This window comes from Lynx canadensis, chromosome D2 (assembly GCF_007474595.2).
Source record: "Lynx canadensis isolate LIC74 chromosome D2, mLynCan4.pri.v2, whole genome shotgun sequence".
Classification (NCBI taxonomy): domain Eukaryota; kingdom Metazoa; phylum Chordata; class Mammalia; order Carnivora; family Felidae; genus Lynx; species Lynx canadensis.
The window spans coordinates 57,833,447-57,885,464 of record NC_044313.2 but is presented as its reverse complement, the minus strand read 5'-3'; the positions used below and the strand labels follow the sequence as shown (position 1 = coordinate 57,885,464).

Below are 52,018 nucleotides of genomic sequence, written 5' to 3'. Positions count from 1 at the left end.
TCCTAGATCCACCACTAACTGTGTGAATTTGGGCAAGTTATTTGATCTCCCTGGGCCTCAGTTATTCCATGTGTAAAAAAGGGATATCAAATAGTACCTATCTTATAGTTGTTGTAGAGATAGAGTTAAGGCATTGAAAGCGCATAAAACAAAACCTGGAATATAGTAGGTCCTCAGGAAATATGCATGACTTATTTGTCATCAATTTCTAGGGCCTAACGGTGTCTGTTTTTCAAAGAATTGATGTGAGGAATTGTGTAAAGTGTTCAGTTGTTATCCAAGTATGTCAGGTATCATTGGCCCAACTCCTCAAGGCAATGCATTATTCACATAATATAGGTTTTATTATTTGCCATTCATCTTTGCTCAAATTAGCAACAAGACATTTCCTTCCTTCCTTTCTCTTTTCTTTCTCTTTCTTTCTTTCTTTCTTTCTTTCTTTCTTTCTTTCTTTGTTTCTTTCTTTCTTCAAGACAGAGACAGCATGAGCAGGGGGAAAAGCGAGAATCCCAGCACAGAGCCCAATGTGGGCCTCAGACTCATGAAACTGTGAGATCATGACCTGAGCCGAAACCAAGAGCTGGATACTTAATTGGAGGAGCAACCCAGGCGCCCCAGTAACAAGACATTTCTATGAAACAAAACAAATGAATTTCTTAATTGTTCTTCCCATGGTCTAATTGTGCCTTATTTCTGCCTACTGAACATAAGGTCTCCAAAAACGGGGACTGAGCCTTCCTTTTTCCCATCAGTATACATCACTGAGCACCTATTATGGTGCCACATCCTGTGCTCCTTATAGGAAATGAAGGCATGCTCTGCTTTGGAGAGAACCAGTTCAGGGGACACAGGAAAAAAGGTAATTACCATAAAGTGTGGTACATACTGTATTAGAAAGATACCTGGTGTTAGATGCTACTGAACATTCAAATCAGACTATAAGTACAGCTAACAGATCTCCCAAGGTAAGCCCCCCATTATGCTGATACAATGCCTGACACACAATGGATGTTGAATACCCAAGGGGAGAATAGTGTAAGATATTAGTATATATACCCATTAAACTTTCTTTTTTTTAAAGTTTTATTTATTTAATGTTTATTTATTTTTGAGAGAGAGAGCGTGAGCCGGAGAGGGGCAGAGAGAGAGAGGGAGCCAGAGGATCCGAAGCAGGTACCAGGCTCTGCACTGACAGCAAAGAGACCAATGTGGGGCTTGACTTCACGAACCTCGAGATCATGACCTGAGCCAAAATCGGACACTTAACTGACTGAGCCACTCGGGCGCCCCTACCCATTAACCATTCTAACTCCATACCCTTGAAAACTAGGAGTGGTACCTCACTTACTGCCTAGACCAGACCACTGTCCCATTCTATAGATCAAAGGGGTATTCTCAAAAAAGGCAGTAAAAGAGTAACAATGGAAATCAAAACAGAAATAGTCAATCTTCAGTGGAAGATAACCTGGCAAGATACACTTTGGGTCATCAATCTGAAATAAATCAAATATAACTATAGTCATTATTTTAAATATTCTTGCATTCTAACTATTGATGTTTATCATTTGTGCTTTAATAATATGAATAGTTAAAAAAGAGAAATAATGGTCCAAATATGAATAAAATTCTGTAACACAGAATGCAAATTTTTATTTAAAAAAATATTTGCAGTCCTCTTTTATTGATAACATAACTGAGATATTTATTTCATACATTTAAATTATCTTGTGACTTGATAACAATATTTAGCTACAGTATAGCCCAGAAATGAAAATATACAAAATACTTTCAAGAACACACGTATTTCTACCTGTGGGGTACACTTACAAATCATACAAAGACACATATTTACTTTAAAATAAAGACTTTGAAAATGAAACCAGTTCATCTAATTTTTACCAAAGTATGACAAGAAATCTTTTATGCAAACAAAATTAAAATTGAAGCAGAAGTAACACTTTTCGACTTAGTTTTCTAATGTCCTAAAAATCACATCAATTAGATGGTAACTAGACTATTGTGGTGATTGTTTTGCAGTAAATACAAATATTGAATCATTACATTGTGCACCTGAAACTAGTATATTGTTATATGTCAATTTTACCTCAATAAAAAAAATTATAAAGTTAGAGCAGTTAAAATAGTTTGCATTGATCAAAAAAAATCACATCAATTCTACAAATTGCTATGTCTGAGGACAGAATTGTATTTGTTCCCTTTCCACTTCTGTCATGCTTACAGTAAAAGATAGAAAGTACTCTAAACACAATAAATGAAATTCTTATATTTTAAGCCATTTTAATATAAAGGATAGCAAATCAAATCAGTTTTATGTTTCTACTTAAGTTTATATTGCACTAAAATTATTTTACATGGAAGAACTAGTTGATGTATCATGACAAAATACCTTAGAAACTTCTTTGACATTCACATCTATATTAATAGATATTTCACAGTTCACTTAAATAAGTTTTCTAGTATATACCAAATCATCTAACAAAAACAAATCTATAATGCTAATCTGTTTTGAGAGCAAAGATATTCAGTATTTATTATTACTGCCTTTGGGAAATATATTGACTTTTAAAAACAAATTTAAGTCAGTCATAGTACCTAGTAATAACATTTGAGCAACACCTGAAAATTCTTCATTTATTGTTGAGCTTCTACAAGGCTAATTTTTAAATACAGCATTTATTTTATTTAAAAACAAAGAGAAAAAGTGTCAGTCCTTTTATGCAGTGGAGCAGAATTATGAGAAGAGAGATACTAAGAATACTGTTCAATGCTGGCTTCTAAACTACTTCCCTCCCACCCCCCCCTGCCGCCCCAGTAATCTCTACACCTAACATGGGGTTGGAATTTATGACTCCGAGATTAAGAGTCTTAATCTCAGCTCTTCTGGCTGAGCCAGCCAGGTGCCCCCTAAGCTACATTTTATAAACATAAAAATTCAGTTCTCATCATTCTGCTGCAATATAACCAAGCCTGTTTATTACAATAATAATAACCAATGTTAGAGTCTTTGAAAATCATGATTATACTTAAAGCTTGGAATTAAAGCATGATAAAGCCTAATGGCAACCTCTTGAATCCCATTTTAAGTTAGTGCTACTCCCAAAAAACATTTTAAAACAGTTTCAAATAACCTAACTGATTAGCCAGCATCAGCTTAGGAATTTTTTTCAATGTTCTCAGTTATAACTTTTGGCATCAAAAAGCACGGTAAGCACTTTTGATTTGTTATGAATAAAAAAATCAAGTACTAAAATACCAGTGGTTCCTGTGACTAGGGAAATAGCCCCCTTCAAGTAATGTTCCCCTCAAAATTAAAAGAACATTTATGTCTCCCTGTGAGAGTTTACTCAGGAAAAGAAATCACGATTTTCTTCAGTTGAGGTGAAAAAACTGCTTCATAAGTTCGTATGTTGTAAAAGCCACTGCTTGAGAGGGAATACAGCGAATGTAATTAAGAGATAAGCCACGATATAATCCTCTTCGAATTCCATGGTGTCCATAGACGTACTTCATAGTCTCCCACATGGTACTGAAAGACAATAGTTAAATGATGACACCTTTATGCCCACTGATGAGATATTTTCAGGATCCATAATAGCATTTTTAAAAGAAGTCAAAATGTCAAGGGCACCTGGGTGGCTCAGTCAGTTGAACATCTGACTTTAGCTCAAGTTATGATCTCACAGGTTCGTGACTAAGATCCCCACATAGCTCCCTGTGCTGACAGTGAGGAGCTGCTTGGGATTCTCTCTCTCTCCTTCTCTCTCTGCCCCTCCTCTACTCACCAGATCTTCTGTCTCCCTCTCAGCCCCTCCCACACACCCTCTTTCCCTTTCCTTCAAAAATAAATAAACATTTAAAAATAAAAAAGCCAAAATGTCATCTTGAATAGCTTTTGGAAAGCAAGTGTTAAAACAAGGTGAAAATGCACCATAAAACAGCAATTCATTCCAAACAAGTACAAGCATTATACACAGAATTGCCGGCTCATTAATACAATTTACTTTGTTTGGACTATGTAAAATTTACTGGCAACACTATATCATAAAAATATTTGAAATATTTATGTATTCTTTTTGAGGGATGTATGCTCAGTTGCCCATCAAGCTTCCATTTCAACTCAAGTTTTATACTACAACTAGCAGATGGTTATAGAACTAATGGTTAAAGGACTATCAGATATAGGCAATAAAGACTTTCTAGTTTCAGTGTTCCTTCCTTTCAAACCAACATTTTGGCTTTTGCCTTTCTCTTTTGATAGGCAATCTGGACTAAAATCTTCAAAAAACTTTTAGGCAATTCAAAGGCAATTCAAAGTCCTGAGCAAATGTTCTGCTCTTCCCCTGAGGAACAACACACCACCCAGAAAACAGAATGATTCTAAATCTCTACAGATTATAGAAAACTCTAGAGCTGTGCTGGGTAATGATGGTAGCCACTAGGCATACATGGTTAGTGAGCACTTAAAATGTGGCAAGTCCAAATTGAAATGTGCTATCAGTATTAAATACACCCTGGATTTCAAACACTTAGTTTCTTTATTTTTTTAATGTTTTTAAATGTTTATTTGTTTTTGAGAGAGAGAGAGAGAGAGAGAGAGAGCGAGCCAAGAAGGGGCAGCGAGAAAGAAGGAGACACAGAATCTGAAGCAGCCTCCAGGCTCTGAGCTGTCAGCACGGAGCCGGATGTGGGGCTCGAACCCACGAACCGTGAGGTCATGACTAGAGCCAAAGTCTGGGCTTAACTGACTGAGCCACCCAGGTGCCCCTCAAACACTTAGTATTAAAAAAAGGATGCAAAGTCTTGAGATGTTGAAGTGATAATATTTTTGACATATTAGGTTAAATTAAAATATTTAACTTTTTTTTAAGTTTATTTATTTAAGTAATCTTTACACCCAACATGGGGCTCGGACTCACAACCCCAAAATCAAGAGTTGCATACTCCTCACAATGAGCCAGCCGGATGCCCCTAAATTAAAATATTTTAAAACAGTCATCTGTTTTTTTATACTTTTTTTTAATGTGGCTACCAGAAAATTTTAAATTATAGAAGTGGCTCACATTATATTTCTATTTAACCAAGCTGCTCTAAAGTGATTTTTTAAATTTTTTTTTTTTTTTGAGAGAGAATGAGAAAGAATGCGCACGAGCACATGTGCAAGTGAGTGAGGGTGGGACAGAGACAGAGGGAGAGAGAGAATCCCAAGTGGGCTCAGAGCTGTCAGCGCAGAGTCTGACTCAGAGCTCAGTCTCCCAAACCATGAAATCATGACCTGAGCCAAAATCAAGAGTCTGACACTTGACCAACTGAGCCACCCAGGTGCCCCTAATGTGAATTTTTAACAAACTTTTAAATAATCTTTACACCCAACATGAGGCTCAAATTCAGAACCTCAAGATCAAGAGTTGCACACTCTTCCAACTGAGCCAGCCAGGTGCCCCTAAAGTGAAATTTTTAATAGGGATTGGGACTTGGGGTGCCTGGGTAGTTCAGTCAGGTAAGCGTTGGACTTCAGCTCAGGTCATTATCACACGGTTCGTGAGTTCAAGCCCCGTGTCAGGCTCTGTGCTGACAGCTTGGAGCCTGGAGCCTGCTTCGAATTCTGTGTCCCCCTCTCTCTCTGCCCCACCCCTGCTTGTGCTCTGTCTCTCTGTCTTTCAAAAATGAATAAACATTGGGGCGCCTGGGTGACTCAGTTGGTTAAGCATCCGACTTCGGCTCAGGTCACGATCTCACGGTCCGTGAGTTCAAGCCCCGCGTCCGGCTCTGGGCTGATGGCTCGGAGCCTGGAGCCTGCTTCGGATTCTGTGTCTCCCTCTCTCTCTGCCCCTCCCCCGTTCATGCTCTGTCTCTCTCTGTCTCAAAAATAAATAAATGTTAAAAAAAATTTAAAAAGAATGAATAAACATTAAATATATATATATATATACTTATATATATTCTATATATATATATATATATATATATAAGTGATAATATATATATATAGATTGGGACTAGATTGAAAGTTTGTAAATTTACCAAAGGATACTATGGAAGATCTGAACTACTGGTAAGACCACAGTCCTATCTCTATACCTACTTTAAACATTACATTTCCTAAAGAAAATGAACAATGACAAATGGAAAACTTACAGGCACTTTTCAAATTCTGGAAGAACAGTTCCTAATTGCATTCGCCGACGAGTTACATCAAACGGGTAGCTAAAAGAAGAAAAAGGCAGAAGGATATAAAAATGATTTCTAGCATTCTACTCAACAATTATTGAATACAAAGTCCTACATGTTATTTCCCTAGGAAATAATGTGTTCTTATACCTTTATTGTTTTGTCTAATTTAGGAGTCAGGACATAAGCACATGAATACAATCAAACAGCAATAAAGAGGTCTTGCCTTTGCTTATGTGGTTCTATTGGGTTAGATGATTCTCTCTCATCACCACAATATAGAGTTCATTCCTCAAGGCCAAATTCAGTGCCACTTTCTGAAGAAACAAACTGGGTATTTTTCACTGTTGGAACCCTAGGACAGGGTTCTCAACTTTGGCACTATTGACATTTTAGGTTAGATAATTCTTAATTGTGAGGATCTATCCTATTCAATGTAGGATGTTTAAGCACATCCCTGGCCTCTACCCACTCCATGCCAATAGCATAACCCCAGCTGTGACAGCCAAAATTGTCTCCAGATATTAATAAATGTCCACTGGAGGCAAAATCACCTCTAGTTAAGAACCACTACTCTAAAAATATTCAGCAAGCCCCCTTGTATACAGTAGACCAACAAAAAATTTTCCTTAAAGGCAAAAATTAACAATACAGATACTGCATTTAGAGAACAGAGAAAATTCTGTTAAAAAAAAATTTGCCCGAGGGGCACCTGGGTGTCTCGGTTGAGAGTCCAATTCTTGGTTTCAGCTCAGGTCATGATCTCACAGTTCGTGAGCCTGAGCCCCACATAGGGCTCTGTGCTGACAGTGTGGGGCCTGCTTGGGATTCTCTGTCTCTGCCCCTCCCCTGCTCATGCTCTGTTTCTCTCTCAAATTAGGTACACTTAACTAAAATTAAATTAAATTAAATTAAATTAAATTAAATTAAATTAAATTAAATTAAATTAAAATGCCTGAAATGAAATATACAAAAGGAATCTCTCTTAAGAGTGGGACCCCAGGTGATTTTTTTAAATTACTTTTATTTTGCTAATATTGACTACTTGTCAATGTAGTTAAACAATTTATGTAATTTATCTCATTCCATCTTCATAATTGCATGAAATAGGTATTGTTATCCCAACATTAAGAAAATTGAATCTTACATTCTCAAGTGTCACAAAGCTGCTTTTTACTTTCCTATTCAAAGATCTCCATGGTATCTAATATATACTTAAGTGATATATGACAAAAATAATGATATATTTGTATAATTATATATATATATATACACACACACACACACACACACACACACATATATATATTTTGTGTGTGTGTGTGCAAAAAGGTGATTTTATCAAAGCATGGGGACAGGACCCGTGGGCAGGAAGAGCTGCCTATATTTATATTCATAATGAAATGTTATAATTAAAAAAACATGTGGGGCTCCTGGGGGGCTCAGTCAGTTGAGTGTCCAACTTCGGCTCAGGTCAGGATCTCATGGTTTGTGAGTTCGAGCCCTGTGTCGGGCTCTGTGCTGACAACTCGGAGCCTGGAGCCTGCTTAGGATTCTGTCTCCTTCTCTCTCTGCCCCTCCCCCATTTGTGCTCTGTCTCTCTCTGCCTCTCAGTAAAAAAAATTTTTTTAATAATTAAAAAACATGTTTTTTTAACCAAACAGCTTAAGAAATAGCATTACCAATAATTGAAGTTCTGTATGCATTTCAATAGCATCTCCAGGAATTATTTTTTAATGGGGTAGTGAGAAGAAGAAATTTTATGGGAATCAAGGGAACAAAAACCTCAGTCTGAAGGATTCAGTTTCCAAGCCGGAAAAGACATATGTGAGTAGAAGGAATTGGTTAGTAGAAGGGAGAGAATGTAAGAAGACAAGGTACAAGGATTAGAATACAGGAAAGAACAATGGGAAAGAAAGAAAATATCATTCTAGGCAATGTTCTACAGTAACAAACAGTAAGACATAGTATTTGGATACGTACAATGTGAAAAATGGTTTCAAGGTATTATTAGGGCTAGAAGATTAATGGTTATCAATAACAAATAAGAAAGCTGGGAGCTGAGGATTGTCACCAAGAGGAAAAAAGGAATTAATATCTGAACTATGGAGTTTGCACTGATGCCAGAAGTCCAAGCAGAAATATCTAAGAGCTTGCTATACAGAAGTAATGGAGAGGAAGTAATGGAGAATTAAATAAAATTTGTTATCTGTGCAGAGGTGACCACTGAAACCATAAAGATAGATGAGCTATTCTACACATTTATGGGAAGAGCATAGGACTAAAGCCAGGCTGCGCCTTAAAATATCAGCATGGATAGGAAGAGGAAGATATGAATCAGTAAGATACTTGAAAAGGTGGGGGTGGGTGGGTTGGGAAGGCAGATGGCCAAGGAGAGGTACTGTTACAAAACTGAAGGAACTAGGGGCGCCTTGGGTGGCTCAGTCGGTTGAGTGTCCAACTTGGGCTCAGGTCATGATCTCGCGGTCTGTGAGTTCAAGCCCTGCGTCCGGCTCTGTGCTGACAGCTCAGAGCCTGCAGTCGGCTTCAGATTCTGTGTCTCCCTGGCTCTCTGCCCCTCCCCCACTCGCACTCTGTTTCTCTCTCAAAAATAAACATTAAAAAAAATTTACAAAAACGAAGGAACTAGAACAATTGGAAGGAAGCAAAAGAACTAAGAGGGAGCCTTTGGATCTGGTAAGAGTCAATGGGTATAGAATACAGTTTAAGAAAAGAAATGAGAAAGAAAAGATTTTAAGGATCTAGATTGGAAGTGAGTAGTAGTAAAGAAAAAGGTAGGAGCAAGAAGAGAATCAAAATAACTAGAGGTGATCATGTTTCTACAAATGCGCAAGGTTCCACAGCCAGACTGCCAAAAGTAAACCACCACCTTTTTTTCTTTACCTTCAACCTAGTATGATCTGCTTCCACACACAAGTATACGGAATCTGCTTTCACACAAGTAATCCTTGACTGTAAAATCCAATGAACACCTTACTTTTCAGTACTTATATTACTTTGATTTTTCTTTTCCATTGGATACTCTTTTTCGTCTTTGTGACAATACTACATCCTGTTTTTCAGGATACTCCTCAGTCACAGAAAGCTTTTCTTCTTCTTCCTGAAAAATTCCTGCTTCTTAGTGTTCCAGCCTCTTTTTATCTCATCTACACAATCTCTCTCGGACTAGGGAAATCCTTTGAAGCTACTTTTTCAATTACAATACAGCAATCCCTTTAGCTATATTCAGCAAATGTCCCAAAACCTAGTACATTGTCTGACACAAAGGTCTTCAAGATTTAATGCAAGAGAAGTGACTGGGTCCCTCAGTCAGTTGGGTATCTGACTTCGGCTCAGGTCATGATCTCAGGGTTCATGAGTTCGAACTGCATCAGGCTCTCTGCTGACAGCCCAGAGCCCACTTTGGATCTTCTGTCATTTTCTCTCTCTGCCCCTCCCCCACTCGTTCCCTCTCTCCCTCTCTCTCTCTCTCCCTCTCTCTCTCTTCTCTCTCTCTCTCACAAAAACAAATAAACATTAAATATATATATATATATATACATGAGAGGGAGCAGGGATGGGCTAAATGGGTAAGGGGCATTAAAAAATCTACTCCTGAAATCATTGCTTCACTATATGCTAACTAATTTGGATGTAAATTTTAAAAAATAAAAAATAGGGGCGCCTGGGTGGCTCAGTCGGTTAAGCGGCCGACTTCAGCTCAGGTCACGATCTCGCGGTGCATGGGTTCGAGCCCCGCGTCGGGCCCTGGGCTGATGGCTCAGAGCCTGGAGCCTGCTTCTGATTCTGTGTGTCCCTCTTTCTCTGCCCCTCCCCCGTTCATGCTCTCTCTCTATCTCAAAAATAGGTGAACGTTAAAAAAATTAAAAAAAAAACAAAAACAAAACAAAAAAAATAAATAAAAAATAAAGTTAAAAAAGAAAAAGATCTGCAAAGTGGTAAATATATATATATATATAATAAAAAATAAAATGAATAATGCTGAAAATCAAGATTGAAAAACTGCAATTTGATTGGATTAAGTTAATGAAGAAACTTACGATATTGTTTGTGCTATTGCTCCAGCAACACCACCACAAAGTAAGTTTATGTGGGTTTTCAAAACTAAGACATTAGGATTGTCTGATGAAGGTCTGCCAAGAAGGGTAGGGGCATGGGAAAGCCCAACACTCTTTAAGGTACCAAAAGTAAAAAATGAAACACCTGAAAAACAAAACATAAATTCACCATGATGCTTAAGATTACATGAACCATGAAAAGATACCATTCTTTATAATAACCAATTAACTCAAAGAACAAACTATACATTTCCTGATTTCTGAAAGAAAAAGGCTTAATTAATGTTTATAAGTAACCTAAAGATAACAAGATACCTATAACAATTATCGCTATGGTTTTCATACACTTATACTTCAATTTACTGAATAAAGGCAGTAGTTGGGTATAAATGCCAACTTATATATTAATAGGATTAAGTAGTTTTCCAAGGTTTCACATCAGTAAAAGTTAAATTCATGATTAATAATTACAAGTAAATACTACAACTTAAATTCACAATAACAATGATGGTGATAAGATACAAACAAAACATTCAGAAGTGACAAAAAATTGTTATTTTAACTCAGTGCCTAATTTTGTCTCCAAGGAAGAGTGGTAACCATGAGATAAATGTTCATATTGAATCACAAAACACATGAAATCTAGTAAATACTAAATTATCAATAATATGCACTTAGTGCTTGCTGAACATTTATGATTGCATAATAGACCCATTAAAGTCTTACATTAAAGGGGCGCCTGGGTGGCGCAGTCGGTTAAGCGTCCGACTTCAGCCAGGTCACGATCTCGCGGTCTGGGAGTTCGAGCCCCGCGTCAGGCTCTGGGCTGATGGCTCAGAGCCTGGAGCCTGTTTCCGATTCTGTGTCTCCCTCTCTCTCTGCCCCTCCCCCGTTCATGCTCTGTCTCTCTCTGTCCCAAAAATAAATAAACGTTGAAAAAAAAAATTAAAAAAAAAAAAAAAAAGCATAGGGAGGCACCTGGGTGGCTCAATTAGTTAGGTGTCCCACTTTGGCTCAGGTCATGATCTCACAGTTAGTGGATTCGAGCACCACATCCGGCTCTGGGCGGACAGCCTGGAGCCTGCTTCAGATTCTGTTTCTCCCTCTCTCTCTGCCCCTTCCCCACTCGTGCTCTGTCTCTCTCTCAAAAATAAATAAAACATTTAAAAAATAAAATAAAAAAACTAAAAAGCATAGAGAGCTGAATACTGAGATACTGTGGAGTTACTTTAAAACAATTTGGAATGAGGGGCACCTGGGTGGCTCAGTCGGTTAACCGTCCAACTTCAACTCAGGTCACGATCTCGCGGTCCGTGAGTTCGAGCCCCCGTCGGGCTCTGGGCTGATGGCTCAGAGCCTGGAGCCTGGTTCAGATTCTGTGTCTCCCTCTCTCTCTCTGCCCCTCCCCCGTTCATGCTCTGTCTCTCTCTGTCTCAAAAATAAATAAACGTTAAAAAAAAAATTAAAAAAAAAACAAAACAATTTGGAATGAGAGTGGAGGGAGTATTTAAGGGCACAGATGAAACAAGATTGGTCCTGAGTTGATCACTTTTGAAGATAGGTCATAGGTGCATGGTGGCTCATTATACTATTGTCTACTTTTGTATACATTTCAAAATTTCCAAATTTTAAGAACAAACAATAAAATAATAAACTCATGGGATGCAGCTGAAGCATGATGGCAGGGCGGGGGGGGGGGGGGAGGTAGGAAGCCCACATTAGGAATAAAAAAACCCAAAGGTTGAAAATGAAACAGGTAACCATCCAACTGAAGAATAAACATTACGAAGAAGGAGATGATTAAGAAATGAACAAGAATCAATGAAAGGTAAAATAAAGGTAGACTAGAGAAAAACACAAGCCAAAATTGATTCTTTGCAAAATCAAATAACTGATCAAAAAAAAAAAAAAGTGAAAAAAGGAGCATGGCAATAGAGTAGATGTCAAAATGATATGAAGAAATAAGGGAAATCTTTTGCTAAAAAATTGAAAATTAATCCAAAAAGGTCAAATTCAAAATGGTAAAGAAAGGCATGAATTACCAAAAATGGTTCACAGAAGATAAAAAATCTGAATGGTCCTACAACCATTTAAGAAGTTAAACCAGTATTAAAAAAATCACCCACAGGGGCGCCTGGGTGGCGCAGTCGGTTAAGTGTCCAACTTCAGCCAGGTCACGATCTTGCGGTCTGGGAGTTCGAGCCCCGTGTCAGGCTCTGGGCTGATGGCTCAGAGCCTGGAGCCTGTTTCCGATTTTGTGTCTCCCTCTCTCTCTGCCCCTCCCCCATTCATGCTCTGTCTCTCTCTGTCCCAAAAATAAATAAACGTTGAAAAAAAAAAATCACCCACAAAGAAAACTTTCAAGAAACAGATAATTCTAATCATCTTATAGAGATGGAAGATGAGGAAATACTCTACAACTCATTTATGAGACTTATATAACCTTGATACCCAAACCACACTTCTCCTTTTTTTTTAATGTTTATTTTTGAGAGAGAGAGAAACAACGTGCCAGCAGGGGAGGGGCAGAGAAAGGGAGACACAGAATCCGAAGCAGGCTCCAGGTTCCAAGCTGTCAGCACTTAGGCCAAAGCTGGAACTCATGAACGGGGAGATCATGATCTGAGCCGAAGTCAGATGCTTAACCAACTGAGCCACCCAGGTGCCCCTAGATGTATAACTTCTAAAGACAATTAGCAAACTTAATCCAACAGGATATAAAAAAGTCATTATGTCATAGCCAATTTGACTTTATCTTAGAACATCTATTAATATCATTTATCATAATAACATATTAAAGGAGAAAGCTATATGATTACCTGCATAAATGCAGGCGAGGGTGTCTGATAAAATTCAACACCAAATCAGATAAAAATTCTTAGCAAAACTTCCTTAACATCATAAATGAACATTAAACTAAATGAAGAAGTATTACAAACAGTCCCTTTAAAATAATTAATGAGCCAAAATGCCTACTATCATCACTTCTATTCATTGCTGCACTGTAGGTCCTTAGCATAGTACAGTAAGTGAAGATAAACATAAATAAATAAGGAAATAAGGATTAGAATGTAAATAAGAAAAAGACACCATGTGGACAGGATACGATTGCCCACATAGGAAACCCAAAACATCTGCAAGTAACACAGTGGCTGGCTATGATACCAACAAGTAGGATAATGGCTAGCTATAAAATCATAAAATCAAATCAAGTAATAAACTAAAAATGTAATTTTCTAAAAGACACAACACAGCTTACATGGTATCTATAAATATATCTAACAAAAATGTCCCGGAACTGTATAAAATTTCATTCAAAATCCCAACAAGTGTTTTTGTGCAACTTCAAAATGGATTTTAAAATGTGCAGGAAACAGAATATCTATAGTTCCTACATTCCTGGAAAAAAAAAAAGCATAAGGTAAATGGACTTGTCCTACCAAATATAAAGAGTGCATAAAACTGCACTTTATTCTTATTTTTAGAAGTAGCACTGTAAAAAAAAAAAAGCAGTAGCACTGTAGATCACTGGGGAAAGGAGGGATTATGGTGCTGGGTCAAATGCTTATCCTTAGGGAGGAAAGAAATAATTTCTGAAGGAATTGGGGCTTAAATACAAAATGCTACAATTTAAAAATCATTCTTAGAAAAAAATGAAAGATCAAGATTCTGCCAAATTTGAAAATACCTGCATATGGAGCCATTCCTAATATAGTGGGCATCAGGCCTCTGTAAAATCCAAGGAAACCACCTTCCTTTTGAATGAAGAAAAAGTAGAAGTGAGATTACATTGTGTTTATTATGATAAACATCAAAAAGCAAAAGCATACATTACAACGAAAAAATTATTCTGGGACCCAACCTGAAACACAAATGTGTCACAATCATTATTAACATCAATAACTATAAATAAAATAGCTTATATAACTTTCAAAATATTTTTCTAAATATATAAGGACACATTATAAGGGCACCTGACTGGCTCAGTCAGTAGACCTTGTGACTCTTGGTCTTCGAGTCATGAGTTCAAGCCCCATGTTGGGCATAAAACTCACATTATTAAAAAAAAAAAAAAAGACACAATATAAACAAGAAAAGTAAATGTGAAATACCTTTGCATAAATTGTTTTGAATGCATGAATAATTCCTGTATAAGTGTGTTCCCCTTTCACCTGGAATGCTAGGCGTACTCTAACCATATCAAGTGGGTAAGTACAGATAACTGCTGTCATACCTGAAAAAAAAAGGAGAAACTTAAAAATGTAATAGAAAATATATATCTCTTTCCGATCATTAGTAGTGCTCTCAAAATATACTTATGATGAAAACCCAATGCAATCGAAAGTGATATTACTTATAGAATTAAATCATAATATTATCAGTTGAAAAACAACCTTGCAAGCAAAGGGTCAGTTTGTAAACTCTTTCGAAATTCTTCCCACTGTGAAGTTATATTATTAACACCAAAACAGTGCAGTGTAGGTGTATGATGAGTATTTTTTTTTTAAATTCTATTTCTTGTCTATTTCCAGGAAAGATACCAGAAAGGAAAAACTATCTCCTAGCACTAGGCAAGATATTTGACTTTTTATGTATTATCTCTAATCCTAAAATGAAGAGATGTTTACCTATCAAAGGAATTTTTTTAAGTTTATTTTTTATTTATTTTGAAAGAGAGAGATACACAAGTACTTTGGATTATAAGCATGTTTCCAGAAGGAATTATGCTTACAAACCAAGGTTTTACTGTGTGTGTGTGTGTGTATGTGTGTGTGTGTGTGTGTGTGTGTGTGTGTGTATTATCGTCTTCTTTATCCATTCATCTATTGATGGACACTTGGGCTGCTCCCCTAAGTTCGCTATTGTAAATAATGCTGTAATAAACGTAGGGGTGCATCGTCCTTTCAAATTAATGTCTTTGTATTGTTAGGGTAAATATGCAATAGTGGAATTACTGGATCATATTTCTATTTTTAATTTTTTCAGGAACCTCCATGAGGTCTGCAACAGTGGCTGCACCAGTTTTCATTCCCATCAACAGTGCATAAGGGTTCCTTTTTCTCCACATCCCTGCCAATATTGTTTTTGTTTGTTTGTTTGTTTGTTTTTGAGAGAGAGCAATAGAAAGAGAATGTGTGCACGTGTCAGGGAGGGGCAGAGAGAAAGGGAGATAGAATCCCAAGCAGGCTCTGCACTGTCAGCGTACAGCCTGATGTGGGGCTTGAATTCAAGAACCCACGAACCATGAGATCATTACCTGCCGAAGTCAAGAGTTGAACTTTTTTTTTTAATGTTTGTTTATTTTTGAGAGAGGAAGAAAGACAAAGCATGAGTGGGGAAGGGGCAGAGAGAGAAGGAGATATAGAATCCAAAGCAGGCTCCAGACTCTGCACTGAGAGCAGAGAGCCTGATGCAGGGCTCGAACTCACGAACCATGATCATGACCTGAGCCGAAGTCAGATGCTTAACCGACTGAGCCACCCAGGCGCCCCAAGAGTTGAACTCTTAACCAGTGACTGAGCCACCCAGGTGCCGCTCTTGAGTTTTTTATTTTAGCCATTCTGACAAATGTGAGGTGATATCTCATTGTGGTTTTGATTAGCATTTCCCTGATGATGAATGATGTTGAGCATCTTTTCATGTGTCCATTGGCCATCTGTATGTCTTCTTCCAAGAAATGTCTGTTCATGTCTTCTGTCCATTTTTTAATTAGATTATTTGGTGTGTTTTTTGTGTTGAGTTGTATCGGTTCTTTATGTATTTTGGATACTAACCCTTTATTGGATATATCATTTGCAAATATCTTCTCCCATTCAGTAGGTTGTCTTAGTTTTGTTGATAGTTTCCTTTACTGTGCAGAAGCTTTTTATTTTATTGTTTATTGTTTTTAATTTTATTTTTAAGTGATCTCCACACCCAACATGGAGCTCAAACTCACAATCCCAAGATCAAGAGTCACAGGCTCTATGGACTGTGCCAGCTAGGTGCCCCCAAAAGCTTTTTATTTTGATGTACTCTCAATAGTTTATTTTTGATTTTGTAAGAATCTTCTATTTTTGTAAAATACCAAAGAAATGTATGTTCAATGTAGAAAAATTTTTAAAAATAGATAATAAAAATTAAACATATACATATTCATCCACCAGTAATAACCACCTACATATATAATATCCCAAACCCTTATACATGTGCATTTACACATGTAAACACACGCCCACATATATATTATGATAATAGTATAATTCTGGGATAGCTGGCTGGCTCATTCAGGAGAGCATTTGACTCTTGATCTTCAGGTCATGAGTTTAAGCCCCACTTTGGGTGTAGAGATTACTAAAAAATAAAAAAAGTAAATTTAAAAAATAATTTTAATATGTAATTCTATTTTGTAGTCAATTTTTCTACTGTATGTTATATTATGAACATCTTCCCATGTGAGAAAAACATCACCTGGGTGTATCAAAATTTATTAAAACAATCCTCTTAGACATTTACGTTGTCTAACCTAATTTGATATATGCTCCATTATTTGTTATATGATATTGTAATAGTGAACAAGGTTTTGGTAAATGATTTTGTAACTAAATATTTTTGTGCATCCTTATCCTTTCCATTATGGATAAATTCCTAAATTAGAATTATTAGGTCAAAGAGTAAGGCTTTTTTTTTTTTTTTCCAAATTCTACTAGTTAACATACGGTAAAATTGGTTTCAGGTGTAAAAGAGTAAGGCTTTTAACAGAAAAATTGTCTTCCAGAAAGATTGTTTCAATTTATAATGTCAGTCATTGGAATAAAAGTCCTATTTTCCTGACTTCTCAGAGTATTAGATAATTATTAGACAATCAGAATATTCAATTATTGGATAATTTCCCCCAACATTTCATGGACAAAAAGCATTCTGTGTTATTTTGCCTTCTTTCTCATTTGACTTTTTATCTCTTTTTTTTTTCCTTGAGGTTTTATAACTTTATTTGACACTCAGTTGTCAGTTCTCATCCACATTTTTGTTTGGATAGATTTTTTAAAAGTGGTGACAGATTTTTGAAAGTGGTTACCTGCTTGTTACATAGGTAACCAACACCTATAGCTTCTTTGATGAATCTTCATCCTCATTACAGCTTCTGAACAACCTCACTTCAATACAGTGTGAGGGACATTCCTTATTCTTTTGGCCCAGACAGTTTTGTTGGGCCTAATGTCAATGTGTACATCTGGAGTTCCCATTTCCTTCAGGGAAAATTTCTGGATCTCTATGAGTACATGAGGCACATGCTTCCTGAAGACTACTCCATGGATGTACTTGTGGATGGTAAGGTGTGTTCTCTGGTCACTACCTTGTAGTCAGCAGAACAGCCTTATTTTCACCATCCCTCTTTGCAGAGCCGTTCTGGGCCCAGGTTGGGAAGGGAGAGTGCAAGGTATTGTCATGACTTCCTTTTCCTACATAGGCTTTTTTTTTTTTTTTAAGATTTTATTTTTAAGTAATCTCTACACCCAATTTGGGGCTCAAGCTTAACAATTCTGAGATCAAGGGTCATACATTCCACCAACTGAGCCAGCCAGGCACGCCCAGGCTTTTAATACTACCTTTTAAATAAGATAAGTTCATCTTTTTATTAGTCTTAACAAATAAAAATAAAACTTTTATGCCACAACTTTGACTCAGATTAGCCAACAATGTAAAAGTGATTTTATTTAATTTCCATTTTCTTGCCCTAATTTAACTTAAAAATTTTTTTAATGTTTATTTGTTTTTGATAGAACATAAGGGGGGAGGAGAAGAGAGAGAGAGGGAGACACAGAATCTGAAGCAGGCTCCAGGCTCTGAGCTGTTAGCACAGAGCCAGACACAGGGTTCGAACCCACAGACCACAAGATCATGAGCTGAACTGCAGTCGGTTGCCCAACTGACTGAGCCACCCAGGCGTCCCACCCTAATTTAACTTTCTAGTTTTAAATTATTTTTTAGTATCTGTTTAATATTATTTAATAGACCTACATATCTTACCCCATTTACTTAGCAAATGCTACTGTAATTTTGCATCCATTTTTTATCAGCGCACACCTAAATCTATACTAACTTTCAAAGCTTCCACTGCTCTCTAAAAAAAAAATCTACATCAGTTTGCCATCCTTATACAGGAGTTGGAAAAGAGTGTTCTTACGTTATTATCTAGGTAACTTTCATAGCATTTCTACCTAGATGATTAAAACATTACCTGAGCTAAAAACCTACACAGCTAATATACAGGTAATATTTCAATGCAAACACACGCAACCCTTAGTTCTCTCTTGAGAATCACAAAAATTAAATTCCTTTAGACAATGAAGGGAAAGTCAATTTGAATAATATGTGAAGTAATGGAATTTAATTTATAATTTGAGAGAGAGAGAGTACGCGAGCAGGGAGAGGGGCAGAGTGAGAGAATCTTAAGTAGGCTTCATGCTCAGCTCAGAACCCAACAAGAGGCTTGATCCCACAACTCTGGGATCATGACCCGAGCCAAAATCAAGAGAAAGACACTCAACCAACGGAGCCACCCAGGTGCCTCTGGAATTTAATTTAAACACAAGCAGTATTTTGGATCAAGATTAGCCTAATGATGGTCTGAACAGGTTAGACTCATACAAGAAAGGTTGATCTATTTTTTTTTATTTTTTTTAATGGTTATTTATTTTGAGAGTGAGAGAGCATGAGTGGGGAAGGGGCAGAGAGAGAGGGAGACACAGAATCTGAAGCAGGCTCCAAGCTCTGATCTGTCAGCACAGAGCCCAAGGTGGGGTCTGAACCCACAAACTGTGAGATCATGATCTGAGCCAAAGTCGGACGCTTAACTGACTAAGCCACCCAGGTGCCCCAGGCTGATCTATTTTTTTAAAGTTTATTTATTTATTATTTTTTTAATATGAAATTTATTGTCAAATTGGTTTCCATACAACACCCAATGCTCCTCCCAACAGGTGTCCTCCTCAATGCCCATCACCCACTTTCCCCTCCCTCTCACCCCCCCATCAACCCTCAGTTTATTCTCAGTTTTCAAGAGTCTCTTATGGTTTGCCTCCTTCCCTCTCTGTAACTTTTTTTCCCCCTTCCCCTCCCCCATGGTCTTCTGTTAAGTTTCTCAGGATCCACATAAGAGTGAAAACATATGTCTTTCTCTGTATGACTTATTTCACTTAGCATAACACTCTCCAGTTCCATCCACATTGCTACATAAAGCCATATTTCATTCTTTCTCATTGCCAAGTAGTATTACATCGTGTATATAAACCACAATTTCTTTATCTGTTCATCAGTTGATGGACATTTAGGCTCTTTCCATAATTTGGCTATTGTTGAAAGTGCTGCTATAAACATTGGAGTACAAGTGCCCCCATGCATCAGCACTCCTATATCCCTTGGGTAAATTCCTAGCAGTGCTATTGCTGGGTCATAGGGTGAATCTATTTTTAATTTTTTGAGGAACCTCCACACTGTTTTCCAGAGCAGCTGCACCAGTTTGCATTCCCACCAACAGTGCAGGAGGGTTCTCATTTCTCCACATCCTCTCCAGCACCTATAGTCTCCTGATTTGTTCATTTTAGCCACTCTGACTGGCATGAGGTGATATCTCAGTGTGGTTTTGATTTGTATTTCCCTGATGAGGAGCGACGTTGAGCATCGTTTCATGTGCCTGTTGGCCATCTGGATGTCTTCTTTAAAGAAGCGTCTATTCATGTCTTCTGCCCATTTTTTCACTGGATTATTTGTGTTTCGGGTGTGGAGTTTGGTGAGTTCTTTATGGATTTTGGATACTAGCCCTTTGTCCGATAGGTCATTTGCAAATGTCTTTTCCCATTCCATTGGTTGCCTTTTAGTTTTGTTGATTGTTTCCTTTGCTGTGCAGAAGCTTTTTATCTTCATGAGGTCCCAATAGTTCATTTTTTCTTTTAATTCCCTTGCCTTTGGAGATGTGTCAAGTAAGAAATTGCTGCGGCTGAGGTCAAAGAGGTTTTTTCCTGCTTTCTCCTCTAGGGTTTTGATGGTTTCCAGTCTCATATTCAGGTCCTTTATCCATTTTGAGTTTATTTTTGTGAATGGTGAAAGAAAGTGGTCTAGTTTCATTCTTCTGCATGTTGCTGTCCAGTTCTCCCAGCACCATTTGTTAAAGAGACTGTCTTTTTTCCATTGGATATTCTTTCCTGCTTTGTCAAAGATGAGTTGGCCATACTTCTGTGGGTCCAATTCTGGAGTCTCTATTCTATTCCATTGGTCTGTGTGTCTGTTTTTGTGCCAATACCATGCTGTCTTGGTAATTACAGCTTTGTAATAGAGGCTAAAGTCTGGGATTGTGATGCCTCCCACTTTGGTCTTCTTCAAAATTACTTTGGCTATTCAGGGTCTTTTGTGGTTCCATACAAATTTTAGGATTGCTTGTTTTAGTGTCGAGAAGAATGCTGGTGCAATTTTGATTGGGATTGCATTGAATGTGTAGATTGCTTTGGGTAGTATTGACATTAACAATATTTATTCTTCCAATCCATGAGCACGGAATGTTTTTCCATTTCTTTGTATCTTCTTCAATTTCCTTCATAAGCGTTCTATAGTTTTCAGCATACAGATCTTTTACATCTTTGGTTAGGTTTATTCCCAGGTATTTTATGATTCTTGGTGCAATTGTGAATGGGATCAGTTTCTTTATTTGTCTTTCTGTTGCTTCATTATTAGTGTATAAGAATGCAACTGATTTCTGTACATTAATTTTGTATCCTGTGACTTTGCTGAATTCATGTATCAGTTCTAGCAGACTTTTGGTGGAATCTATCAGGTTTTCCATGTATAATATCATGTCATCTGCCAAAAGTGAAAGCTTGACTTCATCTTTGCCAATTTTGGTGCTTTTGATTTCCTTTTGTTGTCTGACTGCTGATGCTAGCACTTCCAACACTATGTTAAACAACAGCAGTGAGAGTGGACATCCCTGTCGTGTTCCTGATCTCAGGGGGAAAGCTCTCAGTTTTTCCCCATTGAGGATGATATTAGCTGTGGGCTTTTCATAAATGGCTTTTATGATGTTTAATTATGTTCCTTCTTTTTTTTAAATTTATTTTTAAACTTTATTTTTTATGTTTTAAAATTTACATCCAAATTAGTTAGTATATAGTGAAGCAATGATTTCAGTAGATTCCTTGATGCCCCTTACCCACTTATCCCATCCCCCTTCCCATAACCCCTCCAGCAACCCTCAGTTTGTTTTCCATACTAATGAGTCTCTTTTGTTTTGTCCCCCTCCCTGTTTTTATATATTTTTTTGTTTTCCTTCCCTTATGTTCATCTATTTTGTCTCTTAAAGTCCTCATATGAGTGAAGTCATATGATTTTTGTCTTTCTCTGACTAATTTCACTTAGCATAATACCCTCCAGTTCCATCCATGTAGTTGCAAATGGCAAGATTTCATTCTTTTTGATTGCCGAGTAATACTCCATTGTATATAAATACCACATCTTCTTTATCCATTCATCCATTAATGGACGTTTGGGCTCTTTCCATTAAGTATGTTCCTTCTATCCCGACTTTCTCGAGGGTTTTTATTAAGAAAGGATGCTTATTTATTTATTTTGAGAGAGAGTTAGAGTGTGCACAAGCAGGGGAGAAGCAGAGCAAAAGGGAAAGTGGGAGAGAGAGGATCCCAAGCAGGCTCCACACTGACAGCTCGGACACAAGGCTCAAACCCATAAACCCTGAGATCGTGACCTGAGCAGAAATCTAGAGGCACTTAACAGACCTAGTTACCCAGGTGCCCCAAGAAAGGCTGATTTATGATTACCATATCTGTAGTTTAGCTATAAGTGATATTTTAAACCTTCCTTTCTTTAGTTTGCCCATAGCAATAAAAACTAGCCACTATGTGCCAAGCACACCATACCAGGCTCTCTATAAATACCACCTCTAATCCTCACATGCCAAACACCACCAACAATCCTACCAGGTAGAAGATGGATATTATTATTACTGCTTTGCAAATGAAAAAATTGAGGTTCAAAGTAGTTAAGTAACTTGACAAAATTCATATAGTTTCTGTATCACAGAGTAGGATTTGAAACAAAGTTTTCTGACTCACATCATGACATATGTTGCTTCTTGTAATTTTGTTTTCTTGTTAAACATTTGCTTAGTAATTTCTATACTTAACTTTTTATTCAGAAATTCCACCAGTCCAGTGATTAGAACTGTCAATTCCCCACTGTAGCAGTTTGATTTGTGAGCTCTTTCTTTATCTGTGCTATTTGTTTCAAGCCATTCATTTTCAAACTGTGTAACATATTTATATGTTACCTATCGCTATTCAAGTCAGCCACCTAGGCCTGGCAAGGCAGTGACTTTCCTAAATGGTGTCTTTTAAGCTGCATCTAAATTAATATAGTACAAAGGTGATGTTCCTGAGACAAGGTTTGGCAGTAACATTAAAGTCACAACAAATACCTTATTATCCAGATATTTATAAAACTATATGTTTTTGCAAGTTGGCTTAATTTTTTTTACAGCTTGTGATAAAGATTTTGCAAGGGAAATTTTTAGAAAATAAAATTAGGAGAGATTCTCTATAAACTAGTTCCATCTTTATTGGTGTATTTCATATTAAGAAGTTTTAACAAAGAAGAGAATCAAAGGGCTGACCATTTTAAGGCTTGATTGTGCTGACATAACACAACCTGGCTAAACATCAGATTTTGCTAAGATTTTCCCAATTCATCAGTATCCATTTTATTTTTACCACTTCTATTAATTTTTACAACTTTTTTTTCCTCTTCCCTAATCGGTATCACTTTGGTCTTGCCTCTCCAATTTGCTCTGTGACTCCATTTATTTCTTCTTTCCTTCTCACAATGTTCCAAATCTTTTAGTTGTATTCTTACTGGCTTTGGGTGGCTGAACATAAAATAACTGTGAATTAACAAAGTGGCAAAATGATGATTTGGTAAAAAAATGCGTATATTCAGAAATCTGTAAAAAGTAAACAGGGCATCAGCCTAAAAGTTGCAAGACTATGAGTCACACAGGAACTGGCATAACCTAATTGTACATAATCATTGGCAAAAAATGATGCCAATGATTATTGGAAGGCTAAACTCATTATCTAGTTTCACAATTTTTTTTAGCCAGTTTATTTTACCATACTTTTATATGGTATAGTTCTTTTAAATTTGAACAATCAATCAAATCTTCCTAAAGAAAAACAAATCTGTTAACAAATGTTAAAAAGAAATAACAGATTTATAGGGCACCTAGGTGGCTGACTTTGGCTCAGGTCATGATCTCCCAATCTGTGGGTTCAAGCCCTGCATTGGGCTCTGTGCTGACAGCTCAGAGCCTGGAGCCTGCTTTGAATTCTGTGTCTCCCTGTCTCTCTGCCCTTCCTCTGTTTGCACTCTCTCTTAAAGATAAATAAACATTAAGAAAAAAAATTTTTAAGGAAATAGCAGATTTAGAAACAAAAAAGAAGGCCCAAAATGGAGCCACTTGTGCTAAGTCCATGTCACCAAACCAGGTCTTAATACTTAACCTAACTGCAGTTTCAACCTTCTCCAGGAATGTGCCCACTATTTCTTTATCCCTTTCCCCTTCTGCCTGTAGAAGCCTTCCATTTTGTACACCTCCTCAGAGCTCCTTTCTACTTACTAGATGGGATGCTACCCAATGCAAGAATTGTTGAATAAAGCCAACATGATCCTCAAATTTTTTCAGTTGAATTTTGTTACTTAACATAAGGATACAAAAATCACCAAGGTTTGTTGCTGGTTTTTAATATTCTTAAAAGCAACTTAATGATTTCAATATAATTTTAAACCCTGAAATATAAGCAGAGGATTCTTAATAATTTTGTACTCTGTAAATCTTGAAAACTCATTTATGACTTTAAATGTTTACTTATTTTTGGAATAAAGAGAAGTAAGAAATATTCCTCTGATAATCATATTTTACCCTTCACTCTAAATATAAAAGTATAAAGCCCTCTCACAGGGCTAGATGTAGATTTCTACAAACCCTAACTGCAGAAAAGATTACTATGTCTTGCATTGTTGAAACTAAAAATAATATTGCACTGTAAAATAAGTTTGAGGACATCTAAGTTCTGATTTTCCTCATGATGACTACATCAGTGCTTTTTAAAAATACCAAATGTCCCTGCTTGGCCGGAGACTTAGGCATGTATATAGTCTACCTGTCAAGTAATCCAGCACTAGATTTTCTTGGCTTGAACTTTTCTCATTTCAGCTAATTTATTTTTATATTATTTATTTCTGACTAATTTTGACTGTTGTGATCAAAATTGATCAAATGGTCAAAAGAACTTATGAGTATGGACCCAAGAGTGAGCCTGCTTGCATTCAAATCAGGTTCTACCACTAACTGGCTGTGTGATCTTGAGCAACTTACTTAACCTGGGTGTCAGCTTCAGAATCTATAAAATGGACATCATAATAAGTCATTACCCAAATCAGGGTTTTATGAAGTTTAAGTGAGTTAATATATGTAAATGCTTAAAATAATTCTCAACATATAGTAAATATTATATCTAAGTGTTAGCTATTATTACTCTCCCAATATGTTCTTTTTCAAGCCATTCGTTTTTTGACCTTTTCTTTTGTGAGCCAAATCATTTGTGTCCTCTTTTGACCCAAATTCCTCCATTCTCAATCTCTTCCTGCACTTTAAGACTTCAAATAAAAAGAAAAAAAATCAAAAAAGAACAGTAAAAAAAATAAGAGAAAGAAAAAAGAACAGAAGATTACTGAAGAAGAATATGCAACTGAGTGGGAACTTAACTTGACTGCTAGTAATCAGACTGACATATATATCCAAATGGTGACTGGGATTTTCAATTCATAAACCTAGTGTCTCCCGTTCTGGCCTTTTTTCTATACTCACATATCTCTTCCTTACTATTCTAACTAGCCCTGCTTTACAGAGAGGTCAAAAAAGTCCTCCAAGGGCAAATAAGGGAAATCAGAAAATACCTACTTCAAATAGTAGTGTGATAGTTTTCCTATTCCCCCACTTTACAACCACAATCTAATACAGAGAGCAGTGTATCTTCACCTACTAGGAAGCAATGAGACTCAAGTTGAGACATGTTTGCAATCTTTGTTTATGTGCAAACTTCTCTTTTTCTCCCTTAATCAAGAAACTGAGGACTTAATGATGAATCCAAACTGACTAAGACTGTTTCTTCCCTAAATGCTAATCTTATTATTATCTCTATAGTCTAGAATCCAGGAATTGTGGTAAACCAAGGACATACTTTAGTCAGCAATTAGATTTTGCTGATTTGCAAAGCTTCAAAGAGCTCAACACTACCTCATAATCACTGTATAAAAAACAAAAATCCTCTGATTGCAAATTCGATTTGTAACCACGATACCAAAGACAGATCCTTGGTCATTAAAACTTTGGAGATCATATTCTGAAAATATGGAAAATATGAATTTTTTATTCTGCTCCAGCAAGAAGCATAAAGAACTTCTTACCAGAGGAAGTAACACTGTACAAGGAGGAGGCAGTAGAAGGAAGATGAAGGAGGACTTCAACTGCCTCCATTTTGACCTCATCTATACTTTCTAATTGCTTAAGTTTGTCTTTCCAACTTATCTCTTAACTCAGGCAAAAGACCAGCAAGCATCCTTGATGGGAACTGAAACTACCCCCTCAAGCAATGATGACTGCTACATGCCAACAGGACCCTGTGTGAATGACACCAAGACAATGGTTGACCTGACCTTTACTGTCCACCGACCTTTGTCCCACATTTTCCTTATATAAACCTAGAAGTATTTTCAGCACTTTAGAGACAGTCTTTGAGACATTAGTCTACTGTCTTCCAGGTGTTGGCCTCACTGAAACAAATTTCGTTTTATTTCACTAACCACTCAGTCTCTGCCTTTGGATTTTGTCAGTAGTGAGTGGCCAAACCTGGTCTGCTTGGGACCCCTAGAACCAGGTGCTCTTGTACCCCAGTTACAAAGAACAGAATAGGTATTAGAAATTAGATAATACAGGGTTGAAGCAAAGGAGCATATCCAAGCCGTCATCAATTAAACTCCTTCCTCTCTAACTTCTCAATGAATATGTAAGTAGATTTCAGTTTTCAGAGATGGCTTCCCTCCTCGCTCATTACCTTCCTTCCCATCTGAGGCTACATGTAGGAACAGCATCCAGACTTCATATACAATCCAAAGAGATTAAAGTTCAATGAAAAAACGAATGCATTTGAAATAAACACTTTAGACAAAGGAAGGGCTCCATGCATCATAGATACAAAAGATAAGCTGGAAAGCTAAGGAAATTGGTCTAGAGTAGATATCCAAGAAAGTTCAATTCTACTATATCCTGTCTTTTGGAACCACATCACTACGTCAAGCCTGATGATTAAAAAAATATCAACTGTAAAGAACTAATAATCTGTCTACAGTTATGTGCAACCTCTAATTCAAATATGACATTCGGGAGCCACACTTGAAATCATTATTACTCAAAAGAATAACTGTGTGTGACTGGATGCCTTTAGTATAGTAGTTTCATGTGGAAATCAGATGTTTCAATAACTGCATGACATTAAGTCAAAGAGCCAAAGGGCTAGAGAGCAGAGATCTGAACATCATGCCCATCCCACATTCAAATCAGGCCTCAAATCTATTAACTAAAGAAAGTAAGTTCTGAAATCAAGAGTTATACTACTAGCTCAGAAGAGTAATTTCTCCAAAAATATAGGAAGCTTATTGCATCTAGATTCTGGATCAGGGCTCAAGGGAGAATAGCATTCTCTTTTAAATATTAAATTCTCTGGGGCGCCTGGGTGGCTCAGTCGGCTGAGCGTCCGACTTCAGCTCAGGTCACGATCTCGAGGTTCGTGAGTTCAAGCCCCGTGTCGGGCTCTGGGCTGATGGCTCAGAGCCTGGAGCCTGCTTCCGATTCTGTGTCTCCCTCTCTCTCTGCCCCTCCCCCATTCATGCTCTGTCTCTCTCTGTCTCAAAAATAAATAAACGTTAAAAAAAATTTTTAAAAAAATATTAAATTCTCTGGGAAATGTGCCTCTACACCTCTTTGAGAGTCTCAAAAGAGCAGTTTGTTCTAACAATCAACCTGTTCTGATAATAATCTAATAATAGCACCATAAAGCCATTCTCACTGCTGACATCCAGCGTAACCTGCTTGGTTGCTATACATGCTATACTGATTGTTAAATATTTTTAATATCACCTTTATTTGTTTGTTTATTCATTTATTTTTTGAGCAGCAGGCAAAAGTTTATTAGAGTATAATATCAGAAAGTAAGAATAGTATGAGAGTTCTCTTTACAGAGGGGGGCATTGGAAAGTGAATGCCCCCAATATCACCTTTATTTAAACTAAAATTTTCCCTGTGTTACAAATGAGACAGAAAAAGGAATAAGGAATTTAGGTGGCTGGCTCAAGAGCATGTAATAAGTCTCTTGAGCTGGCATGGAAGGTTTAATAATATTCCCTCATATTTAAGGAGGACCTCAGATCTTTCAGAATATTTTCATAGCAGTTCTTTGACTTTCAGAACAACTCAGAAAGACAGGGAGTGGGGCAAACACAAACTCCACTTTAACAAATGAAGAGTGAATTACAGAAGGCTTAAATGATCTGTCCATGGTCAATGTAATATAATGGAGGTCAGCCAGGATCCAGGAAGTGTTCAGTACATTTGACCTCCCAGCCTTGAGCCAAAACACCAAAGTGGAGTAGACCAGAGCAAGCAAAGCTTGAGATAAGCAAGCAAAATTCAGCTTATCACTTCTAGTTTCTAACTCTTCTCTCTTTTTCCTGTCACTGTTCATTCCATAAGAACTGTCAGAACAAGACTGATTTCAAACAATTGAAACAGAAGGAAAGAAGAGGAAGACCTCTGTAAATATACAAACCTTGATTCTCAGTCACTAGTTTTTCCTTTTTCTGGCTGACTGAGGTTCCACATGTACTGGATTGTAGTTATAGGATGAGGGAAAAGTTTGAAATTCAGAAAAACTTTAAAATAAGCTCTGTTGAAATGACTGTGAAAAACACACCAGTTTTTATTTTGGCAGATATAGAAATTTCCAAACATACTTTCAAAGGCCACCTAAGGTACAGGAGCAAAGATACCTAATACAAATAAAATTAACTAGAACACTCATTTCAATGATTTATAATCACAGAAGCAAAATGTAAATTACAATACTTAAACATGGTAATAAAAATAGAAATACTGAATAATGGAGGCACTAGTCTTATCTGTAATTGCTAGAATTTTTAAAAACTTTTTTCTTTAAAACTTAAAATTTATGGGGCACCTGGGTGGCTCAGTTGGTTAAGCGTCCGACTCTTAGGTTTCTGCTCAGGTCATGATGTCGTGGTTTCATGACTTGGAGCCCAGAGTAGGGCCCTGCACTGACAGTGTGGAGTCTACTTGGGATTCTCTCTCCCTCTCTCTTTGCCACTCCCCTGCTCCAGCTGTCTCTGTCTCTCTTGAAGTAAATAAACTTAAAAAAAAATTTTTAATTAAAGTTCCTATTGGTTATTATTATTTTCTAATATGTACTGAAAACTAGATGTTAACATGTCTTTCATTTCAGAAAAATGAAACTAGAAATTGCATTTGAATGAATAATGCTATTCAATAATACCAAGTGCTGTGAAAAGGAAATAAAGTCTCCATGATTTAACACATGTTCACAATCCAACTTAATCTTTCTTATAACCTTCAAAGAAAGGATTTTGATCAGTCATTTGTAAAGTTAAATTTATTTATTTATTTATTTTAATGATTATTTGTTTGTTTGTTTATTTATTTATTTTAAATTTTTTAACGCTTATTTATCATTGAGAGACAGAGAGACACAGAGCGTGAGCAGGGGAGGGGCAGAGAGAGGGGGAAGGACAGAATCTGAAGCAGGCTCCAGGCTCTGAGCTGTCAGCACAGACCCTGACGCGGGGCTCGAACTCACAAACCACTAGACCATGACCTGAGCCGAAGTCGGGCGCCCAACCGACTAAGCCAGCCAGGTGCTTCTTAATGTTTGTTTTTGTGAGAGAGACAGAGACAGACAGAGACAGAGACAGAGTGTGAGCAGGCAAGGGATAGAGAGAGAGGGACACACAGAATCTGAAGCAGGCTCCAGGCTCTGAGCTGTCAGCACAGAGCCTGACACGAGGCTCGAACTCACGGACCACGAGATCATGACCTGAGCCGAAGTCGGAGGCTTAACCAGGCGGCCTTGTAAGGTTAAATTTAAAAGATACAGGGCGCCTGGTGGCTCAGTTGGTTAAGCATCTGACTTTGGCTGAGGTCATGATCCCACAGTTCCTGAGTTTGAGCCCCATGTCAGGCTCTGGACTGACAGCTCTCTCCCTGCCCCTCCTCCATTCACAATCTGCCTCTCTCTCAAATATAACTAAACATTAAAATGAAAAAATTAAATATTAAAAGACAGTGGGGTGCCTGGGTGGCTCAGTCAGTTAAGTGTCCAACTTAGGCTCAGGTCATGATCTCACAGTTTGTGAACTGATGTCTCTGCATCAGCACAGAGCCTGCTTTGGATCCTCTGTCTCCCTCTCTCTCTGCCCCTCCCCTCCCTGCTTGTGCTCTCTCTCTCTCTCTCTCTCCCGCTCTAAAAAATAAATAAGCATTAAATTTTTTTTTTAATTTAAAAGACAGAAAATTCATTCATTCATTCATTCATTCATTCATTCATTACTTATTTTTATTTTAGGTGTTTTTATTACAGCACAGGGATGGGACCCATGGGCAGAAAGAACTGCCTAAAAGAAAATTTAAACAGTAATGTACAAAATCATACATTTTGTAATCTGGAATCTTTACTAAAATTTCTTTTCTATAAAAATGAAGATAATCATGGCATTTTCCACATAGTATTTTTCTGTAGACTACATAGTAAGTGCCTGAGGATTACATGTCAAGTGCTCAGGTCTATATATGGTACATAGCAAATAATCAATACTTGTTAGCTTATGTTAGCTAACCAGCACTGTCATACCAGTGTAACATACTGAAATATTTCGATACCAGTTGGCAAACAGCTGTTGCTCCAACTCCCTAAGATCCCTACCATGGCTCTGGTACCCCTCTTAACCCACCAGAACTCCCACCACCACTACTACCACATGCTATCTCATACTACAGACACTAACAAGTTAATTGGAGGCTTTCACAACCTGTGCTATTTATTAGTACCTCTATAGTTGTGTTGCTAAATATTTTGAATATTACTCCTGATCATTTTTACTACTTATTGAAATTGGATCAGCCAACCAGGAGTCAAGAAGAGCTAAACAGGGGTGCCTGGGTGGTTCAAGTCAGTTAAGCGTCCCACTTTAGCTCAGGTCATGATCTCATGGTTTGTGGGTTGGAGCCTTGTGTCAGGCTCTGTGCTGACAGCTCAGAGCCTCCTGCTTCGGAATCTGTCTCTCCCTCTCTCTCTCTCAAAAATAAATAAACATTTTTTTAAAAAGAGCTAAATAAACACTGGATAAGGCAGAACCATAAAAAAAAGACTATATATTTAGGTGGAAAGGTAAGGCTGAGTGTCCTTGGTTTCAGAGTGTGATATTCTACCTGGAAAGTCCCTGAGACCTGTCATCCAAGAGCAAGCCTGTCATCCCAACCAGGAAGATAGATGATTATCTATAGTCATGGTGTCTCCAACATCTATCCAGATTTTTGTTGTCTTTTGAGGCCTACATACTCAACACATCTGTCCCCATTCCTCTCCACATCATACCACATATGCAGATCTCAAAGGTTTTAGATATTCTGATATGTGGAATTTTTTTTACCACTCTTTTATAGCTACATATTTAAATAACTGTTGAGGGGTGCCTGGGTGGCTCAGTCGGTTAAATGTTGGACTTCAGTTCAGATCATGATCTCATGGTCATAGGTTCAGGCCCTGCATCGGGCTCTGTGCGGACAGCCCAGAGCCTGCAGCCTGCTTCAGATTCTGGGTCTCCTTCCTTCTCTGCCCCTCCCCCACTTGCTCTCTCTCTCTCTCTCTCTCTCTCTCAAAAATAAATAAACATTAAAAATGTGTTTTAGGGGCGCCTGGATGGCTCAGTCGGTTAGGCGGCCGACTTCAGCTCAGGTCATGATCTCGTGGTCTGTGAGTTTGAGCCCAGCGTCGGGCTCTGTGCTGACAGCTCAGAGCCTGGAGCCTGTTTCAGATTTTGTGTCTCCCTCTCTCTGACCCTCCCCTGTTCATGCTCTGTCTCTCCCTGTCTCAAAAATAAATAAAATGTTAAAAAAAATTTTTTTTAATGTGTTTTAATTAAAAAATAAAAAAATAGGGTGGGAGGGAGGGGAGGGTGGGTGATGGGTATTGAGGAGGGCACCTTTTGGGATGAGCACTGGGTGTTGTATGGAAACCAATTTGACAATAAATTTCATATGTTGAAAAAATAAATAAATAATAAAAAATAAAAAAATAACTTGATATGATAAAACTGCAGTGAACATCTCTGTTGTTAAATATGTCACTGTATACATCTTTACTTCCTCTCTTAAATAAAATCACTGAATTTAGTATATGATACAGATGGGGCTTAAAATCAGAAAAAAAGCATGTTATAAAGTAAATAATGTTGGCATAAGTAGCTAGTCATTTGGAAAAAATTTTTATTTAATCCTTACTTCATTTTTTACATAAAAACAAACACTAGGGATGACTGGGTGGCTCAGTCAGTTAAGCATCAGACTCTTGATTTCGGCTCTGGTCATGATCACATGGTCATGGGATAGAGCCCCAAGTCAGGCTCTGCACTGAGCATGGAGCCTACTTGGGATTCCCTCTCTTGCTCTGTCTCTGCCCCTCCCCTGTTCACACACACACGCATTCATGTATGTGCTGTCTCTCTCAAAATAAATAAACTTAAAAAAAAAGTTATCAGTGCCTTAAAATAAATAAATAAAATATGAAAAAAAATCAACATAAAAATCATCAATATAAAAAACATTTTAGTAGAAAACATGATCAAATGTTTTTATCTTAGAATAGAGAAGGCATTTCTAAACACCACAAAAAATTTTGAAGCCAAAGAGGAAAAGAGTAACCAACTGGCATGTAAAACTTATGGGTGTGTGGGGTATGTATATTTGTGTGTATGTGTAAGAGAGAGAGAATTGTGGAGGATTATTCTTTTTTGTTGTTGTTTTTACATTGTACTTTATTTCTCTCTCTCTCTCTCTCTCTCCCTCTTTTTAATAATTTCTATTGGGGCGCCTGGGTGGCGCAGTCGGTTGAGCGTCCGACTTCAGCCAGGTCACGATCTCGCGGTCCGGGAGTTCGAGCCCCACGTCAGGCTCTGGGCTGATGGCTCAGAGCCTGGAGCCTGTTTCCGATTCTGTGTCTCCCTCTCTCTCTGCCCCTCCCCCGTTCATGCTCTGCCTCTCTCTGTCCCAAAAATAAATAAACGTTGAAAAAAAAAAAAAAAATTTCTATTTAGGGGCCCCTGGGTGGCTGAGTTGGTTAAGTGTCTGACTTCAGCTCCGGTAATGATCTTGCAGTTTGTGGGTTCAAGCCCTACATTGAGCTTTTTCTGCTGTTAGCACAGAGCCTGCTTCAGATCCTCTCTACCCCCCAGCCCACCCCTCCCTTGCTGATGCACACATTCTCTCTCTCTCAAAATAATAATAATAATAATAATAATAATAATAACAATTTCTATTTAAAATTTAGTTGGTTAACATACAGTGCAATATTGGTTTCAGAAGTGGATGATTTTTCTTAAAAAAATCACAAATAAGGTTAAAAGACAAATCTAAAACCGAGAAACAAACTATTAGCAATACTTGACAGAAAAAAAAATAATGTCCTAATTCCCAAACTTATAAACATAATTTTTCCTAGTTGTTTTAAGCAAAAATGAATATTTAAAAAATAGATGCAACTCAGGTTGCAAGTAAAAGAAATATGAATGGTCAATAAACATTGGAAAGCTGATCAACCTTGCTCATAATTAATTGCCAAATATTGGGGCGCCTGCGTGGCTCAGTTGGTTAAGTGTCCAACTTCAGCTCAGGTCATGTCTCGTGGTTCGTGGGTTTGAGCCCCGCATTGGGCTCTTTGCTGACAGCTCAGAGTCTACAGCCTGCTTCGGATTCTGTGTCTCCCTCTCTCTCTGCCCCTCCCCTCCCACTCTCTCTCTGACAAGAATAAATAAACATTAAAAATAATAATAATAATTGCCAAATATTAAAAATCTAATAAGACCCACTGTTGGTATGGTATAGTAGGAGGAAAAGCCATTAAAAGCATTATGAAGATCAGTTTGACAATGCTTATCATAATTTAAATACACATATCCTTTGATAAAGTAATTTTCCTTCTCAAAATTTATTCTACAGATATAATAATACAAGTATAATGGTTATTTGTGAAACAAAAACTGAAAATATTCCAAAGACCAATCAATAGGGGACTGGATTAAATAAAGCATGATATATTCAGGGGCACCTGGATGGCTCAGCTGGTTAAGCATCCAACTCTCGATTTCAGCTCAGGTAGTGATCTCTCAGTTCGTGGGTTTGGGACCCACATGGCAGTGCGGAGCCTACTTGGGATTCTCTCTCTCTCTCTCTCTCTCCCTTTCTCTGTCCTTCCCCCACTTGTTCTCTCCCTCTCTCTCAAAATAAATAAACAAAAACTTAAAAAAGAAAAAGCATGGTACATTCATACATTAGAATATAACACAGGTCGTTTAAAAAAAATAAGAAAGATCTATGTATTGATATAGAAAACAGTCTTGAGATAACGGTAAAAGAAAGGTTCCAATCTTATAGAATAGTACTGGAAAAAGCATATGGGGCACCTGGGTGGCTCAGTCAGTTAAGTGTATGACTCTCAATTTCAGCTCAGGTCATGATCTCTTGGTTTGTGGGTTCAAGCCCCATGTCAGGCTCTGTGCTAACAGTGTGCAGCCTGTTTGGGATTCTCTCTCTCTGGCCCTACCATTTGTGCTCTCTCTCTCTCAAAATAAATAAATAAACTTAAAAAAAAAAAGCATACATAAGAAACAGCTAATAGTGATTAGTGATTGTTTTTAGGGAGTGGAAATATTTGCACTGTATAAGAGTTTGTATTATTATAGTCATTATAATATTTTTAATGTTTTTTTAACATTTATTCATTAAAAAAAATTTTTTTTTAACATTTATTCATCTTTGAGAAACAGAGAGAGACAGAGCATGAGCGAGGAAGAGGCAGAGAGTGAGACACAGAATCCAAAGCAGTCTCCAGGCTCCGAGCTGTCAGCACAGAGTGCGACACAGGGGCTTGAACTCGTGAACCACAAGATCGTGACCTGAGCCGAAGTCGGACGCCCAACCGACTGAGCCACCCAGGTACCCCAATATTTTCGAGAGCCAGAGACAGAGTGCAAACAGGGGAGGGGCAGAGAGAGAGAGGGAGAGACAGAATCTAAAGCAGGATCCAGGCCCTGAGCTAACAGCACAGAGCCTGATGCAGGACACAAACCCACAAACGGTGAGATCATGACCCGAGCCAAAGTCAGACACTTAACTGACTGAGCCACCCAGGCATTCAAATGTTTGTTTCTTTTTTTTTTTTTTTAATTTTTTTTTAATGTTTATTTATTTCTGAGGCAGAGAGAGACAGAGCATGAGTGGGGGAGGGTCAGAGAGAGAGGGAGACACAGAATCAGAAGCAGGCTCCAGGATCTGCGCTGGCAGCACAGAGCCCGACGCGGGGCTTGAACTCACAAACTGTGAGATCATGACCTGAGCCAAAGTCAGTGGCTCAACTGACTGAGCCACCCAGGCGCCCCTCAAATGTTTGTTTCTTTATAAAGGTGCAGTGGCCTCTTGTTTTTTCCAACATTTTAAAAAAATATTTGAAAGAAAAAAACAATTTCCAGAAGTAGAATTGTTAAAGGGAATGTATGTTATTCATAATTGTACATTTAGACCATTCCTTACCTTTTCCTACTGTAAAATACTTTTTTTTTGAGTTGGGATATTAATGATTTCTTATATAACTGAGTGTACAAAGATGAAAAATTTATGTTACTTAATCAATGTCATAATATTATCTAAACCAAATTAAGTATTTTAGTAGAAAATTAATTTGTCAGAAATGAAATATACCCACTCCTCTTACCTGCCATGGATCCAGCCATTAATCTGTGCACATGACCAGAAACTCCCAGTTTTGTAGTAATTACCTAGAAACCAAAATACCAAATTAAATGGAATATTTTAAAAATACGTCTCATTTCACTGTTTAATAATGAAGAAATTTCAAAAAAGAGTTACACAATTAGTAAAAAGAAAATTAGTAAATGAAGTGACCACAATTGTAACACATCATAAGGTCAGGTATTTCCTACGTAGCTTTTATGCCAATTCTGCTCTTTTACAATCTAACTTAGAATTGTCAAATATACTATATTGTACATTCCTGACCACATATACTTAAAGTGTGAGTGGCAGTAGTACAAATAAAATGCCACTACAATGAAGTCTTGACATACTGATGACACCAATTCTGACTGATTAGCTTGGAATGTTGTTCTCATCTCTATTGCTTACTTTTCCTTTTAAGACACCCTATGAAATTTAGCATACTTAACCATTCTGTGTCACTTTCACTCCCACAGAAAAGAGAACGTCAATCAATGAGTAGGATGGGAAAAGTTGTTAATTGATTGCATTACTCAAAAACAGACTTTCACAATATGATGTCACTATTTTATTTGTAAGAAATCCAAAGCTACAATGTTCCTTTCCTAAAACTGAGAAACAAAAAGCACATTAAAAAGCTATTAATATTTTCTGTATTTATTATTACCTATTTGAAGTATATTTTGGCTCTTCTTCGTAAATGTATACATAAACAATTTGCTCAAAAATGACTAACAACTGGGGCGCCTGGGTGGCTCAGTCAGTTGAGCGTCTGACTTCGGCTCAGGTCATGATCTCACGGTTCGTGAGTTTGAGCCCTGCGTTGGGCTCTGTGCTGACAGCTCAGAGCCTGGAGCCTGCTTCGGATTCTGTGGCTCGCTCTCTCTCTGCCTTTGCTCATGCTCTGTCTCTCTCTCTCAAAAATAAATAAAACATTAAAAAAAATTTTTTTTTTAAATGACTAACAATGCTGGACTAGGTAACTCCAAAACCAAGTTACATTTAAAAATTTAGGGGAGCCTGGGTGGCTTAGTCAGTTAAGCATCTGACTTTGGCTCAGATCATGATCTCACTGTTCATGGGTTCGAGCCCCACATGGGGCTCTGTGCTGACAGCTCAGAGCCTGGAGCCTACTTCTGATTCTGTGTCTCCCTCTCTCTCTTGCTCCTCCCCCACTTATGCTCTGTCTCTCTCTCTCAAAAATAAGTAAACATTAAAAAAAATTTAAACTATCACAAGTCTTCTTCCTTCAAAAAGGCATTACTTTACCCATTCATCCAAAGTAACTTTAAAGGCCAAAGCAAATGCCTGTCAACTAAGTATGATATTCAAACACAAAAGGAAAACAAGATAAAAGTTCAAATACCGTTTTATAATGCTCAAATGCCATAAACTGGATTGCACCATAGGGAAAGATTCGAATCATCATTGCACCATTCCCTTTATACAATCCAAGGTATCCTTCCTTTTGGGGAACAGCACGCAATGCAGAAAATACTCCTATTTTTAGAAAAATGTTTAGAAGAAAAATACTATTAAAACAGAGAAAACTAAACTCAAATTTTCATGACAATCACAGAAAAGATTACTATATCATCATTCATGATACAATTTTGCATGAGGAATTAAATGAGTTGTAATTTATGTTTAATAGTTAAACCTACTTAAAATATATAAGTCCAAATTACATAAACATACCTCATAAAAACATATTATACCAAAAACAGCTATAAATTGTAGTAAAGTAGATTATAATTATCACAAATTATATTATTTTACAGCAATTTAGAAAATCTAACAGAAATATATTCAACGACCAGATATTACACTGCAGGTGGTTGACTCTGAAAGGATGAAAGAAGGTTTCCCATACTGACCTAGATACATGTGTGGTTTGTTTATATAAGGAAACTGCTAAATAAAAGAAAAAAATTTCAAAACTACCTATTATAACTATTTAAATTTGGGGGGAATTTTCATTGTTAGAACACTTTAATTATGAAGAGTGATAAACAAAGGCCTGAGTTCTGATCCTGTACATTTATATAAATATATATATATATATATATATATATATAATTTACTCTATTAATGTCAATGCTAGTCCTATTTGCTGCACAGACTTCTCATAAACACATCACTCCTTGTATTATTAAACTATTTAAATTCAGGTTCTTTTCCAAATTTTTCAAACAAAAATTTGATCAAATATAAAAATAAATCATTTTGAATTTTTAGAATGCAAATAACCCTTTGATCTCTTCCTGCAAATTAAAGTTGTAGGTACTTATTAACATTAAAAAAAGATGTCCTAAAAGCATTTTTTAATAAGTAGATATCTAAATGAACTAATAGTTTATTAAAAAGAATTCTATATTATATATATTATACATACCTATATATATGTATAATATATAATATGTATGTAAAATTCTTCCCAAACACATGAAATATTAAACTAAATATACTTCCCCACACCCAAAAAAATTGTTCTTAAAGACGCCCTCTTGCCAAAAGAAGGGGCAAAGGTTAAGCCCTGTTTAATTTGTTTCAAATGTGTTCGTAACAGTTTAAGGATAATCAAATTTAGAACAATAGCTACCTTGTAGAGACAGGAAGGCTGTTGATGAGGGAGAAGTAGAGGTTTCAAATGTACCAGTAATGTTTATTTCTGAATCTCTGTGTGGGTCCACATATGTTTTCTACATTAGTCTTCAAAACTCTTTAATTACCACAAATAGTGTGTTAAAACAGATTTTAACAGAAACTACTAGTAGAAGTGAAATAGATATAGCAATTTCAAAAAACGAAATCCAGAAAACAAAGTGGGGGAGGTTGCTGGGGAGGATGGAATACAAGAAAACGCAATAAACAAAACATTATGATGGTGAGTGAAAAAAATCAGTGATCACAAAAAAAAAACCCAAAACAAAAAATAACAGAAATACAGAAATTCCACTATTAAAAGCCAAAGATCCTCAAATTCTGTTAAAAGTCCATATCTAACATATGCTTTTTACAAAACTCTTACCTAAAACAAAATAACAGAGAAAGGAAGAGCGAGAATGAATGTTGTATGTTTTCAAATGGCTTTTAAATATACACTGAGATGATTATAGTGTTGTTTTTCTCCTTTAACCTATAGTCTGTACTATTTTTACTTTGGCATATTTTTACTTTATGGTATAACACTGGTCCAATTCTTACAAATTTACAAGCATGTTTGGAAAGACTATTCTCTGTAGGGGGGTACAAAGTTCTCTGTGTATCTTTTATATCAAGCTTGTGTTATTTAAATCCTTCCCTGCATCTTTACCTATTTTATCAAGCTAGGATTAGAAGGAACTAACATTTGGTAAAATATAGCATATGCTTGTGTATATATACATTAGTTCTGAAAGGAAATGGAAGTAACTGGTAAAAATGTTAATTCCAAGGAAGAAATAAGGGAGGGAACAAGATGTTTTTATACATGTTGAATTATAAACTTGTGAAAACATCACACATTCAAAAAACTAAAAATAAAAATTTTAAAAGCAATGAAATTAAAAGTAAAAATTTTTAAAGAATCCTATTATGACTCATCTACCTATTTTTATTTTTTATAAATAAATAAATAAATAAATAAATAACAATTATCAGAGAATACTATGAAAAATTATATGCCAACAAACTGGACAACCTGGAAGAAATGGACAAATTCCTAAACACCCACACACTACCAAAACTCAAACAGGAAGAAACAGAAAATTTGAATAGACCCATAACTAGTGAAGAATTGAATCAATTATCAAAAATCTCCCAACAAATAAGAGTCTTGGGCCAGATGACTTCCCAGGGGAATCCTACCAGACGTTTAAAACAGAGTTAATAGTTATCCTTCTCAAGCGGTCTCAAAAAATAGAAATAGAAGGAAAGCTTCCGGACTCATTCTATGAAGCCAGCATTACCTTCATTCCCAAACCAGACAAAGATCCCACAAAAAAGGAGAATTACAGGCCAATATCCCCGATGAACATGGATGCAAACATTCTCAACAAGATACTAGCAAATCAAATTCAACAGCATATAAAAAGAATTATTCACCATGATCAAGTGGGATTCACTCCTGGGCTGCAGGGCTGGTTCAATATTTGCAAATCAACCAATGTGATACATCACATTAATAAAAGAAAGGTGAGAACCATATAATCCTGTCAATAGATACAGAAAAAGCATTTGGCAGTATGCTTTCTTAATAAAAACCCTCAAGAAAGTCAGGATAGAAAGAACATACTTAAACATTATAAAAGCCATTTATGAAAAGCCCACAGCTAATATCATCCTCAATGGGAAAAAACTGAGAGCTTTCCCCCTAAGATCAGGAACACGACAGGGATGTCCACTCTCACCACTGTTGTTTAACATAGTGTTGGAAGTCCTAGTATCAGCAATCAGACAAAATGAAATAAAAGACATCAAAATTGGCAAAGAAGTCAAACTTTCACTCTTCACAGATGACACGATACTCTACATGGAAAACGTGAAAGACTCCACCAAAAAGCTGCTAGAACTGATACATGAATTCAGCAAAGTCACAGGATACAAAATCAATGTACAGAAACCAGTTGCACTTCCATACACCAATAATGAAGCAAAAGAAAGAGAATTCAAGAAATCGATCCCATTTACAACTGCAACCAGAACCATAAAATACCTAAACCTATCCAAAGATGTAAAACCAATGCTGAAACCTATAGAAAGCTTATGAACGAACTTGAAGAAGATACAAAGAAATGGAAAAACATTCCAGGCTCATGGATTGGAAGAATAAATATTGTTAAAATGTCAATACTACCCAAAGCTATCTACACATTCAATGCAATCCCAATCAAAATTTCACCAGCTTTCTTTTAGAACTACAATTCTAAAATTTGTATAGAACCACAGAAGACACCGAAGACACCGAATAGCCAAAGTAATACTGAAGAAAAAGACCAAAGTGGGAGGCATCACAATCCCAGACTTTAGCCTCTACTACAAAGCTGTAATCATCAAGACAGCATGGTATTGGCATAAAAACAGACACACAGACCCAGTGGAACAGAATAGAGACTCCAAAATTGGACCCACAAAAGTATGGCCAACTAATCTTTGACAAAGCAGGAAAGAATATCCAATGGATAAAAGACAGTCTCTTTAACAAATGATGCTGGGAGGGGCACGTGGGTGGCTCAGGAGGTTGAGCATCTGACTTTGGCTCAGGTCATTATCTCACGGTCCGTGGGTTCAAGCCCCATGTTGGGCTCTGTGCTGACAGCTCAGAGCCTGGAGCCTGCTTTGGATTCTGTGTCTCCCTCTCTCTCTCTGCCCCTCCCCTGCTCAAGCTCTATCTCAGTCTCTCTCAAAAATAAATAAACATTAAAAAAAAAAAAAAAAACACAAATGATGCTGGGAGAACTGGACAGCAACATGCAGAAGGATGAAATTAGACCACTTCTTACACCATACGCAAAAATAAACTCAAAATGGATGAACGACCTAAATGTGAGACAGGAAACCATCGAAACCCGAGAGGAGAAAACAGGCAACAACCTCTTTGACCTCAGCCGCAGCAATTTCTTGTTCGACACATCTCCAAAGTCAAGGGAATTAAAAGCAAAAATGAACTGGGACCTCATCAAGATAAAAAGCTGCAAAGGAAACAACAAAACTAAAAGGCAACCGATGGAATAGGAAAAGATATTTGCAAATGACATATCAGATAAAGGGTTAGTATCCAAAATCTATAAAGAATTTACCAAACTCAACACCCAAAAACCAGATAGTCCAGTGAACAAAAGGGCAGAAGACATGAATAGACACTTTTCCAAAGGAGACATCCAGATGGCCAACAGACACATGAAAAGATGCTCAACGTGACTCATCATCAGGGAAATACAAATCGAAACCACACTGAGATACCACCTCACACTGGCCAGAGTGACTAAAATTAAACAACTCAGGAAACAACAGATGCTGGCGTGGTTATGGAGAAACGGGAACCCGCTTGCACTGTTGGTGGGAATGCAAACTAGTGCAGCCGCTCTGGAAAACAGTGTGGAGGTTCCTCAAAAAATTAAAAATAGAACTACCCTACGACCCAGAAATAGTACTACTCAGAATTTATCCAAAGGATACAGGAGTGCTATTTCATAGGGCACATGTACCCCAATGTTTATAGCAGCACTTTCACCAACAGCCAAATTATGGAAGGGGCCTAAATGTCCATCAACTAATGAGTGGATAAAGAAGATGTGGTTTATATATAGAGTGGAATACTACTTGGCAAGGAGAAAGAATAAAATCATGCCATTTGCAGCAACATGGATGGAACTGGAGGGTATTATCCTAAGTGAAATAAGTCAGTCAGAGAAGATAGATATCATATGTTTTCACTCATATGTGGAGCTTGAGAAACTTAACAGAAGATCATGGGGTAAGGGAAGGGAAAAAAATAGTTACAAATAGAGAGGGAGGGAGGCAAACCATAAGAGACTCTTAAATACAGAGAACAAACTGAGAGTTGATGGAGGGTGAGGAAAAGGGGAAAATGGTGATGGGCACCGAGGAGAGCACTGTTGGGATGAGCACTGGGTGTTGTATGTAGGCAATGAATCAAGGGACTCTACCCCCAAAACCGAGAGCACACTGTGCACACACTGTATGTTAGCCAATTTGACAATAAATTATATTAAAAAATAAAGATAAATAAATTAAAATAAAATGAAAGGAAGGTGATGGGTATTGAAGGGGCATCTTTTGGGATGAGCACTGGGTGTTATATGGAAACCAATTTGACAATAAATTTCATATATTAAAAAAAGAAAAAAAAAGAGAGGAGAAGTCAATAAAAATAAATAAATAGAAATTCCTTTTGCAAAAAAATAAAAGCAGTAAAATTAAAAGTAAAAATTTTTAAAGAATCCTATTATGACTCATCTACCTTTATTTATTTATTTATTTATTTACTTATTTATTTTCAAATATTTGTTTTTGAGAGACAGAGCACGAGCAGGGGAGGGTCAGAGAGAGAGGGAGACACAGAATCTAAAGCAGACTCCAGGCTCTGAGTTGTTAGCACAGAGCCCAATGCGGGGCTAAAACTCACCAACCCTGAGATGATGACCTGAGCTGAAGTCGGACGCTTAACTAACTGAGCCATTGATTTCGGATTCTTGATTTCGACTCAGGTCATGACCTCAGAGTTTGTGGGGTCAAGCCCCATGTCAAGCTTGGCACTGGCAGTACGGAGCCTGCTTGGGATTCTCCCTCACTCCCTCTCTCTCTGCCCCTTCCCTGCTGCTCACATGCTCTGTTTCTCTCCCTCTCTCTCAAAATAAGTAAACTTAAAAAAACAAAAAGAAAATGAGCTATAGTTTATATACAACATAAATATCCATTACCCCTTTTAAGAAAAATCACATTTTAAAAACACAATTGGAAAAACAATTTATTCTCTTTTTTATGTTTGTTTATTTATTTATTTATTTATTTGAGAGAAAGAGACAGAATCTCGCACTGTTAGTGCACAGCCTGACGCAGAGCTTGAACCCATGAATCCCAAGATCATGACATGAACCAAAATCAAGAGTTGGATGCTAACCAACTGGGGCCACCCAGGCATCCCGATTCTTTTTTTTTTTTAATTGAAGACAGTTGACACAATGTTACATTAGTTTAGGTTTACAACTGTGATTTGATAACTCTATATGTTATGGAAAAAACAACGGACTCATTCACTCGGTAGAACACGTTAGAAGACGTTCCTTGTACACTAATGCTGCATAAGTCATACAGAGCACACATCATTCCTATCTACCAAAGCATGAACCTATAAAGCATGAAGTGGTATGAGTTAGTTGCCTCGACCTAATTTCTTTCTTGGTCTCTGTCCACATTAATTCTTTTTCTTTTAAGTCTTTTCCCCTCTACTTGAAAAAGTAATATATGTTCAACATGTATTAATATTAGCTTAGGGGAAAAAATTTCCTTAAAATTTCACCAAAGTATTTATTAAATAAATTAATAAATAAGAAAATTAACCAGTTAATGTTTTAGTTCTAGCCTTTGTCTAAGAATATATTTATATAAAATGCAATATGATTAAACCATTTTGTAATGTGTTCTTTTTTTAAATTTTTAAAAATGTTTATTTATTTTTGAAAGACAGAGAGACAAAGCACAAGTGGGGGAGGAGCAGAGAGAGAAAGGGAGACCGAATCCGAAGCAGGGTCCAGGCTCTGAGTTGTCAGCACAGAGCCTAACGTGGGCTTGAACCCACAAACTGAGATCATGACCTAAGCTGAAGTTAGATGTTTAACCACTGAGCCACCCAGGAGCCCCTGTAATATGTTTTCATTTATCTAATACATTATGAACATTGTTCCTAGACAATATATAGATATATAGATATAGATATAGATATAGAGATATACATATACATATACATATACATATACATATACATATAGTTTTTTTTTTTTTTTTAAGGAAGCTCTAGGGATGCCTGGCTGGCTCAATCAGAAGAGCATGCATTCTTGATCTTGGGCTGAGTTCAAGCCCTATGTGGTGTAGAGATTACTTAAATTAAAAAAATAAATAAAATAAGATAAAATAAAATAAATAAAATAACAACTTCATATAAAAAATAAAAATAAAACATAAAGTTAAGCTCTAAGCCCAATGTGAGGCTGGAACTCACAACCTTGAAATCAAGAGTCACATGCTTATGGCACCTGGCTGGCTCAGCCTGTAGGGCATGCCACGCTTGATCTTGGGTTGTGAGCTCCAGTACCACGTTGGACATAGAGTTTACTTAAAAAAAAAAAAAAAAAAAAAAAAAAAAAAAGAGCCAGCCAGGTACCCCCAATTAACATTCTTTTTACAGTTTTTGTGTGATTGGAAAATAGTCTACAATATGAATTTATTTATTTAAATAACACTTATTTAAACTTAACCAATTCCCTATTATTGAACATTTTGGGGTTTGTTTTTTGTTTTACTAACATAAATAATGTTTTCATCCTTGTATATATGTCTTTGAGCACATTTCTTTTTTTTTTTTAATGTTTATTTATTTTCAAGAGAGAGGGTGAGAGCATGAGCAGGGTAGGGGCAGAAAGAGAGGAGGGCAGAGGATCCAAAGAGGGCGCTGTGCTGACAGCAGAGAACATAATGCAGGACTCAAACTCATGAACCCTGAGGTCATGACCTGAGCCGAAGTCGGACACTTAACTGACTGAGCCACCCAGGTGCCTCATATTTCCTTCTTAAAAAAATTTTTTTTTATTTTATTTGAGAGAGAGCATGAGTGCACACAAGCAGGAGAAAAGCAGAGGGAGAGAGAGAATCTTAAGCAGGCTCCATGCTCAGCGCAGAGCCTGACAGATGGCTCAATCCCACCAACTTAGGATCGTGACCTGAGCCGAAATCAAGACTCTAGCACTCAACCCACTGCGTCACCCAGGTGTCCCACATCTTTGAGCATATTTTTCTTTTTTTCTTAACATTTATTTTTGAGAGAGAGACAGAGTGCAAGTGGAGGAGGGGCAGAGAGACACGGGAGACACAGAATCCAAAGCAGATTTGAGGCTCTGAGCTGTCAGCACAGAGCCCGACATGGGGCTCAAAACCACAAACCATGAGATCATGACCCAAGCTGAAGCAGGACGCCCAACCAACTGAGCCACCCAGGTGCCCCTGAGTATATTTCTGATTAGTTTCTGACAATAACTTCCTAGAACTAGAATTGCACGGTGAAAGAATATGTATCTTTTCAAGATTTTTGATGCATATTACCAAAACACCTTCCAAAAAGGCTATAAAAAAATTCTTACTCCCACCAATGGTATATTATTAGAGTATCCATGTTAATTAAATGGCTGATTTTTATATTTGTAAGGAACAAACAAGAGCTTGATATTCTTTAACAATTGAAGTTTATCCATACTAACTGCATTGAATTTTATTTGCACTAAGATTTCTAGGAGCTTGGTTTGTTTGTTTGGTTTTTTTTAACGTTTATTTATTTTTGGGACAGAGAGAGACAGAGCATGAACGGGGGAGGGGCAGAGAGAGAGGGAGACACAGAAACGGAAACAGGCTCCAGGCTCTGAGCCATCAGCCCAGAGCCCGACTCGGGGCTCGAACTCACAGACCGTGAGATGGTGACCTGAGCTGAAGTCGGACGCTTAACCGACTGAGCCACCCAGGCGCCCCTCTAGGAGCTTGTTTAACTGGGTGTTTAAAGGAATATGGTTGCCTCTCTGACTCAGTCAGTACAGCCTGCAACTCTTAATCTTGAGGTTATGAGTTCAAGTCCCACATTGGGTGTAGATTACTTTAAAATAAAAAATAATAAATAAAGGAATAATCTTTACCTCCATCAATAATTGGATATTTTTTTAAAAATCAGGTTGAGGGTCACCTGGGTGGCTCAGCCTCTGACTCTTGGTTTTGGCTCAGGTTATGATCACAGGGCTGTGGGATCAAGCCCACATCGTACTCTGCACTAAGCATGGAGCCTGCTTAAGATTCTCTCTCCCTCTCTCTCTCTGCCTCTCTCCCCCACTCACTCTTGCTCTCTCTCTAAAATGAAAAAAAAAATCATGTTGAAAAAAATAATAATAAAAATAAAAATCAGATCGAGCAGTTACATGTGTCTGGAAAAGATGTGACTTGTTAATCCCAATAAACAAATAGTACTTACTTCGAGGATTCTAAGATTTTGCTTTACAGAATATCAGTACCCTTAAATTAATAATATATATAACCACTAATTGCAAGTGAAAAGTTTAAAGTAGGTAAGAGATAAATCTCATGCAAAATTTGCTCCCAAACTTGAATTCCCTTTTGCGTCCCCTTTCCACTAATTCACAAATGGAAACCAACCCAGTAGATGGATAATGTTTTCATTCATTTTTTATCTTTAGCATCCATTAACTCACCTAAATGTTTGTAATGGTGATTGTGAGCTTGTAACAAAACCTTTACTCGATCCAAAGGAGCAACTGTTGTTTTGGCACAGCATCCAGCAATACCTGAAAAATTTTTAAACAGGATGAAATTGCACACTATTTCTTTCCACATGGAAATCGTTATTTATTCAGCCAGCACACCTCCTGATTTCTAATTTGGTCTCCATGGGTAGAACTGCCCAGTTGCAGGGATATGCAGATGATTGGCCCCCATTCCCTGTAACTTAATAATTGAGCATGTCAGACTTAAAAATAAATTCGGAGAGTGTAAATCTTCCCTCTAATACCTGATGAACACTAGGAATCTTGCTAACTGTAGTTAAGGAGACAGACACTTGAAGGTATTTACCCAACTGTGAGGCTCTATTTCAAGTAACCTCTACTTCTAGATGACTCTTTCGTTGAAACAACCAACTTTTACCCATAAAATTCAGTTATTCATTTATATATCTAGCAATTATGTATTTGGTCCCTAACACATGCCCCTGTGGAGACATATGGATGACACTAATGTGTATACATGGGCTTTAGTGTAGGTCAGAATCCAGGGCAGCCCTACCTCCTTGCATGCTTATAAGATGATAATATATAAAGACTCTTTACTATAGATTGTTCATATGTTGAAAACTAATTCCCAATGTGATAGTATTTAGAGGTGGGGGTTTTAGGAATTGATCAGGTCCAGAGGGTAGAGCCCTCGTGAATGAGATTAATACCCTTATAAAAGCCCAGAGAGGAGCGCCTGGGTGGCTCAGTCGGTTGAGCGACCGACTTCGGCTCAGGTCATGATCTCACAGTCTGTGAGTTCGAGCCCCGTGTCGGGCTCTGTGCTGACAGCTCAGAGCCCGGGGCCTGTTTCGGATTCTGTGTCTCCCTCTCTCTGACCCTCCCCCATTCATGCTCTGTCTCTCTCTGTCTCAAAAATAAATAAAAAACGTTAAACAAAATTTTTAAAAAATAAAAAAAATAAAAGCCCAGAGAAATCCTTGGCCGCTTCCACCAGGTGAAAACACAGTGAGAAGTTGCCCTCTATGAGGAAGCAGGTCCTTAACAGACACCAAATCTGCTGATACCATGATTTGGCTTTCCTGGCTTCCAGAACTATGAGAAATAAATGTCTGAAGCTTCCAGGTTGATAGGAAGGAAGGAAGGAAGGAAGGAAGGAAGGAAGGAAGGAAGGAAGGAAGGAAGGAAGGAAGGAAGGAAGGAAGGAAGGAAGGAAGGAAGAAAAAATGTTGTTTATAAGCCAACTATCTAAATTATGGTATTTTTGGTATAGTAGCCCAAATAGACAATTTTGTAAAGTACCTTACATGTTGTAAACACTTGATAAAATAGGCTGTTATCATTATAAAATGATGGATTAAAACTCTTTGGTATCTTTTTGTGACTACTTTAAGCTCTTCACCATTGCATATTTGATCCAGAAGGTACAAAAGGACTGGGATTTTGTGGGTCTCCTTTACAACTATATCCCCAAAGACCAGTACAGGGCCTGGCACATAATAGGCACCCAAAAGATGTTTGTTTAATGAATGAACATAGACTCTTACTTTACAAACTTTTTAAAATGTAAGACAAAATCACTCATATTTATTTAATAGCCTAGCATGTAACTAATATTAAAATCCATACTCTGAGATATCTAAAAATAAAATGCCTATCGTATTCAAATTCACATATAAGCTTTATATATTAGAAGCTTCTCTTATCTTAACTAATGAAAATAATAGTCATGGCTGCCTCAAATTGAGGATAAATGAAAAATATTTTGCATTTGGGTATATTTGGTTTCAGAATATTTTGTTATATTATCTTTTCAATCATTATTATAAAATTTGGAATGCGTGCAATAAGTAGTTTTCTTTGATAGTATCTTAACTCATTTTGTCACATTACTTTATAGCTCAGTTGATCATCACAACAATCCATTGAGTTAGGTCATGAAGCTTTTATCTTCCTTTTGTGCAAATGAAGTTATTTGTCCAACACTGCTGCTAATCAACAATAACAGTTAACAAGTATTGAATGTTTACTTTATACCAGGTACTAGGCTAAGAGATTTAACTGAGGGCATTATGCCAAAGCTTTTATGGGTACTATCTCATTTAATCATTACAATCTTCTGAGGTAGGTACTATCCTTTTCCCACTTAAAAGATGTGGCAACAGGGGCACCTGGGTGGCTCAGTCAGTTGAGTGTCCGACTTCGGCTCAGGTCATGATCTCATGGCCCGTGAATTCGAGCCCCGCTTCGGGCTCTGTGCTGACAGTCAGAGCCTGGAGCCTGCTTTGGATTCTGTGTCTCCCTCTCTCTCTGCTACTAACCCACTCGCATTCTGTCTCTGTCTCTCTCAAAAATAAATAAGTATTAAAAAAAAAGATTATAAAGTACTTTAAAAAATAATAAAAAGATGTGGAAACTGAGGCACAGGGAGGCTAAATAACTTGCCCAATGGTATTTTTTTCTTATCACTTGAACCAAGAATTCCTATACAATCTTCAAAGTTATTCACACTTACCAAAAATTTGAAGCAGCGCTTTACCAAATAAGAGACCAAAGAATATGAAAAGATATTCAGCATCATACGTTATCAGGCAAATGCAAATTAAAACTACAATTAGATACCATTAAACACCTATTTAAAGGGAAAGCACACACACACACACACATACACAAACACAGAGGACACAAACTCTGATAATACCAATACACTTTAGAAAACAGTTTGGCAGTTCCTACTTCACTCCAAGTAAAAGTCGGAATCTTTTTTTTTTTAATGTTTACTCATTTTTGAGAGACAGAGAGACAAAGCACGAGAGGGGAGAGGCAGAGAGAGGTAGACACAGAAACCAAAGCAGGCTCCAGGCCCCAAGCTGTGAGCACAGAACCCAACGTGGGGCTTGAACCCACCGACGGTGAGATCATGACCTGAGCTGAAGTCGGACGCCCAACCGACTGAGCCACCCAGGCACCCCTAAAAGTCAGAATGTTTACAATTGCTTGCAAAGCTCTTCATTCTGCCTCCCCATTACCTCTAACCTCCTTCCCCCACAACACCACTTGGCTCCAGCTACATGGCTTTCCTTCTGGCCTGAAATGCTCCTCTTCAGACATCAACTTGCTCAACTCTCTCACTTCAAGTCCGCTCAAGTGTCATTCTCTCCAAGAGACTTATGACCGTCCTATTTAACACTGCATCCACTCAGCTTTGCGTTCCCTTGCCCCATTCTCCTTTTACTTCTCCCCATTGCATTCATCACCTTCTCACATACTATGTAACTTACTTTCTCCCCTCAAATCCCCAATCAACGTAAACTCCAGGAGCTTTGTTTTGTTCCATGGTATACACTGACCATGTAGCAGGCACTCATATTCCTGGTATAAATGAATGAATGTCGTTTTTATCAGAAGAACAAAATAATTAAATTATTAATACTACTGCTGCCTACAGATATTCTTTCCACAAGCCCTCATAACGTGGAATTTTTTAAATTCCCAGCCTTAACAGTGATTAAGTGTTGACAACCCGGACAATCAAATAAGAGAAGGCAGTGACTGAAAGACTTCTTTATGGTAAGGCAGAGGAAATTTCTGAGAGACAATTATGAACTTTCTGGCCTCACAGTAACAGAGATAGAAGGGCTGCACCAGCTACCTATCATGTAACTATAGAGCAGTTTACTAGAATCACTGGAAGCAGTTTTGGTTGTAGACAGTTTTACACAATTTCCCTCATCATCTTTAAAAAGCTGACCTCCAGTATTTGTTTTCTTTAAAGCAAACAGCAAAATCCAACTCTACAATGGGTCATTTATGGTCTTTGCAAAAGAAAAGGGTGCCCAACATGTCTCACTGAAACCCTGGCACTCCACTCTTTCCCCTACTTTCCCACCCGGAAGAATGGGTGCTTGGTTCGGGCCGTCCACATCCCCAGCCGCTCCCAGACCGCTCGAGGCCCTTCTTCCCCAGGATCCTGTTGTCACTAGTCAAGTGGTTATCAGAAAGAGTTACAACAGGTCAGTGCAAACAACCGACCGGGCACTGAAGCAGCCAGAGTCCAAGAATGTCATCGCGGCCGCAAACACCGGATCTGCCCAGGATCCCGCCCTGCCACCCGAGCGCGCCGGCTCCTCTCGCTGACACCCACCTCCGGCCAGAAAGGAGCGCAGCCAGTAGAAGTCCCGGCGGGCGGTGGGTCCTCCGGCTCCCGCCGCTTGCGGCATCGCGGGAGGGGGATCGGCCGCTGCCAGGGCCGCCGCCGCCGCCATCAGGACCAGGGCCGCGACGGGAAGTCGGGTCGCCAATTTACAAGCCACTGGCTGGAGACATGACCAGAGCGGGCGGTGACAGAGCACCGACCGCCGCGCGGGCGGGACGGAATAACACCAAGCGGCGCGGCGCGGGCTGATGGCGTACACCAGGGGCGGGGCCTGGGCCCGCGCCACGAGTGGGAGTCACCCACGCTCGCCACCTCCCCCGTACAGCATCACCCAAGACCCTCCTCCCGGCCTCGCTTACCAGGCCTCTTCTGTTCTGATGGAAGAAGGAAAGCGTGGCCAGGGAGAAGGTCCCACCAAAACCCACCTCAGAAAGCTCTCCCCGTCCATTGACTTGTAATTGCCCTAGCTCAGATGAATCCTTTCCAGAAACAACCTTTGGTTCCTCACTGCTCTTTCCAGGAACCTCTGAAATTGCACCATCTCCCGCCAAATCAGTTCTGCCTTCTCAGAGCTTCCCACTGAACCTCGGTTTCTACTCTCCCTAACCACCTATTAAGCTTCCACTCCACCCCATCACCTCTGTCAAAGAAATATTGCTAAAGCAGATTGCTCTTTCTTTGGGGCCCTACAAATTACACAATTACTATGCTTGTCCAGCGTTTCTGAATCTATGCCTCTGCTTAACCGAACTCTGCTCCCCACCAGCCCAGTCTCTGCCATAAAATCTTAGGAACTTTCCAGTTGCTTCTCCGCGCCCGCACTGTACTCCAAGACTTCTACTTAACTACTCCTTAGGGGCACTATTTCTCTCTCTCTCTCTCTCTTTTTTTGCAGATTTAATGTCTATTTTGACAGGGAGAGAAAGAACACGAGTAGGGGAGGGGCAGAGAGAGAGGGAGATACAGAATCCGAAGCAGGCTCGGAGCAGCACAGAGCCCGACGCGGGGGGCTTGAGATCAGGACCTGGGCTGAAGTCGGGCGCTTAACCTGCTGAGCCACCCAGGTGAGGGGCACTATTCTCTTACTGTAAGCCCCTCATCACTTCCAGGCTGGGCAAAATTCATTCCTATTCTTTATGACCAAAGTTGTTCTGAACTTGTTTTGTCTCTTTCAGAAACGATATTAGAATTTTCTTCAATAGTTATTCCAACCTTTCTTATTATTGGCACCGGTCTCCTCTTTCTCTTTCTATGGATATGCTTCTGCAAGGTCTTTCTAGACACATGTAGTCACTAGTAATGAGTCCAGATTTATAATTTATTTTCCTCCAGGTTCCCAATTTTCAGTTTCTGCCAGAAAATACAGACCTATATAATAATATCATTATTTATA

General features: G+C 37.8%; 1 protein-coding gene across 3 annotated transcripts; it reads right to left on the bottom strand.

The window, feature by feature from the left end:
• Positions 1 to 1,625: 1,625 nt before the first annotated feature.
• SLC25A16 (solute carrier family 25 member 16) lies at positions 1,626 to 50,818 on the bottom strand. 3 transcript variants are annotated; one of them, XM_030334663.1, is made up of 9 exons: positions 50,614 to 50,818; positions 46,434 to 46,526; positions 36,833 to 36,966; positions 35,444 to 35,507; positions 14,381 to 14,502; positions 13,957 to 14,023; positions 10,251 to 10,413; positions 6,157 to 6,225; positions 3,470 to 3,575 (listed from the first exon to the last, which is right to left on the bottom strand). In XM_030334663.1, the coding sequence occupies exons 1-9, from the start codon at positions 50,732 to 50,734 to the stop codon at positions 3,470 to 3,472; spliced, it is 939 nt and encodes a 312-aa protein (XP_030190523.1). In that variant the 5' UTR covers positions 50,735 to 50,818. The 3 variants fall into 3 exon arrangements, with proteins under 3 accessions (XP_030190522.1, XP_030190523.1, XP_030190521.1); XM_030334661.1 differs by lacking the exon at positions 3,470 to 3,575 and having other exon boundaries at positions 6,153 to 6,225; positions 50,614 to 50,817; XM_030334662.1 differs by lacking the exons at positions 10,251 to 10,413; positions 14,381 to 14,502 and having other exon boundaries at positions 1,626 to 3,547; positions 50,614 to 50,815.
• Positions 50,819 to 52,018: the final 1,200 nt, after the last annotated feature.

Excerpts from the sequence above, each read along its gene's own strand:
- SLC25A16 (XM_030334663.1), bottom strand. The coding sequence starts at position 50,734 with ATGGCGGCGGCGGCGGCCCTGGCAGCGGCCGATCCCCCTCCCGCGATG. Across the intron at positions 10,414-13,956 it reads AGGAATGGCTCCATATGCAG|GTGTTTCATTTTTTACTTTT; the intron begins GTATTTTCAAAT and ends TTTGTTTTTCAG. Across the intron at positions 3,576-6,156 it reads CCAGAATTTGAAAAGTGCCT|GTGTCATCATTTAACTATTG; the intron begins GTAAGTTTTCCA and ends GTGGGCATAAAG.